General features: G+C 37.4%; 2 protein-coding genes, 3 long non-coding RNA genes and 2 other non-coding genes across 8 annotated transcripts in view; 5 read left to right on the forward strand and 2 right to left on the reverse strand.

The window, feature by feature from the left end:
* Positions 1 to 24391: 24391 nt before the first annotated feature.
* Positions 24392 to 24768, forward strand: LOC145090524 (uncharacterized). Its single transcript, XR_013701626.1, has 3 exons — positions 24392 to 24416; positions 24521 to 24544; positions 24683 to 24768. It is a non-coding gene; the product is annotated as an uncharacterized LOC145090524 (long non-coding RNA).
* A 4963-nt stretch (positions 24769 to 29731) lies between these two features.
* LOC145087115 (uncharacterized) lies at positions 29732 to 31802 on the forward strand. Its single transcript, XR_013700730.1, has 2 exons — positions 29732 to 29855; positions 29942 to 31802. It is a non-coding gene; the product is annotated as an uncharacterized LOC145087115 (long non-coding RNA).
* On the forward strand, positions 30328 to 30452 carry LOC145091049 (small nucleolar RNA SNORD14). Its single transcript, XR_013701939.1, has one exon. It is a non-coding gene; the product is annotated as a small nucleolar RNA SNORD14 (small nucleolar RNA).
* Positions 30572 to 30694, forward strand: LOC145091051 (small nucleolar RNA SNORD14). The gene has a single exon (XR_013701941.1). It is a non-coding gene; the product is annotated as a small nucleolar RNA SNORD14 (small nucleolar RNA).
* Positions 31803 to 55290: 23488 nt separating the features above from the next.
* LOC145090525 (SGNH hydrolase-type esterase superfamily protein) lies at positions 55291 to 57012 on the reverse strand. Its single transcript, XM_079028689.1, has 6 exons — positions 56752 to 57012; positions 56547 to 56674; positions 56345 to 56471; positions 56142 to 56254; positions 55776 to 56025; positions 55291 to 55669 (listed from the first exon to the last, which is right to left on the reverse strand). Exons 1-6 carry the CDS (start codon positions 56996 to 56998, stop codon positions 55449 to 55451), a joined length of 1086 nt encoding a protein of 361 aa, XP_078884815.1. The 5' UTR covers positions 56999 to 57012; the 3' UTR covers positions 55291 to 55448.
* Positions 57013 to 63601: 6589 nt separating this feature from the next.
* LOC145087116 (THO complex subunit 4D-like) lies at positions 63602 to 65985 on the reverse strand. Its single transcript, XM_079025017.1, has 7 exons — positions 65678 to 65985; positions 65165 to 65404; positions 64666 to 64800; positions 64499 to 64567; positions 64239 to 64426; positions 64089 to 64151; positions 63602 to 64009 (listed from the first exon to the last, which is right to left on the reverse strand). The coding sequence occupies exons 2-7, from the start codon at positions 65360 to 65362 to the stop codon at positions 63829 to 63831; spliced, it is 834 nt and encodes a 277-aa protein (XP_078881143.1). The 5' UTR covers positions 65363 to 65404; positions 65678 to 65985; the 3' UTR covers positions 63602 to 63828.
* A 5136-nt stretch (positions 65986 to 71121) lies between these two features.
* LOC145090526 (uncharacterized) overlaps positions 71122 to 72089 on the forward strand; it is a 5071-nt gene continuing 4103 nt past the window's right edge. Inside the window, exon 1 of one of the 2 annotated variants that reach the window (XR_013701628.1) lies at positions 71122 to 71233. This is a non-coding gene — a long non-coding RNA (uncharacterized LOC145090526). The other variant, XR_013701627.1, reaches the window with a different exon arrangement.

Genomic DNA, 72089 nt, shown 5'->3' on the forward strand with positions numbered 1-72089 from the left:
CGCACCCTCTGTGTCCCCAAACCTCAGATCTCGAATCTCTTGCAGTTCCTTTAGCCAAACTCTTCTCCTCCTTGCACCACAACTTCTTCAAGTCACCAATGGCCTTCAATCTTGCTCTAGATGCTCACAGCCGCTTAGGGTTCTTCTCAACCGACTAAAAGACGAACAATGACGGCATATAATGCGTTATATACGACCCAAACCTGAACGGTTAGGGTTTTCGCTAAACAGCGTCGACTCGCCGAGTCCATATCTGGACTCGTCGAGTCCAGTCGCGATCCCGCGACCAAGTCTGCGATCCTACTCGGCGAGTCTAGGCTCCAACTCGCCGAATCCCCTCTTAAATCACCCCAAAAACATAATTTAAGAATACCTGAGATTCCGGGCTGTTACAACAGATCCCAACATTCTTAACTTATCAATGTGTGACTTCATCTCTAAGACGTGTGCACACACTGATTTTCCTTCTTCATGTTTACTTGCCAAAAGGACTTGAGTGAGTTTGAACTTTTCAATCTTTTGAACTTGTGGGTTAGGGAGAATAATAGGAGGAGGTGGAGGAAGTGAAGCATGATCTCTTGTTCCCCGATCGAATCGTGGAATATCATCTTCATGTGAAAAGCTTGTTTCACGGGATTTGGGAAGACCATAGTTGTCATACTTTGACATCTACAAAACGGGAGAAAAATTCAAGTTAGTTGATTAATTGAATCCTTAATAAATCACCCAAATGAGATATTAAGGCTAGGGCCCAACACAATACTCTACAATTTGGGAGAGGGATGCCGTAACCCAAATTGCAGAACATTTGAAGGTAAGTGAATGACGATTCACTAATTTCCACCATGAAAAACGAAAAAGAAATTTAGTTTTAAATCTATTGAAAATTCCTAGATCTTTTGAGATTCATTGAACTTTTCAATGGCATGTTTAAATCTCGATATGCCCCTCGATTTGTGACTGGGACGTCGAGGATCACAAAACAGGGTGTGAATAACCATGCAAACTTACATGGTGCCCCCAATGTTATAGTCACCTATTCGATGTGCCGGTTAACCACACACGCTCCACCGAACTATGACAAACAATGAGTCACCCTTTGCTACCTTTGCTTAGAACCATTTAGTGTGCCGGTTAACCACACGCGCTCCACTAACGTCTTCGCAAGGGTACAAAGTGTAATTTCTTGGGATTGCATCAATTCACTTTTGCCTAAAGTAACTAAGATTGGGAATTTTGTAAAAACATTTAGTTACTTTATACTTCATTATACTTTTAATGGAAAGGGTTTGCCCTATCCTACCCGTTCGGCTAACGACCCTCCACCAATCAAGGAAGCGGTGGGTAAGAGTGGACACCCATTAAACGGCCATTTTATAGGCCATAACCTTATACCCCCTTTATAGATCGGCTTCGTGAATGAGGCCTACTAACGGTAAGACTAGCATGTTAGTTATACATATATAATATTAGACTTTCAATGTTATATATATAGTATACGGGTGTATTTTACACTTTTAAAATACTAGGTGGTTTAATTTTATAAATTACACTTTTAATTAAATATAAACCATATCATTATGGATTTATTAACTCTCTTTTAATTATACACTTAATTAATTTAATAAAACCATAAGGGTGTAATTTGAACTTTTCAAAATTAGGGTTTTAGAATTTAGACTTTTTCAAAATTAAACCTATTAATCAAACAATTTAAATTCAAAAACTTGAGGGCAAGTTTTGAAACTTTTCAAAACAATTAGGTTTTAATCTCACTTTAAAATTTTCGAAATTTAATACTATTTAAATTAAAATTTTAAATATTAAAACTCTTGATTTAATAATTATCTTGAATTAAACTATTAATTTAAATTATTAAATCATAAGGGATTATCTAAATCATGAAGGATAATTACCAATTAAACAATTAATTTATCCTAATCCTTTTAATCCCTCTAAAATTTGAAAATCATGGGATAGGATAATTCAAAATCTTTAATTACCATATATAACCATTAAAGGATAATTACAAGATATAGGATAATCCAAATCCCTAAAATTTAGGATCTTATCTTGGGGAGGAGGCTAATTTCGAAAATCATAGGGTTTTGCAAACCCTAGATTTCGTAATCTTGAGGCTTAAGGAAAGGGTTTGAAAACCCTTTCAAATTTTCACAAATTAGGGTATAGAAACCCTAATCTCGAAATTTCTTGCCTCCTAGGCTTTATTGGCTATAAACCCTAATATGTCACGTTCATACAATTATATAATACTAATTGAAAACAAGTTAACCAAAGTCTCTGATACCACTAATGGGTTTTGTACAAACAATCCTATGTGTGCATGCAACCCTAGAATTGGATCTATGTTTTCACTATTAGGTACACAACATTATGAACACTTGAAGAACCCTAAAAGGCTTCTAGGAATTTCGAAATCCACAAGGAAATATGAAATACATAACTCTTGTTGTTATATTGTAGTAACAACTTAAATCTTGAATCTTCATGTCTTTGAAAGCAAGTACCACAAGTGTAGTACCTCTAATGGCTCACAAACACCAAGAGCAAATGGAGAGGTAATAGAGAGAGGGAAGAGGTGTGAAATTCGTCCCTAGGAACCCTAGACAAGGCATGGACGAATTTCATTAGGTGAGGGGTGTTTATATAGGTGTAGGGATTAGGTTTTCAGTCCTTATCCTTATCTTGTTGCTTGTCCACCAAGCAATCCATAAGATAAGCCTTGAATCCTTATTATGGACGAATTCCAAGGCCTTATCACCTTAAATTCATCCAACCTATCCATGGGACAACCAATGCCCTAATTTGCAACTATCACATAATTACAATTCAGCCCCTCTAGTTTAATTAATTACACTTGATCACAAAATTAATTCTTAATTAATTATTGACCAACATTAATTAAAAAAAAATGATTTATCCTTTAATATATTATTCTTATAACATATTAATAAATCATAATAACCTCTTTCTCTATTATTTCTCCAGTCAAGTTGCTTTGGTGAAGGCAACCCAAAAGGACCATGCACAATCGGGTCAAGTACTTGACAAATATGGTTACGGGCTTATACACTAATCCAACAATATGTAGATTGGTGATTGAGCAGACAGATTGCGTTGGTCTTCAGATCTCACATATTGTTTTACAGTTGTGTCGGGTCATGACTTTCTTGATAGAGGTACACTTCCTAGCGGGGGAGTGTGAGATTAAATGGAATTCATGGATCTGCATCAATTTGAACATCCTTCTTTGGCGTGTCATGTTGCTCAATATTCCTATGCACGAAAGACTTTCTGCTAGAGGGAGTCTTGTCCCCTCGATTGTGTCTAGTGTGTTCGATTGTGGTAGACACTATTGATCATTTCTTCGTGTGGTGCTCCAGTTTGGTTGGTGTTTGGCATCAGATTGCCATATGGTGGGGAGTTCCGCTTCCTATGTCTACTGTGTTGCATTCGTTCGTTTCTTGGACTGATTCGACTTGCTTGATTATAGGTCAGAGTAAGGTGTTTGATGCAATTGTGGTTATAGCTATCTGGGTCATTTGGAATTTTAGGGATTCTATTCTATTCGGTACTATAACTCCCGGTTCCTATGTAAATTTCTCAAGTTTTAAATAAATGTTTATGTTAGGCCATTACGCTAAGCGTAATGGATAGTTGCGTTAAGTGTAACTCGTTTAATTTGATTGTGGATTTCATCTTGTATGTTGGGCGTACGTATGAGTACGCCTAGCGTACTCATGCAGAGTGTGAAACCTTAAATTTTTGGGTTTGGACCCTATTTAAGCACCTTATTACCTCAAGGCCTCTCTTGTCACCAACCTCCATTATCCCAGAGCAATCCTCTCGAAACCCTAGTCCCATTTGAGAGATAGTTGATCCTTTTGAATGATCTAGTGTGTTTTTGGTGCATATTGAAGAAGAAAGAGCTCATTGGAGAAGTATTGGTTGGTTTGAAGCATGTAGATCCATACCTTGTTTATATTGATCATCCTTTTGGAGGTATAAAGTCTCAACATTGATGATTCATTTCTTAGATCTAGTTAGCTTAGGGTTTTTGGCATATTTTGGTCCCATGGGTTGATTCATGTGAGTAAAAGCTACTTCAAAAGCATATGTTATCATTCCTTGATGTTTATGAGGCCCTTAATGTCTAAAAATTGTAGCTTAATGACCTTGGTTCATCCATGCATGAGTTGATGTTCATAAAATGAAAATAGAATGTTAGAAATTGGTTTTGGGCTTCTTTGAGCCATGCAAAGCCATCAAGTTGACGACTTTATCAGTTGAGGCACTCCCAAGAGCAATATATATGATTTGGACGTTTAGACTTTAGGTATCGCCTAATATGGAATTTGGGCTTCAGGGGAATATGTTGGGCTTAACCTCTGGGTACGCTCAGTGTAGCGTGTTCAGCCCCAACTTCCTTTGTAACGCCCGTGTTTCTGGCTAAGCATTAGTCTGATGATGTAATAGTTAGGGTCAACAATTGTAACCTGTTTTGAAGCAATGAAGAATAATTATTTGATTATTATGTGATTTATGTGCAGTATACGTGCTTATAACGATGTATTAAAATAATAATAAAAATATGCGTCAAAAATAAAATAATAGATATACCCAATATATATGAAGAATGTTGAAGTAGTTGTAACAAAGATTTCAGGGATATAAGGAAAGCTGAAGTCTGACTTATAACAAAGACGTTATGACTCGTCGAAGTTTTGCAACAAATTCGGCACGACGCTGTGTGTCGTAAAAAGTGAGTTTGCGATAAAATACTTTTTAGCCTTAACAATCTAAACGAAAGTCGTGGTATACATTAAACCGAGAGCGTGCATATAGAGAACATCCAAATCTGACTTCGTTAGAGGTAGTTATGATTTTTATAAGATTTGACATAGCAGTATGTAGCCAAGAAATCGAATTTTAGATCGGTCGATTTTTAGCCGACACAATCTAAATGAGAATCAAAGATCTCGTTAATAGAAGTTCAACGATATAAAGAAAGACGAAAACGAACGTCGGATGACAAAGTTATGATTTTTAATGGACTTTATCTGTCTAACCAATTAAAATATAACTTCAAAAATAAAGTCAAAATTAGTCGACGGAATCTAATCGAAAGTTGTAGATCACGTCGCTACCTATGCGTTGATATAAAGAATGTCAAAAACGGAGCTCGTATGCGAAATTTACGGAATTTATAAGTTAAATAAATTATGGGTTAGATGCGAGTCTGATACGTGGCAAGATTTGGACCCTTCCTTTCTCTCCACGGCTTCGCACCGGATTGCGACACTTGTCCCGCGTACTCCCAACGTACTCGGAAGTTATGCGCCACATACTCCCATTTCTCAGCCTATAAATAGAGGCACAAATCTTCCATTTTTCTGACACCTTTCCATTATTTCTCTCTCGAATACCCCTTCCCTATCTCTTACCAAGTGTTATATGCGAAGCCTGGAGCGCCAAAAGGCTCTGAGAAGAAGAGCTTTTGGTTCAGAAGTTCTGCCCCTGCAAAGCCCGACTCCTAGCTAAAATCCATTGTAAATGAGTTATGCTTATCCTACTTTAAGTATAACTTATGTTTAAGTTCATTATCATTATTATGAACCTATAAACAATATATGTGCTAAGTATTATAAATTATACAAAGTGTTATTATAATACTATTTAACTGCTCGCGGTACAGGGAATCTGGTTTGAAGGCCTGTATAGGGTTGTTGGATTTCAGAATAACTTAAATGCCAAAAGGGTCATGCCCTCCGGTGTTTCATGTCCGGCCCCTGTCTGTACATAGTAGTTGAAAAGTATTATAATACAAGAAAAACAGTATCACTCGTAGACCTTGAGTTAATGATAAATCTAAACTAATAATTACCCGCAATAAATATTATACTAAAATCAAGTGATAATGATACTAGGTTTCGTCGAAGGAAAATAAAATTATTAGAAGCGAAACGCTGCCCGAGTTTGGAGTCATCAGTTTAACAAGTGAGCGCATAGTTGCTTTCATCTTACACATAGATGTGAAGTATTTAATATGAATTACATGTTATGTGCGAATATTATTTTTGTTCTTGATATTTATGTTGGATGAACAAAATATACATGTTTTATTCGATCTAAACTGTATATGTATTTTATACCTATAATTATGATGGGTAAAGATGGGTAGATGATATAGATGATGAAATAAATGATGAGGGGCCTCGATGTTTAAGCTAATTTAGTCATCTAGCAGAGTATATATGACGACCACAGACTATTCTAGACAGTCTAGTGGAACGCTGGCAGGCTCGCAACCTGTAGGTGTTTGTGAACAATGTGTTCACCAGTGTACTCCATCCCCTCATGGTTTGAAACGACCCAAAAATACGACCCAAAAATTTCATTTTTCAATATAACCAAAAACCATAATCTGAGTGTCATATCATAAAACCATACGTGGTGTATCCCAAACATAATAAAACACTGTGCGGAAAACTGTATCATATCTATGTCATATCAAAATCAAAAACTAAATCAACTCCCAGGATAAAAGCTGAAGTTGTGGTGTGCGCGATGCCATCATCCCGAGCTCTTCCCTCTGCTTGCGGAAGTACCTGAAACCAAAACTGAAACTGTAAGCACGAAGCTTAGTGAGCTCCCCCAAACTACCACATACCATACAATAACATATCAAGCACATACTGGGGCCTTGCCCCCTCCATCGAACCGAAGTCCGAAGCTGACTGACTGGGACCTTGTCCCCTACATCGGACCGAAGTCCGAAGCTAACTGGGACCTTGTCCCCTACATCGAACCGAAGTCCGAAGCTGACATCGGACTGAAGTCCGAAGCTGACTAGGACCTTGTCCCCTACATCGAACCGAAGTCCGAAGCTGACATCGGACCGAAGTCTGAAGCTGACTGGGACCTTGTCCCCTACATCGGACCGAAGTCCGAAGCTGACTGAACATATCATAAACATATCACTAGCATGAACACACATAAATCCTGTCTGAGCCACGAAGGCATCAAACATGCTAACTACTGCATCGGATCAAAATCCGGATACTACTGCTAGCTAAACGGGCCGACATTGTGGCCTTAGACTCGTTCCTACTGGAAGGAAACTCACCTCGTGAACTGGCTGCTGAGTGAATGGCTCTGAGGGCTAATTGCTGCTGCTCCGGTATCTCCCCGGCTACAAGTCCATAAACACACTCAATCAAATACTAAACACTGCACTAGGTAAAATGACTCTTTTACCCTTGGTCAAAGTCAACTCTCGGTCAAGGTCAACTCTCGGTCAAAGTCAACTCTCAGTTGACCTGACTCGCCGAGTTGGGCCGCCAACTCGCCGAGTCCCTATTCTCACTCCTCGACCCTACTCGCTGCTACTCGTCGAGTATGGCATCGACTCGACGAGTACCCTCTCGATCCAAGAACTCAGAAAATCTTCATCCGACTCGCCGAGTCATATGAACAACTCGACGAGCTGTTCTTGAGCTTAAGAAGATTGCCTTGGACTCGCCGAGTTGTATGAACAACTCGCCGAGTCCCTCCATTACTGAGTCTACCCTCGAACTCGCTGAGTCCACTCCACTACTTACTGGTCCCACTCAACACCGCTCAAAAGGAAGAAATCGGGGACTCGCGACTCGACTCGCCGAGTCGTTCTTCCGACTCGCCGAGTCACAGCCATGCAACTATTCTACACTCGATTCTGCTCGAATCCATTACATACAAATGATAGATCTGAGTCCAATAAGCTGATTTACCACGTAAAGTTTCCAACTTTATGTGTACAAACACATGAAAAAGGGAATAAAGGCTAAAAAGGCACTTAAAAGGGTAGATCTAGGGTTATGATGCAAAATAGCTCCATAAAGGCAATAGATCTGGGCTCTACAGCTCCTAAATGAACAGATCTAAGGATATCTCGGCATAATAGGGCTTCCATATCAACATAAGGCTTGAGAAAAGCATCAACTAGATCTAGAGGGGGTTTTAAAGCATAAAAGGGAAGGAAATCCGAAGAATACCTCAAAGAACTCTTGTTTTCCCTTGAATCTCTGCTCTAAAATTCTTCTCCTTGCTCCTTTCTTCTTCTCCTTCTTCAAGCCTTCACAATGCACACAAGATCACTTAAAACACTCAAGATCGAATTAGGGTTTTCTCACAGCTTCTGAGGGTGAAGGAGGCGAGATTGGGGGCTATAAGGTGGCTTAAATAGTGGGCAACCCGGGGATTTAGGGTTTCTCCCAGACAGACAGACTCGCCGAGTCCAGAATATGGACTCGCCGAGTCGCCAGCTAACACGTGCTCGAAATCCCGTCCCTACTCGGCGAGTCAGGCTATGAACTCGCCGAGTCCCTCTTGCAAAACTTCAAAATAAATACCAAGGAATCATCATACCGGAGACGGGTCGTTACAATTCTCCCCCACTTATCTCAGACTTCGTCCTCGAAGTCTGCTACGGCTGAATCTGAAAATATCTCTGGGTAGTGCTCTCTCATCTCCTCCTCAGCCTCCCACGTCCACCCAGACCCCTTCCGGTGCTGCCACTGCACCTTTACTAACTGAATTTCCTTGTTCCTCAAGGTCTTGGTCTTCCGGTCCAGAATCGCGACCGGCCTCTCAATATAATCCAGGCTGCTATCAACCTGAATATCCTCTAGGGGAACGACTGCTGACTCATCCACCAAACACTTCCTCAACTGAGACACATGGAAAGTGTTGTGGATCTGACCAAGCTCCTCAGGAAGATCTAACCGATAAGCAACCCGACCCACCCGGGCCAAAACCCTGAAAGGACCAATAAATCTGGGGCCCAACTTGCCCCTCTTCCGGAACCTGATGACACCCTTCCAAGGTGAGACCTTCAGAAGGACCATATCTCCCACCTGGAACTCCAAGTCCGAACGCCTCCTATCGGCGTAGCTCTTCTGCCGACTCTGCGCAGTCTGCAGTCTACTACGGACCTGCTGGATCAACTCGGTCGTCTTGAGCACCACTTCTGTGCTCCCGATGACTCGCTAACCGACCTCGCCCCAACAAATCGGGGTCCTACACTTCCTCCCATTCAGTATCTCAAAGGGAGGTCGATCAATGCTCGCATGATAACTGTTGTTATACGAAAATTCCGCTAACGGAAGATACGCATCCCAACTGCCACCGAAATCTAGAACACATGCCCTAAGTATGTCCTCGAGAGTCTGAATCGTCCTCTCGCTCTGCCCGTCCGTCTGAGGGTGGAAAGCGGTGCTGAAATGGAGACGAGTACCCATCTCGTCGTGGAACCGCTTCCAGAATCTAGATGTAAAACGGACATCTCGGTCTGACACCACCGATACTGGCACTCCATGACGTGCCACAATCTCTCGCACATAGATATCGGCTAACTTCTCCGCCGATATGCTCTCCTGGATTGGGATAAAATGGGCACTCTTCGTCAACCGATCCACTACTACCCATATCGAATCCACTCCTCGTGCGGTCCTGGGAAGCTTGGTGACAAAATCCATGGTGATGTCCTCCCATTTCCACACGGGAATGTCTAACGGCTGCATCTTGTCGTGAGGTCTCTGGTGCTCCGCCTTGACCTTCCTGCAGGTCAGGCATCTCTCAACATACCAGGCGACGTCCCGCTTCATGCAGGGCCACCAATAATCAGGTCGAAGATCTCGATACATCTTCGTCGCCCCTGGGTGGATAGAAAATCGAGACTTATGAGCCTCGTCCATCAACACTTGCCGTACTCCACCCCAGTACGGTACCGACACCCTCCCGTGAAGCGTCAGCAATCCCCGACTGTCATAATCAAACGAGGCTACTCGGCCCACTATCCTCTCACACTTCTGCCTCTCCTCCTTGAGGCCCTCCACCTGAGCCTCCTTGATCCGCTCCAACAACGGAGTGATCACTGTCATCCTCAAACACAGATCTCTGATAGGGGCCGCCGACACTTTGCGGCTTAGGGCGTCGGCCACCACGTTGGCCTTCCCTGGATGGTAAAGGATCTCACAATCATAATCATTTAGCACATCCAACCACCTCCTCTGCCTCATGTTCAGACTCGGCTGATCTATAAGGTACCTCAAACTCTTGTGATCCGTGTAAATGGTACAACGGACCCCATAGAGGTAGTGCCTCCAAATCTTGAGGGCAAACACAACCGCCCCCAGCTCTAAATCATGGGTAGGATAATTAGCCTCGTGAGGCTTCAACTGTCTCGAGGCATAAGCTATCACATGGCCTCGCTGCATCAATACTGCTCCCATACCTGTGATCGAGGCATCACAGTAGACTACAAAGTCTTCTACTCCCTCTGGCAAGGTAAGGATCGGAGCCTCGCACAATCTCTGTCTGAGGGTCTCGAACGTTGTCTGCTGCTCAGGCCCCCAACGAAATACCACCGACTTCTTGGTCAGTCGGGTGAGCGGCACTACTATCTTGGAGAAGTCCTGAATAAATCTCTGATAATACCCTGCCAACCCTAGGAAGCTCCGAATCTCAGATGGAGACTTCGGGACCTCCCACTGCATCACGGCCTCTATCTTGGCCGGATCTACCAAAATACCCTTCTGGTTGACGAGATGACCAAGGAACTGCACCTCACGCAACCAGAAATCACACTTGGAGAACTTTGCGAAAAGTCTCTCCCTCCTCAAAGCCTCCAGCACCTCCCGCATGTGCTCCTCATGCTGCTCCTGCGTCTTGGAATATACCAAGATATCGTCTATGAATACTATTACTGACCGATTCAGCATCAGCCTGCACACGCGATTCATGAGGTCCATGAACGCGGTTGGAGCATTGGTGAGCCCAAATGGCATCACCACAAACTCATAATGACCATACCTGGTCCTGAAAGCAATATTCTGAACATCCTCATCTCTAACCCGCATCTGATGATAACCGGAGCGTAGATCGATCTTGGAGAACCAAGACGCTCCCTGAAGCTGATCAAACAAATCATCTATCCTCGGAAGTGGGTAACGGTTCTTCACCTTTACCTTATTCAACTCCCGATAATCTATACACATACGATGCGACCCATCCTTCTTCCTCACAAACAGGATCGGCGCTCCCCAAGGCGAACTGCTCAGCTGAATGAAACCCTTGTCTAACAGCTCCTGCAGCTGTGTAGACAACTCCTGCATCTCAGGGGGAGCTAGTCGATACGGTGCCTTGGCTATCGGAGCCGCACCAGGAATTAGGTCGATCCTGAACTCAACCTGTCTCTCAGGAGGTATCCCCGGCAAATCCTCGGGAAACACATCCGGGTAGTCTCGCACAATAGGAACATCATCAACTGTCGTCTTGCCCTTCTCCCAGGCATCCAAGACGTAAGCTACAAAACCGGCGCAACCCTGCTGAACATAGCGCCTCGCCCTTGCGGCGGAACAAAAGGTCGGTCCATGCTGTGGCCTCTCGCCCTGAATCACTAACTCTCCCCCACTGGGAGTGCAAACCCTCACTAGCTGAAGCTCACAATCAATCACCGCCCCATTGGGGCTTAGCCAATCCATGCCCACAATAACCTTATTCCCTCGCAGGGGAATAGGTACCAGGTCCACTGAAAACTGCTCATCAAACAACTGAAGAGAACACCCTCTATGCACTCTACCGACCCTCACGGTCCTATCATCTGCTATCTCAACCTCTAATGGACAATCCAGCTCCCCTGGAGCTCTACTAAATCTCTTGCTAAGTGCAAGCGATACGAATGATCGGGTAGCCCCCGAATCGAATAATACCATAGCATAAATGTCGTTCACAGAGAACGACCCTAAATAAAACATACAATCATAAGCAATATTCAAACGATAATAATAATAAAGAGATGGAGGAAAGATACATACCCGTCACCACATCAGGAGTCGCTCGCGCCTCCTCTGCTGTCATCTGAAACGCCCTACTCTTCGCCACTGGCGCATCAGCTCGGCCCTGCCGGCCATCTGTAATCCTCAAAGTAGCAGGGGCAGATGCAACCACCTTCCCTTCTGCGGCTAAGCTCGGACACTGGGACTTTTTATGTCCCCTCTGATTGCACTGAAAGCAAATCAGATCTGACGCTGCAACGGCAGTAGCAGGGGTCGTACAATCCCTACTCAAATGCCCAATCTGACCGCACTTGTAGCAGCCGAAACTCCCTGCCTTGCACGCTCCATCGTGCATCTTCCCACACCTACCACATCGACCGTGGCTTGGCTGTCCCCTGGACCTGTGATCTGAAACCCTGGGCTTTTTGCCCGAACCGCCTGTACCCGAAACCGCCTCCGGCTTCCTCTTCTTCTCCATCTCGAGATCAATCTCCCTCTCCCGAGCCCTAGCAATCATATCTTCTAGCGTTTTACAGCTGGACCGGCTAACAAACTGGCGGATATCGCTCCGCAACATCTCATGATAACGGGCCTTCTTCATTTCCTCATCAGCCACGTACTGAGGAATGAGAAGAGCCCTCTCCCTGAACTTGGCGGTGATCTCCGCCACTGTCTCTGTAGTCTGGGTGAGGTCCTGAAACTCCCTAGCCAACTGCTGCACCTCAATAACCGATGCAAACTCCGCCCTGAACCTGGTAGAGAAATCGGCCCAGGTCATGGCGTCCAATGCTGCATCATCTCCAATGGCATGTCCGACCTCCTCCCACCAATCCCGTGCCCTGTCCTTCAGAAGACAGGACACCAATCTGACCTTGTCCCCCTCGGGACACCTGCTAGTGCGGAAAACGTTGGCCACATCCGCCAACCATCTAGTACTCGCTATGGGGTCCCGCGCCCCATGATAGTCCGGAGCTCCACATGCCCTGAACTCCCTGAAAGTAAGGGTGCGCGACCCCATCATGGCCGCCACCTCGGCACGGAAGGTGCCCAATCTCTCATCCATCAGCTCTAGAATTCCCTCCTTGATCGAACCGAAGATCACAGGAGTCTGCTCTATAATGATGCGCGTAATCTCCGAAGAAAGAAACTCTCGGGTCTGCTCATCCATGCGCTCGTCCCCCGAGCCTGAACCTGATCCCTCCCCGGCACCTCCACTGCCGGCTGCTGGTCTGGAACGCAAAACCACCATTCTGAAACACATCACAACTACATCAGAAAACGGAAATATCTCAAGGGATCATTGATACTACAACTAGCTTCCTGGTATTGTCTCAGCCTTTCTTGATTCGAGTACGGATCCTCTGCTTTCAGTAGTACGGGCCCATACTACCTTCCACATCTATCCGTACTTTCTTCAAGAACTGCCTTGACTCCACCAAGTCACTTCTACTACTACTGATCTCCGTTACTCTCATCCTAGGCTTGCCCTAGGGAAACCTCAGACTCAAATCAACTAGTCCTCAGCTGCTGAAGGTCTCCTTATAATGCTAATTAGCCACCACCTGAACACCATCACATGTGACGAGGATCAGATAATCCTTCAAGTAAAAGACCCGTCCCTATAACGGTTGGACTCAAACAAGAGCTGCGCAACAGGTCCAGTTCCAGCACTCTGGGATTATTCAACCCTGATCACATGTGGTGTGACGTGTTCACCTAATGGCTAACTCCCATCACTCAGAACCCCACAAAGCACGAAGCAAGCAGCATTCGGATAAAGGAAACATACTCAGGCAAAACTATTCTCATAACGAGAAACTGTACTAGCATACAATGCTAAGCTCATACTATCAGGCATAACCTAAACAGGCTATCCTACTGCTGTCTACTCAATACTAGCATGCAATACTCATAAAGCTGTAACACATAAAGCAGGCACATAAGGCATCCTCCTAGATCCTTAGTCCTATATTAGCATGTCGTTCTACTGGAACTGAAACTGAACAAATAACTTGTATGGGTAATTTGGGAGTACTTACTTGAGCTCGGCTGATCGCATGCACCACACCCTTATCTCGTTTAAAAAATTCTTTCTTTCTAAGTGCTTTCAAAATTCTTTAGAAAACATTTTCCTTTTTAAAAATCTTTTTATTTTCCCCTTAGTTTGAGTTCAGATACACCCGGAAGTGTATCCGAATCCCTCAAACCAAGGCTCTGATACCAACTTGAAACGACCCAAAAATACGACCCAAAAATTTCATTTTTCAATATAACCAAAAACCATAATCTGAGTGTCATATCATAAAACCATACGTGGTGTATCCCAAACATAATAAAACACTGTGCGGAAAACTGTATCATATCTATGTCATATCAAAATCAAAAACTAAATCAACTCCCAGGATAAAAGCTGAAGCTATGGTGTGCGCGATGCCATCATCCCGAGCTCTTCCCTCTGCTTGCGGAAGTACCTGAAACCAAAACTGAAACTGTAAGCACGAAGCTTAGTGAGCTCCCCCAAACTACCACATACCATACAATAACATATGAAGCACATACTGGGGCCTTGCCCCCTCCATCGAACCGAAGTCCGAAGCTGACTGACTGGGACCTTGTCCCCTACATCGGACCGAAGTCCGAAGCTAACTGACTGGGGCCTTGCCCCCTCCATCGAACCGAAGTCCGAAGCTCACATCGGACCGAAGTCCGAAGCTGACTGGGACCTTGTCCCCTACATCGAACCGAAGTCCGAAGCTGACATCGGACCGAAGTCCGAAGCTGACTGGGACCTTGTCCCCTACATCGAACCGAAGTCCGAAGCTGACATCTGACCGAAGTCCGAAGCTGACTGGGACCTTGTCCCCTACATCGAACCGAAGTTCGAAGCTGACTGAACATAGCATAAACATATCACTAGCATGAACACACATAAATCCTGTCTGAGCCACGAAGGCATCAAACATGCTAACTACTGCATCGGATCAAAATCCGGATACTACTGCTAGCTAAACGGGCCGGCATTGTGGCCTTAGACCCGTTCCTACTGGAAGGAAACTCACCTCGTGAACTGGCTGCTGAGTGAATGGCTCTGAGGGCTAACTGCTGCTGCTCCGGTATCTCCCCGGCTACAAGTCCATAAACACACTCAATCAAATACTAAACACTACACTGGGTAAAATGACTCTTTTACCCTTGGTCAAAGTCAACTCTCGGTCAAGGTCAACTCTCGGTCAAAGTCAACTCTCAGTCAAAGTCAACTCTCAGTCAAGGTCAACTCTCGGTCAAAGTCAACTCTCAGTTGACCTGACTCGCCGAGTTGGGCCGCCAACTCGCCGAGTCCCTATTCTCACTCCTCGACCCTACTCGCTGCTACTCGTCGAGTATGGCATCGACTCGACGAGTACCCTCTCGATCCAAGAACTCAGAAAATCTTCATCCGACTCGCCGAGTCATATGAACAACTCGACGAGCTGTTCTTGAGCTTAAGAAGATTGCCTTGGACTCGCCGAGTTGTATGAACAACTCGCCGAGTCCCTCCATTACTGAGTCTACCCTCGAACTCGCTGAGTCCACTCCACTACTCACTGGTCCCACTCGACACCGCTCAAAAGGAAGAAATCGGGGACTCGCGACTCGACTCGCCGAGTCGTTCTTCCGACTCGCCGAGTCACAGCCATGCAACTATTCTACACTCGATTCTGCTCGAATCCATTACATACAAATGATAGATCTGAGTCCAATAAGCTGATTTACCACGTAAAGTTTCCAACTTTACGTGTACAAACACATGAAAAAGGGAATAAAGGCTAAAAAGGCACTTAAAAGGGTAGATCTAGGGTTATGATGCAAAATAGCTCCATAAAGGCAATAGATCTGGGCTCTACAGCTCCTAAATGAACAGATCTAAGGATATCTCGGCATAATAGGGCTTCCATATCAACATAAGGCTTGAGAAAAGCATCAACTAGATCTAGAGGGGGTTTTAAAGCATAAAAGGGAAGGAAATCCGAAGAATACCTCAAAGAACTCTTGTTTTCCCTTGAATCTCTGCTCTAAAATTCTTCTCTTTGCTCCTTTCTTCTTCTCCTTCTTCAAGCCTTCACAATGCACACAAGATCACTTAAAACACTCAAGATCGAATTAGGGTTTTCTCACAGCTTCTGAGGGTGAAGGAGGCGAGATTGGGGGCTATAAGGTGGCTTAAATAGTGGGCAACCCGGGGATTTAGGGTTTCTCCCAGACAGACAGACTCGCCGAGTCCAGAATATGGACTCGCCGAGTCGCCAGCTAACACGTGCTCGAAATCCCGTCCCTACTCGGCGAGTCAGGCTATGAACTCGCCGAGTCCCTCTTGCAAAACTTCAAAATAAATACCAAGGAATCATCATACCGGAGACGGGTCGTTACATGGTTGCCTTACTGACATATATTGCTGAGGAATCTCATATGCATTATTGTCATCCCGATGATGATCATTAGGCTAGGTCCCTTGAATTAGAAGTTTTAGGGACAGAAAGTGAGGATAACGAGAATGGATAATCGGGTTGAATGATTTGATGGAATTAAATAAAATTAATTATTGTGGGTTGAAAACCCTATGCGCTCACCAGGATCCCAAGTCTGACCTACTCAGTTTCTTGTATTACAGGTAGCGGCAATAGAGCATAGGAGTGATGATCTGATGAGAGATCAATGAATTATAGGTCATTAGAATAATATATGTTGTAAGGCTTGTACCATTTCTGTTTATGTTTATGTTCTGTATTGGCAATGACATCCTAACATTTTTAATATAATGAAAACACATTTTTTAGGAAATGCTTTGATAATTTTCTTATCATATTTTTGGGAACAAATTCCGCAACATATTTCTTCAAAATGATAATTTGATTTTCAAATAAAGAATAAACAAATCGGTTTTTTCTGGCTGTGAAATTGGAGATGTCACAGTTAGTATCGGAGCATTAGTTTAAGAAAACTAGGAACTTGTAGGATTTCTAGACTTAAAATCTTAGAATGTTAAGCGATGATTGTGAGATGAGTGTCTACTATATATAGACTCAAGCACTAGCTTATTTTAGGAAAGATGCCTAAATTGCTCTTAGGTGGTAAATGATTTATGTTATATTTATAAAGATGCCTTACATTTGATCGGATCTATGGTCTATTGCCGACCGGATCTGGAAACCTTATGTGTTCAGATTTCTAAACATTCGACTACGATATTAGAACTAGCCTGTAACTTTTCGGAGTGACAAAGAGGATTTAAACATATACCGTAAATAAAGATCTAAATTCACTTACTTTGGTGTATAGATCAACATGGCAAGAACCCGAAGTGGACTTGGAAACGCTAATGCAAATGCTAATGCTAATCAGCAGCCTGTGATTGAGCGTACACTAAAGGTAGCAGCTGCACCCGAATTAATCACGACAGCAGGAATACAAGAAATGATTCAAATGATGTTGGATCATCATATGGGAGAAACAAGGTGTCTACTTCAACAGAATAAGGATGAACCTACTGTGCCTGTTGAACAGCCTGAACCGAACGAGAGACAGTCAGAAGAAGGAAACTGTAGTAGAACCGTTAACCAAGCTGGGCCGCCCGTAGTTAGAAGAAATAACCAAGATGAAGGGATTGAAAGGAACGGATGAAAGTATAAAGACTTCACGACTTTCAAACCATCAACTTTTACTGGGAAAGAATATTTAATCGGAGTTATGAACTAGATCTCTGAAATGGAGCTAGCTTTCATAACGTGTGATTGCAAGGGCAAGCTACAAACCACTTATGCAATGCATTAGTTTAGAGGTGGTGTTGTTCGCTGGTGGAAAACTTTGGGAAAGACCATAAGCCCCAACGAGCCACTACAACTAACATTGGCAGAGTTCTTGGTACACTTTAAATGCAAGTTCTGCTCAGCCCAAGACATGCTAGAACTAGAAAACCAGTTTCTGACGTTGAAGGAGGGAAACATGTCCATTTACGGGTATACCAATGCCTTCACAAACAAGATGGAGTTTGCTTTGCGCATCATCCCTGACGAGCTAACGAAATTCGATAAGTATACGAAGAGACTACCATGGGCGTATGTTGTTCTAGTACGTCAGAAACCTACTCTCGAGGCAGCTATCTGGGTTGCTAAGTCTATGGAAGAGATGATCAAGAGTAGTGCGGCCAACAAGGTCGAAGTAGGTGAGAAGAGGAAGTTGTAAGGATCTTCAAGGTCCAACAAAAAGAGCAAATTCTTGAAGTCTGGTTTGAAGAAATTCATAGGAGGAGGAGGTGAAGAAAGATGGTGTGATAAGTGCAAAAAGAAACACTTTTGAAAATATGGTGAGGATGAGACTTGTCTCAAATGTGGAAAGCATGTGCATTACGCCAATGAGTGCACATTCAACAAGAATATGTGTTTTGGATGTAATGAAGAATGACATATTTCTACAGACTGCCCAAAGAAGAAAAAGGCGACAATGCCTAATGTTCTGCCGAGGCCAAAGGCAAGAGCATTCCAGATGACCCTGGAAGCAGCAAGGGATGGAGCAGAATGTCGCTTCATGTACCTTTCTTGAAAATGGATTTTCTGCCAATATATTGTTTGACTCTAGAGAAAATTACTCTTTTATATCGCATAAATTTGGTGGAAGACTAACATTGCCTGTAGATAAACTTGATAATTCTCTAGTTATAGAAGTTGTCAGCGACAAATTCATACCTGTTAGCGATTTCATTAAAAACATCGTCATCGACTTGAATAAGAATAAATTCCACGAGGAGTTGTTGCCCATTGAGTTCAACGGTTTCGACATCGTACTAGAAATGGATTGACTTAGTGCAAACGATGCCGAGATACTATGCAAGAAGAAGATGGTGAGAGTAAAGCCACCTGGAAAAAGCATCGTTTATGGTGTACGGGGACAAACATAGAGTGAATTCTATAATCGTTTCCCTGATGAAAGCCAGAAAGTGTTTGTCCAAAGGATGCACATCATACTTGGCATTTGTAATCGATGCAAAGAAGAAGAAGAAGAAGAAGAAGGAGATACACAGAATTCTAGTGGTGTGGGACTATCCAGAGTCTTTCCTAAAGATCTTCATGGATTGCACCTGATCAACACCAATAGCGAAAGCACCATACCAGTTAGCACCAACAGAGATGAAGGAGCTTACGATGCAACTTCAGGAGTTGTTGGACAATGGTTTCATTAGACCTAGTTCGTCACCCTGTGGAGCTCCGATGTTATTCGTGACGAAGAAGGATGACGTTCATAGACTATAGAGAGTTGAACAAGGCCACAGTGAAAAACAGGTATCCATTGCCAGGGATTGATGATCTATTCGATCAGTTGCAAGGTTCAAGCAATTTCTCAAAAATCGATCTTAGATCAGGATATCATTAGCTAAAAGTGAGAGCAAGATATTGAGAAGATTGCATTCAAAACGAGATACAAACACTATGAGTTTTTGGTTATATCGTTTGGACTAACCAATACACCAGCATCATTTATGGATTTGATGAATAGGGTTTGTAAACCGTTCCTCGATAAATCTATGATAGTGTTCACAGATGACATTCTGATTTTTTACTCAAAGAGCTAGCAGGAGCGTGGTAAGCAGCTATGAGAAGTATTAGAAGTTTTGATGAAGGAGAAGTTGTACGCAAAGTTCTCCAAATATGATTTTTGGATTCGATAGGTCCAATTCTTGGGTCATGTGTTTAACCAAGAGGGAATAGTGGTTGACCCAACAAATATTGAAGTTGTGATGAAATGGGACCGACCAAAAAGCCCATTGAGATCCGAAGCTTTATAGAATTTGCTGGATATTACCGAAGGTTTGTCCAAGGATTTTCTTCAATAGTTGCTCCATTAACATCTTTGACCTATAAAGGAGGTACATATATACAGAGTGAGAAAACATGAAGAAGCATTCGATAAATTAAAGAAGAAGATGTGTGAAGCACCGATTCTTTCTTTACATGACAGAGTTAAAGATTTCGCAGTCTATAACGATGCATCTGGAATAGGCTTAGGTTGTTTTCTAACCCAAAGAGATAAAGTGATACCATATGCATGTCGACAATTGAAAGAGCATGAGAAGAACTACCCCACTCACGATTTGGAGTTGCACTACAAGAAAAAGACCCTTTTACGACGCGCAAACCACGACACTCGGTGATTTATGTTACGCAAAAGAGAGTGACATTAAAAGAGTGTCGTCTATTCAAAAAATTTAAGGATTTAGGTCACGCATTATTGCGTGCCCTTAAATTAGTGTCTCATGTAAAAATGTTAAAAACACGGAGGGCACTCGTGCGTCCTCTGTGAATGTCGTTATATATATTTTTTTAAGAAACGCGCATCTTTAAGAGGGAAAATGAAATCCTCAAATTTTTTAAACCCCCGCCTTCTTCTCCTACATTCATTTCCATGTGACTCTCATATCTACCCTACATCGTCTCCACCTCTCACCCACATCCACTGCCTCACAGAATTTTCTCAAGCTAACGATTCCAGAGCCTGCTAGCGATTGGGGGTTATTTTCACATCTGCTCTACTTCCCATCGTCCATCTACTTCTACCCTAGATCCGACGATTGAAGAGTACAAATATGTCTAGGGTTTTATTTTATTTTTAGCTTCCACTTCTCCTATTTTCTCTCAACCCAATATGTGTGAGGGTCTTTCGTGGTGATCGACTGGTGGTGAAACGATTCAGCGCCAAAAAAAGAAGCGGCTCTCCATTCTCTTCACGATTGAGATTTCTAAGGATTTACATCGATATCTCAAACGACTTCAACTCTTTTCACAGATTTCTTCCCATCTGATTTTATGATTTCGGATTTCTTATTGGCGACTCATTTCCTCTCCCGTCGAGTTCGAAATTATCACTCGAGGAAGTAATGGCAGCGGAAGATGATAAAGGACCTTCAATGGTGCTTTGTTTATTACACTGTGGTAGTGGAGATGACGGTGTTGTTGATAGCCCTAAACAATAGCCATCTTAAAAGAAATTATCAAAGAGAAAGGTACGTATCCGTTCTAGAGTTCTTATATAAAATTAGGTCATCTGTGCCCTTCTTGGGCGCAAAATTGAATCATTTGTATATCGCAATTGGTACAACAATATTTCTAATCTATCTTCGAAATTTGTGGCGCACCTAATAGTTTATATTCAAAACTAGGTATTAAGTCCAGTGATTTGGTCTGGTGGTCGGTTGCAATGGTTTTAACTCCAATTGCTGCCAAAATCAGACTTCATTTCTTACTTGTCATGTGTACCTTCATGGGAATTGGCGAGGTTGGTATCTGATTCTAGTTCTTGTTTCATTAAAGTCCACCACTGGATCGATTTAATCTTTGGTTACAAACAACGTGGAAAACTAGCAATCGAGGTTAAAAAAAACTTTTAACATTACTTGAACAATTCATTACAAGTTTTTGGTTATTGGTGCGTATTTTAATGATTTATAATAATAATATAATAGGCAGCAAATATCTTCTATTACTTAACATACAAAGGAGCTGCTGACTTGGAAACAATGGAAGACGAGTTACAAAGGGCAGCCATTGAAGACCATATTGCTAATTTCTGTCAAACCCCGATTCAAATCTTCCGGAAGAAACATCCTCGACGGGGCCCACCAATCCCAATTGCCCACCCTCTACGATTTGCCCATTCTTCCATTACTTTATCCTCAATAGTTTCTAGTACAAGTACACATCCTTCAGCCATGTTGTATGTGGGTATATTAGAGTCACATGTTGTCCTTGTGAATCAGGGACAAACCATGTCAGTCAAACTATGGTTGACCACCTAATTGGCATCTGGTGGGAACTTCACCTTTTCTAGCTCACAGGTTTGTTTCATTCATTCATTCATGATGATATGATAATTGGTGCATCTTATTTTTTTTATAAAATGGTTTTGTATATATTTTCTTCAGGATCCTTAGTTTGCGATTGGTGCTGATGTGGTTCCGCCTCGTAGAATTGGTAGCCCTTTGGCTGAAAATATTGAACTTGGAGCACAATGTTTTACAACAATGCAGACGCCATCTGGCAATTTTCTTGTTTCATGTGGCAATTGGGAAAACAGCTTTCAACTCATTTCCCTTAATGATGGAAGATTGGTGCAGAGTGTCCGACAGCATTAAGATGTTGTTAGCTGTGTTTATGGTATGAAATATTGCAACCTACTTTCATTTATTTTTCCTTATTAAAAAAAACTCATTATATTAAAAAAATTCCTATAGTTACATTGGATGGCAGTGTAGTTGCAACACCCATGGGAATGCACAGTGTAGTTGCAACACCCATGGGAATGAAAGATGGCCAAAAACCTAGCAACCTAAACCCGAATCAGAATCAAAAAATCGAAAACATTACAATCAAGAAGCAAAACATCCCTCATAACTCGAGCCTTTCCCTTAGAACACTACCTGTAAAGAAAACTACCTTCATCTTGATCATTCAAAAGCAATTATTACAGCTGGAGGAACATGACATTTGATTCAGTTGGTGTATTTTGGTGAACAAATGGTTCAAATTCCTACATTAGTGCTTCTTTGTTACATTGCTTTTCATGTTCCTGATAGTGAAGATTTAGCACAGGATGAAGTGCTTACTGTTCTTGAATGGGCGTCTAAACAGTCTCAATTGATTCAAATTGAAAGGGTGGAGAATCTTTTACAAGAATCTAAAGGTAGGTTGGAGCTCTTTACATCAGTTCTGTTAAAGTTGATATCCCATTTCCGGTTCCGGAAACATAACCAAATGTTATTAGTGATTCTGATGTTCAACTTGATGGTGATGATACAGTTATGCTGAATGGTGAAGAGAGTACTTAAAATTTTGCTATTTCTGTTGCCATTCCAGTGAGAAAAGGTGTGTGGGGTAGAGCAGTTCCAGAATTTTGCTATTTCTATTGCCAATGACGGTCCTAATTCCTAATTCCTTATTATTTTGACCTTTTTAGCCTTGTTTCTTTGTTTGTTTTTGACTTCTCACTGCTTTCTTTAAACTTTTTGGTCATCATTAAATATTACACATCTCACCCCGGATCTTACGGGTTACATTACTGAGGGACAGATATACATTGATCGACAGCTCCATAACAGACAGGTCAGATTCTAAACTTAACTTTCTATTCCTGCACTTGATTTTTAAGATTAAAATTTACTTGTTTGTAACTTGTATGATGAAAATCTGTAGATTTACCCACCCATCAATGTGCTTCCATCCCTGTCTCGATTGATGAAGGTAAGGTCAAATTTTTTCTTCATATATGATGTTATGCTCTTAATTAAGAATTTAATTTATAGTATACAAGAGGATTCTATTAAATTAAGTTCATTCTTTCCAACGAGCTCCTGTCCTTAACCAGCTTAACCCTAATCTGCAAAATCCCGGTTAGCAATTCGGGCAGCATTCTGCTAGTGGGTCCCGTGCTTCTTCCCCACCACGTAAAGAATCCGCATAAATGGAATCTCCTACAAAATCTAATGATAATTCTAAAACAACATTGGTTGGAAATGGAAATGGAAATGGAAATGGAAAAGGAAAAGGCAGTCTTCAGACAACGGGTATGAGCTCATTTTCATTATGCGTTATTTGATTTGAAAAAAAAAGCAAATAAATTGTGTATTAGATATTATACTGCATCAATAACCCTTTTGCACTTGGTCAAAAAGTAAATCATCTAAAAAAAATCTCGACTTTTATTTTAGAAACTCAATCCCTCTGTGATATAAATTCTTAATTATGTGTATTTAAATACTTCGCTCTGCAAGTGAGTTTATACCGATCTTCAAAGTTCAATCTCATACACGATATGATAGATATATAATGAAATATGTGTAATTGAGTTTTCTTGAGTCTATTAGATATTCTCCTGACTTGTTTGATTACTTTATTTGCTAGTCTTTTTCCTTACTTGTTGTATTACTTTATTCTTTTGCTATTAATTACATTAATTTGATTGATTTTCAGGGGCAATTAAGTCAAAAGCCACCTCGACAGATATTAAATATGAGATATCATCAAATGGGCAGTATGGTCAACTTGGACATGGAACTGACAATGAGGTATATTCAGTAACATGATTGCTAAATTTCCTTCTTTCTTTTCCCAAATATAAGCAAGATCCTTTTGGGTATTATTCCACTCGAGTTTAGAAAAAAATCACTTTTGAGTTTTTGCAAAAATAGAGCCTTTTTAGTTATGCGTTGACCCATAACATCTAATATTAAATTACCTTTTTGGATTCCCTAAAATTAATAATGGTCCTATTTGATTTCATTTTGTTCTTATTTGCAGTAAAATACTAAAGATAGCTTTGTGAGGCTTGCTTATGAGGCTCAACCTCACCCCAAAGCAATCTCTGCTTTTGCTGGTGAAACTATAGTTAAAGTTGCTTGTGGATCAAACCATACAGGTTAATTTATAATTTTTATGTATCTTTATATAAACAAACACATTTTGGTGCCTTATGTTTTAAAATATTTCTTTCAATTAATATATTCCTAATTTGGTTGTGGTGTTTAGTTGTTATGGACTCAAATGGCCATGTGTACACGTAAGTTATCCATCACTATCTTTGTTAAATACTTTTTAAAGAATTTCATCATTGTTTTGTTAAGTCTCTTCTTTTACTAAAAACTTTCTCTACAAACATTGTAGGTGGGGCTTTGGAGGATATGGAAGGTCAGTAGATCTTACATTTGTTCAGAAGTAAAATGGAAAAGGAAAAATAAGAGGAACATTTGTGAAAAGTTACTACTTAATAATGGTTTCTATAGTTATACTTATATTGTTGTTGATTGATGGTGTTTATATTTATAGGCTTGGACATAAAGAACAAAAGGATGAGTGGAGTCCTAGGCATCTTGACTTTTTCACAAAGAACAATGTTGTACCTTCTAATGCAGTGGTTTTTGTTGGATCTGTCAACTGTGCTGTTACAGCTGGCATGTCTTTTTCTTCCTTTGAATAAATTTTAATTGTTTTGTTGCTAAAATATAATAACTTATCTTTTTCATCATTGGAAATATTTGTGTTCAGGTTGAGGGCAGATAACACATGCATAAGTTGGGGCCATGCTTAGTCTGGTAAACTTGGATATGGGCCTAACCAGCAGAAGTATGTCATTGTTACTCTTACTAATCTTCTACTTTTTTACCTTTTTACTGTGGTTGTCTTCTTCTAATGGTTGCATTGTTATGAGTTGCAGATCTTCTTCAATCCTTAAAAAGGTAGAGTCCATTGAAGGCATTCATGTTATCAGTTTGGTTTTTTATTTTTGTGTGTGCCTAATTAATGTTTTATTATGTTACTTGTTTCTAAACTTTTCTTAATGTTGTTACAATCTAGCGGACAAAAGTTGCAGTTTTTGTCCCACACAAAAGACATAAATGCCCTCATCCTTATTATTGGAAAATGGAAATAACATGCCTGATAATTTTTTTTTATTATTTAAAATCTTTGGTACTAAGTAAACATATAATTTTTCCTAATTTCAACTTGTGTTAGTCCTGCTGATATAAATGCTGAGGAGACTCTCAACACTTTAAAGTATGCAAACAGGACTCAAAATATACAAAATAAGTCTGTGGTAAGTTTGAGTTATATGCTAGAAATAACAACATGCTTTCATTTATTTGCTTATTATAGAAAAAATATTAAAGTGAGATGCTATAATACACAAATAAATCATTACTTTTTTAAACAATGTAATAGGTGAATAGGGATCTGGTGTCTAGTGAAATGTTAAAGATGCGTCAACAACTAGAATGCTTGCAAGCAGAACTTTGTGCTCGTGGTGGAGGTTCTACTGTTGAATTACAGGTATAATTTATAATATGAATATCATATTTATTTTATATAATAAACCTTTATTCTTTAATTTCTTATAAATTTGTTGTGTCGCATAAACTTTAATTTAATAGGTGATTGCACATCGCTTTCGATTTTTCAATTTGGGATTCATATCCCTCTGTCGTTGCTGTTCATGTATAAGCTACATTTCCTTCTATAGAACTTTTTAAACAATTTTTATAAGGCACAAATATACAATCTTATAACTTTCTACTTTATATAATGTTTAATCATTTGTTTTTTTTAGTCAACTGTTAACTTATAAGTAATTGGAGGTACGGAAAAATTATAACCACGGATGATTTGTAAATTATCAAATTTTGATTTATTAATACACAGGTAAATGAGGTGAAAGGAGAGGATGTTATTTGTTTGATAAAGAATTTTGCTACTCTATCTGGTTCGTTATTCACCTTGCATGTATCCCAAATATGTATTGAGCTGCCAACTCTCACTGATAAAGATAAGGAGGTGAAGTTTCTCTTTTGTGATTCCATTAGATGTTTCTTATCATATACTCATTTAAGTTGTAAGTTTTATGGAAAATTGTAGGTTAATTAGCACATGGGGAGTGCGTAACAAGATTTTTGCAAAGATAGAAAATTTTGAGGTCGGATGCCCACATTTTTCAAGTTGTATGTAATCAAATTGTTTCTTATGTCACATTGGGGAGATTACTTTAATGTCACATTGAAATTTCATCAAATAGTATAGCGATAAATAGAAGAAATAGCAATGTACTTTCATCTATTATTTGTATGACATTAAATTTTATGCAATGTATTTTATTTTTTTGTATATTGTATTTTATTTTTTATTACGAGACATTAAATACAAATTTAATTGGAAAATTAGTAAATTAATAAATAATATTTTTTTTAAACATTTAAAATTATGATACGCAAAAATGTGTGTCATCTTCATTTATGACATGGCCTTTTCTTGACAGGGGTTTTCTTGATACACATTGTGTGTCATTAACACGCGCGTCGTAAGGTTACGACACACGAATGCATGTCGTCTTCCTTTATGACAGGGCCTTCCTTGATACGCATTGTGTGTCGTAAACGCGTGTCGTAAATGAGCGTCATCTATAGACGACGCTCAAAAGCGCGTCGTCTCTCTTTATGATAGGGTCTTCCTTGACGCGCATTTGCGCGTCGTCTGAGCCTTTTACGACGCGCAATGAGCGTCCTAAAAGGCTGTTTTTCTAGTAGTGTTGGCAGCGGTAGTATTCACATTAAAGATATGAAGGCATTATCTTTATGGTACAAAGTGCAAACTCTTCACTGATCATAGAAGTCTACAGCATCTCTTTGATCAAAAGGAATTGAATATGGGTCAGAAGCGGGATACTTAACCACCCTGGTAAAGAATATGTCGTAGATGATGCTCTAAGTCGAAAGGTAAACCTAGAAAGGAAGAGGCCAAGAGTGTTAAGAATAGAAGATGTCTCAAAAATTGTGGGAAAGCATTAAGAAAGCTCACGGAGAAGCTTTGGAGAAAAAATGACCGAAAGGAAGAACGTTTAGGCAAAACGTTGGTATTCGGTACAAATAGTCAAGGGATGAAGGTATTCCAAGATAGGATTTGGGTACCTAAGATGGGAGGAATGAGAGATCTTCTAATGGAAGAAGCTCACAAGACCATGTCCTCGTTTTATCCCGACAACACTTAGATGTATAGGGATCTGAAACCTTACTATTGGTGGTCGACGATAAAGCTCGATGTTACAAAGTATGTGGCAGATTGTGTAACATGTGCAAGAGTTAAATCACAACATCAGTAACTGTATGGGAGTTTAGAACCTTTACCTATACCCATGGGTAAATAGGAAGATATCGCCATGAATTTTGTGACTAAACTACCCAGAACGAAGAACCATTATTCTAACACTTTCAACATCGTAAATAACATTACAATCCTAATTCACCATGATAATCTTTTCTATAATGACATAATATATTATTGTTTTATTATTATATATTTAACGATAAACCAAGTGTGTGCCATAGTTATGATGCATATACTGTTAAAGAAATTGACATTTGGAAAAAGTTAATGATGGTAAAAATTGTGTATTCATGAAGCACATTGGTTGTTCACGACATAAAAATGTTATTGATTTCTCTAAAAACTTTGTGAACCAAGCAACACACATCGAAAATATCATAGTGAAGCAAAATGAAGCGCAAATACTGAAGAACCGTTTACGATTAAAAGTTTCAATTGGCATAGTTGGTTGGTGACATTAACTTGTGCTTTACGTGGACAAGATGAAACTCCTAAATCCAAAATGGAGGTAATTTTCTTGAAGTACTAAAATTTCTAGCATCTTATAATGATGAAGTTACAAATGTTATATTAAAGAAAACTCCTTATAATTCAAAGTACACTTATTAAGATATTCAAAAAATATTTTTAGTATTATTGCAAATAAAGTTTGAAAGCATATTCGTAGTGAAGTGGGGATCCATACTTTTGTGTCATGGTTGATGAGTCGCTAGATGAGTCTACAAAAGAGCAAATGGTCATAGTTTTGAGATTTGTTGACGAAGAAAGAGATCATAGGGGAAATGTTCTTGGATTTGGTTCATGTTAAGGACTCCTTATCATTTACCTTAAAAACAAATATGTAGAGACAACTTTTGCACTATCAGTGTCACACACCCAAACCGGGACGGCGGAAACGTTCGGGGGCGGAGGAGTTCATGTACAGTATCACAACAATGCATAATAGTAATCAAAGTACAACAACAACCATTGTATTTAGAGAGTTATACGTTTTACATCTGTGTTCAAAACATAGTATTCATGACACCAAAAGTATAAGTTTAAAAGACATGAGTTTATGGAGCTTTGTCTTCTCAAAAGATGTGGTGTACCTGTCTACTGATTTCCTGAGAATACAAGTAGTTTTGAAAAGTTGTAAACAATTAAGTTGTTGGGTTCATAAGCATGTTTGTAATTAAAATCTGTTTTCTTGTACGTTGATAAAGTAAACATGTTTTTCCCATAAAATCCTATACTTTTTGCTGTGCTATACAGTAAGTGTGAAAGTTTCTGTGTTTTGAAGTAGTAAAATATAGTTTAGTTCACATAAAACCATGAAAAGTACGTTTTCCCTATACTGAAATAGTATTATGTACTTATATTTGTAAAAGACTGTGTTATAGATTTATAAAAATAAAACTATGTGAAGTTTTACTTATTCACACACTAATCATTTTGTTCAATATCAAAGTGTGAGTTATTGTAACCATACTAGATGACCTATGATCGCCTAAACACGACGTTCTTCAGGTGTCACAATTGGTAGGACATTTGTCACCCCATCCATGCCTGCCTAACTGTAGCTAGCAATTTAGGTGTGAGATTGTCAGTCCCATATAGATCTATATATAAGTGTCGTGCTCTCCCTCCAGGAGACTCAGGTTATGATTTCAGGACTTAGAGGTACTTAGAAAAGTACACGAAGGTTGTCTCACAAATGCTATATTGATGATTATGTATATAATATTGAAAAGTTACTTTGTAATAATTACACTGTAAGTGTCATAAACTATATAAAACATAGCAAAATAAATGAGAGTGATCATAGCAAAATAAAATAAGATCAACTTGTTTTTTTGTGGTTTTGAAGATAAGGGCAATTTGGTCTTTTTTTAATTGTTTTTCGGTATTAATGATTTTAATATAGAAAAATGATTACGAAATACTTAAAAAAACAAATTTGGGAGTATATGATATTTTAAATGATTAAGAAAGATAAATTTGATATTTTGATTATAGATTGAACTATTATGATATTTTAATGTTTAATAAAAAGACAAGAATATACACGAAATTCACCATTTATTTATTATATTTGTTAGGTTAATTTAATTCTTGAATTTATCGTACTTTTTATTTGTAAATCTTTATTTATTTCACTATCAAAATTAGAATCGCATTTTCTTTTCTAAATATTGGATTCTAAAAGGAAAACCAAGCGAGCAATTGGGCTATATGGCCTGGTCTTCATTATTCAATCCCCACCAAAACCCTAATTTCACCTCTTATTTATATATATATATCTCTCTCTCTCTAACCTATCAACATATCTATCTTTTCACAACGCCGACTTCGTTCTTCGTATCAGGTATAAACTTCTTCATGTTTTAGTATCATCATTCATAAATCATATAAGCCATCAACGATAAATTCCTTCTGTTAACTCGATATCAGATGGAAATCATATAGATGCAAAAACAATTCTTTAGATCAGAGCCTCATGGACATGCAGGTTCCTTCTAAATCAGTGGATTTTTGCGTTTTCTCGTAGGTTCTACAATTTCTTTCTGATTTTTTCTCACTATATATTCTTCGAATCTTGCTCAATGATGATTCAGTTTGCTTTAACCACACCGAAGAGAAACCAATGTGTTCGAACATACCTGGATTTCGTTTAAGAGTTCTTATTCCATTTGATAAGTAATTTGAAAGTGGAATCCGTATAACTCTTGAATCAAATCCACTTAGCGTTCAGATTCATTGAGATTCTCATGTCGAAAACACTGGCCTTTGTCTGAGAGCAATTTTAAATCCATCAAACTGTTTTTTTAATAAATTTTTGCCATTGATGATAACACTGAAGGCTTGTTTCTCAGAGACATTCGCAGTGGCCGCCTAAGATCTTTCGCCTTTCGCCGGGCTTGAGAGATTGTGCTGTTTTATCCTTCCTTGGATGTCTGAGGCATTCTTGTTTTATTGTTTTTCTTACAAATTCTATTTTATTATTTAAAAAACATTATGTTATTTTTTATTGCAAAATGTTTTGTATGTTCCTAAAATTATATTATTTTAAATCAAAATAAATGTTGATGATGATAATCCGAAGGCTTGTTTCTCAAGACATTCGCAGTGGCCGACTAAGAACTTTCGCCTTCGCCAGGCTTGAGAGTTAATGCTGCTTTTTTCCTTCCTTGGATGTCTGAAACTAATTTACATATGTTTTTAAGCTTTTTATATTCATTTAGTTGTATTTATGTTAAATTAACTTCCTTGGATTTAATAGTTTATCTTAATTTTGATATTTAGGTTTTTCGGTTTAAACAGATATCAAATATCTGTAAGTAAATAAGACAATAGTTTACGAGATATGGCGTATTTTGCACACATTATATATTTAAAGCAATCATATTTTAAGTTAATTTCGATTAACTCTGTTTCTAGTTAATATTTTGTGTTTTGTACTGTTTGTTTTATTTTATTTATTTTCAAAAATTTTGTGGGAATTTTGTTAAAAATTTAATGTGACTACGTTAATATCTCTAAATACTGTATGAACACTGCCACATAATTTGTTTCGACTGTAATAGTTCTAAAGTATTTTAGACGAAAATAGTTGTAGTTGATAAATGAAAGATTAGCAATTGTTAGGAGAGTTTTTAAGTATTTTGAGAGGTTAAAAAAGTGAAGATGATATTCTTTGATTGGGTAACAATTGTAAATGTTTGTATTCAGAAAAAACAAATACTTTAAGTTATTAAAAAATCCGACGACTATATTTCTTGAAAATGGAGAGGGAAGCTTCAAGAATGCGCCGAAAATGCTATGAATTATGGACATTTATGCTGTTTCTTTCTTCATTTTCAAGAAATATAGCTGTTAGTTTTTTAAAAAATATTCGTTCTTTTTACTATACAAGTTAATAACATTTACAGTAAGTTAGTCACAAATCAATCGTCTTTTTAAATTAAATATCTCTCAAAATGTCTTCCAACACTTCCTTGAAATATAGTTGATGTTTTGGTTGTCATAATAAAATTTCTATTTGATATGGAAATAGCTTGGCCCATTACTCAAAATTTTGAGTTGTAGTAAATTTTGCTAATATGACTCAGTTTTTCAGTGACATTTTTCGTCAAGAAGTGCCTAAAGTTTTAGAATTAGTGTTGGCTGAAAGGTGGAGATGATTTTAACTATGGTTAAAAGCATGTTTTTTACCGGTGGTATAATTTTAGCTTGTATGATATGGTATTTTGTATATTTACAACGAACTTTATAAGAATAATATTGTGTTGTGCAAGTAGCCCTTAAAAAGCAATTTAGTCGGATCTAATGGAATATGAATTTAGATTTTAGTTCCTATAAGTTTTTCTTGGTTATAAATTAATATGCTTTAATAATCCATTGTGCATTGAGATAATTTAAAAAAATTACTTATTATTGTAAAAATATTTTAGAATTTTGAATTCATAAGAAAGTAAAAATATATTGAATTATGATAATAGTTTTTTTTTTTAAATTTAAATTAAAAAATAATTTAAGTAAATAAAATATATTAATATACTTAAAATTTGAAATTAAAAGGTTAATTTTTTAATGAAATTGAAATTTATTTATTATTATATTTATTGTAATTATTAAAATATTATTAATAAAATAAAAAAACTCAAAGAATAAAAATTAATTTAAAATAAATATAAACTAAATGATATATGACAATTTGAATGAGAATGTAATAAAAAATAATATCATTTCATTTTAAACCTTGATTGCAAAAGTGTATCGACTGCTTGACAATTTTACCTTGACAATGTTAGTTCCTCTTTTGGAAAATAAATACAAGTCTTTCAAATACTAATTATTTTATAATTGTTTATTTTGGGTATATAATTAGTTCTTTTCATTCTTAAAATAAAATAATGCAACCGTAATACACCAAAGAGCCCCAACTGTCATGGTGAATATCCTCTCGTGTACATTCTCCAAAATAATAATATTCATTCTCTTCCCCTTTGGACATAAATACGACTATTTCCTCAACAGTGAGCACTTTTAATCGAACCACAAACATTCATGTTACATGCCCAAACAACTACAACGTTAGAGCTGGCTTCCCCGTTAATCAACATTTTTAACTACATTAACAAATCATACATGGTAACCAGACTTTTTGCATATTTGATTACTAGTGTTTTGGCCTAACTAGCTATATTCTTATGAATATGTAAGCACACAATGGCGGATGGCGATGTTTTCCTTCAATTGTCACATTCCGTTCATGAGTGTAATCTCTATAGTTACGAGGTCTTTTAATCGACCGTAACAGCCTAGAGAGCCATAGAATTCTCTAAAACTCTAGTATCTTGAAACCTGAACACATCGTTGCTTTTGTACTATAACTTACTTTTAGTGGTATATTTGTTTTTGCCACTATAAGTTCAAATAAATACATGACATTTATAGATATCATATTTTATATTTGGTTTTAATTTTAATAAAATATGAAAATAAAATAATTCTTTGCAGTAACTTGAATAAGTAAAATAGGGCAAACATGAATTAAAAAAATGATTATGTATTGAGAGAATCATCCCCAGTAATTAAAAATATCTCATCCTTTATTTCCGACGAGAAAATATTTTCCGACATATTTCCCGAGGAATTGTCAGGAGACCCTTCCGAGCGTCAGGTCGAATTCTGAATCGATCTTGTACCTGGAGCCACTCCAATCACCAGATCACCCTACAGGTTAGCTCCTGCCGAGATGCAAGAGTTATCTAGTCAACTAGGCGAACTTCTCGACAAATGATTCATCAAGCCAAGCTTTTCACCTTGGGAGCTCTAGTCCTGTTCATCAAAAAGAAAGGCGGATCTTTCAGGATGTTCATTGACTATCGAGAGTTAAACAAGCTCACCGTCAAGAATCGATACCCACTCCCTCGAATCGATGATCTATTCAATCAGCTCCAAGGAGCTAGCTACTTCTCCAAGATATATCTGAGGTCCGGTTACCACCAACTAAGGGTCCGAGAGGAGGATATCCCAAAGATTGCTTTCCGAACCCGTTATGGGCATTTCGATTTCGTAGTCATGCCTTTTGGTCTCTCCAATGCACCCGCAGACTTCATGGACCTGATGAACCGAGTCTATCGGTCGTTTCTCGATAACTTTGTAATTGTTTTCATCGATGATATACTCGTTTACTCTAAGAGTAAGGAAGAGCACAACCAGCACTTACGACAGGTTTTGGAAACATTGAGAGCAGAGAAGCTTTACGCGAAGTTCTCCAAATGCGAGTTCTGGATTCGTAGAGTGGAATATTTGGGGCATGTAGTCAGTAAAGAGGGGATACATGTGGACTCTACCAAAATCAAGGCTATTGAGGGATGGACGACCCCAAGAACCCCAACCGAAATCAGACAATTTCTAGGCCTTGCTGGTTATTACCGAAGGTTCATCCAAAAACTTTCCAAAATCACCAAACCTCTCACCACTCTCACCCAGAAGGGCGTACCTTTCCAATGGAATGACAAACAAGAAGCTGTTTTCCAAACCCTGAAACAAGCCCTCTGCAATGCTCCAGTGCTGTCTTTACCAGAAGGAACGGAAGACTTTGTAGTATACTGCGATGCTTCAAATCAATGGTTAGGTTGTGTGCTTATGCAGCGCGGAAAGGTGATAGCTTATGCATCTAGGCAACTAAAGACCCATGAAGTAAACTACACCACCCACGATCTCGAACTGAGAGCTGTGGTCTTCGCATTAAAAATTTGGAGGCATTACCTATATGGTACAAGGTGCACCATTTTCATCGACCATAAGAGCCTCCTGCACATTCTGAATCAGAAAGAATTAAACATGAGACAACGGAGATAGGTCGAACTACTAAACGACTATTAGTGCGAAATCAAGTACCACCCAGGCAAAGCAAATGTGGTAGCCGATGCCTTAAGTCACAAGGAATACTCAAGTCGCCGAGTGAAGACGCTGGCAATGACCATCCGTTCCCATCTATCCTCACAAATCAAAGAAACTCAGCAGGAAGCCTTGAAACCAGAGAATGTCGCCAGTGAGGCATTGTGCGAAATGGAGAAAATTTTGACGGTCAAAGAAGACGGAGCCTATTATCTTATGGACCGAATCTAGACACCAATGTTTAGTGGATTCCGGGACATGATAATGCACGAGGCTCACAAAACAAGGTACTCTGTCCATCCGGGATCCGATAAAATGTACTTGGATATCAAACAACATTATTGGTGGCTGAATATGAAAGCAGAGATTGCCACTTACGTTGGTAAGTGTCTCACTTGTGCCAAAGTTAAAGTGGAGTATCAGAAGACCTCGGGTCTACTTCAACAACCCGAAATACCCGAGTGGAAATGGGAAAGGATCGCAATGGATTTTATAACCAAATTACCTTAGACGGCAGGTGGTCTGGATGCTATTTGGGTGATCGTTGACCGATTAACAAAATCCGCCCATTTCATGCCAATAAAGGAGACGTATAAGATGGAAAGGCTAACGCGAATATACTTGAAAGAGGTAGTGAGACTTCATGGAGTCCCCATATCTATTATCTCGGATTGGGATAGTAGATTCACCACTCGTTTTTGGCAGTCGCTCCAGAAAGAATTGGGAACCCAACTGGATATGAGCACTGCCTACCACGCTCAGACCGATGGCCAAAGCAAACGAACTATTCAGACTCTAGAAGACATGCTCCGGGCATGTGTAATAGATTTTGGCAAAGCCTGGGATACCCACCTGCCTCTAGTTGAATTTTTATATAACAACAACTATCATACGAGCATAAGGGTTGCTCCCTTTGAGGCTTTGTATGGCCGGAATTGCAAATTGCCCTTCTGTTGGGCTGAAGTGGGTGACACACAGCTAGTAAAAGGGCAATCGCAAAACAACACTCTCACGGGACCCGAAATCATACAAGAAACTACGGAGAAAATAATCCAAATCAAAGCCCGAATCCAAGCATCACGTGACCGACAAAGGATCTACGCTGACAAACGATGAAAACCTATGGAATTCCAAGTCGAAGATCGAGTGCTATTAAAGGTCTCTCCCTGGAAAGAGATGATCCGTTTCAGGAAACGAGGAAAGTTAAACCCGCAGTATTTGAGATTCTTGCCTGAATTGGTCCGGTGGCCTATAAGCTACAACTGCCTTCGGAGCTCAGCAACGTACATCTTGTGTTCCACATATCCAATTTGAAAAAGTGCTTATCAGATGAAACCCTTGTTATTCCTCTAGAAGAGATCGAGATAAACGAGAACCTCCTGTTCGTCGAAGAACCCATCGAGATAATGGATAGGGAAGTGACGCGCACGAAACAAAGTCGCATTCCGATTGTGGAGGTTCGATGGAACGCTAAGCGTGGACCGGGATTCACTTTGGAACACGAAGACCAGATGAAGCAGAACTACCCTCACTTATTCTCGCGTCCATGATCCTACCTTTCAGAAGAATTTCGTAACGAAATTCCCTCTAACGGGGGGATGATGTCACAACTAGCATTTTTAGCTAGGAAATTATGTTTCTCATGTAAGCATCAACTATTGTAAGGCTTGTATCAACGCATTAAAGTTTACATTATGATACCTTATGAACCCTGTATTGTTATAATACAAAACATTCAAATCTCTCTATGTATCTCCCTTAGTCGAAAACAACACAAAATGAAAGGAGAAAACTTGAAGGAGCAAACCTGGTTCGAAATCCTTAAGAAGCTTCGGACCTCCTAAAGGAACCGAGCATTTTCGCACATAGGAGCCTCTTGACTCCAGAATACCCTTTCATCCGGACCATTTTGCATCCGGAAGCCTTTGAGTTGCTCCGGACAATCTTGCTTCGAAACTTTCCATTTTGGTCCGGAATGGGAAGAACAGTTTCGGATCTCCTCAAGAACCGGGAAATCTTGTTCCGGAAACGTCTGGATTCGGAACATTCTATTATGCCCGGAAGAACTCGCCTCACACAGGAAGGACCAGCTACCGGGCAGTTTCGCACCAGACTCCTTCGCACTTCGGAAGAGACACTCTGGAATTGAGTAAGCGGCTTCAGAACTTGCCTTTGACGCCAAATTTTTTTTTGCTAAATAACTCTGGAACCTCCCTAGGTACTTCGGACCCTCGCAGATTCCGGACCTTACTCCGGATTTTTGCCCATTTCGGAACTCTTCTTCACTTTAAGGTATTTTGACGTCGGGAATCCCACCAAACTCATATTTTTCATAACTTAGACCCCCCAAAACCTCTATTCTATGCTAAATTTGAGTATTTAAAAACATATTTACATAAACTAATAATTAATATCTATAAAAGTATTTTATTAAATCATAAAGTGATAATGGGTTTGACTTTATGATGGGATGTAATTCCCATTTCCCATGCAATTCATAGTAACTCATGAATTACCCACCAAATATCAATGCTTTAACCTCCAAATTACCAAGCAAGCACCAACTCATTTCACCCTTCCATCTTAGACACATCCACTTTAAAACTGTAACATCCCAAAAATACAAGCCAAAAATTTCGGTTTTAACTCATTAATAAAACCATAATTATCTTTCAACATATAAAAATCATAAATGGTGTATCTCAAGAATAACATAACATCTGTCAAATATATCAGAGTATAAACATCCCAGGCTGAACAAATGGTGTGTGCACTGCAATCTTCCCGAGCTCCTCTGTTGAAAACTGAGTACCTGAAACCAAAACTGAAAACTCTGTAAACACGAAGCTTAGTGAGTCTCCCCAAACTACCACATACCATACACATAATCACATAACTTGGGCCTAGCCCACTGCATCGGGCCCTGCCCGGCATCAGACCGTAATCCGGTACACATATAAACATATCCACAATGCATATAACATAAACACATAACATAAATATAACTCTGGGACTACTCCCAACTGCATCGGGATGAATCCCAACATCGGCTTACCCGACATCGGACTCCTGCCTGACATCGGGCTCACCCCGACATCCGACCGCATTGGGCATCAGGCTCACCCCGGCATCGAACTTACCCCAGCACATACACAACACAACATATATCACATAACATAATCACATAATCTGCATCGGGCTTGCCCCGACATCGGACCGAAGCCCGGAACATATAACATATAACATATAAACTAGCATACATCGGGCTTGCCCCGGAACACATAACACATGGCATAATAACTAACATACATCGGGCTTGCGCGGCATCGGGCTTACCCTGGAACACATAACACACAACATGTAAATTAACATACATCGGGCTTGCCCCGACATCGGACCGAAGTCCGAAACACATAGCACATATCATATAACCTGCAGGATTCACAAAGACATCATACATACTTAACTACTTCTCGGGACCGCCCCGACATCGAACTGAAGTCCGGAAACATATAGACGGCGTCAGGCTTACCCTGGCATCAGGATTACCCCGACATACTACAACTACTTAAATGGGTCGTCATTGTGGCCTTAGACTTATTCCTATTGAAAGAGGACTCACCTCACACTGCTGAAGTACCGCTGACAAAACCATAGCTGCTGGATGACAGATTCCCAGTCTGTCAATATCAAAATAATACCCAATTAATAATTGGGTTCCAACTCATAACCATAAGTCCATGCTTGGGGTAAAAGAATATTTTACCCCTATCTTAGCTTGACTCAATCCCAAGGCCCAATTTAAAGGCCCAAAAGTATAATAATGAACCAAGGCCCAACTATGGCCCATCTATGTCCCAATTTTCATAATTGGGCCCAAGTCTCTAAATGGTCTTGATCAAAGGCCCAATCATTCATTCTTGGTCCAACACTTGACATTCTCATAGTCCAACATCTCATAATCATCGAGGCCCAGACTATGGCCCATCTATGGTCCAATTTTCCAAATTGGGCCCAAACTCCTTACATGGGCCTTACCCTAAGTCCATTAGATTATTCTAATCCATTTGCTTGGTTTTAAATGGTCCAAGTTAATCCTAATCACCAAAGCCCAATAGGAAGACCCAACTCAAAGTCCAAGTGAAATTAGGGTTTCACCTAAAATGACAATTAGGGGTAAGTGTTTCTAACTTAACCCATTATGGACTTAATCCATTAAGTCATTTACTCTACTAGATAAGTGATATGTGATAATTGGGCTTAATACACAATCCAATCCCAATGGCTCAAAAGTGGGTCCAAATAAGTCCAAGGCCTAAATACTCACAATTAGGGTTTTCCACCCAAACATGGACCAATAGGCCCAAAACTAATCTATAAGCCCATTAGGGTTCGCTAGTGGGCCACTACCCACTACCACCTCGGGTAGTGGTGGTCAATGGCGGCACGTGGCGGCGGCTACCACCTTACGGTGGTGGTTATGGTTCTTTTCATTATATTTCTACTAATTACAATTACAAGTTTTTAATCCACAAATAAACACACACACACACACACAACCACTCTAGTGGTGGCCGGCGGCGGTACAAGGCTGCAGCCACCCCCTCACAGTGGTGGTGGTGGCTTTTCCCATGAACTCCAGCTAGACAAAACACACACACACACATACTTCAGATTGCATACAACACTCCAGCCACCCACCTGGTGGCTCAAGGGGACAACAACGACGATTTTTGGGATGGCAGCCACCACCTCACGGTGGTGGCGGTGGTTTTTGTTGATTCCTAGACAAGCAGTAACACACCCACTCGACTCTGTTTGCAAGACGCACCCAGCCACCCACCTGGTGGCGTTTGGCAATGGCAACATCAACTCCAGGGGCTCATCGGCGGCACAACGGTGGCTAACAGCGGCGTTGCAACAATGAACTAGAGAGAAGAATGGATGAGGAGGATGAGCGGAGACCACCTTGGAACGAAGCAATGCCCACAACAAGAAGTGGAGGAAGGAGATGACGGTTCAATAGCGAAGGAGCGGCGGCAGGAGGCTCGGCAGCATAGCGGTGGATGGTCTCAGAAGAGGGAAACACCACGGTAACCTCGACAGCGGCCTCAGGACTGTCATCGGAGTCAGTGGAGATCCTACTATGGCCTCACGGAGGCAGTTGTTGGGACGAGGGGGGATAAGGTGAGGGTGGCGGCTGCATAGGGTTTGGTCGGTGGTGAAGTTTTATACCCGACTCCACTAAAAGTTTGCCATAATGTCAAGATCAATCCTCCCCTTCTTTTTTTCTTTCAAACCAAGGCCATAATTTACCATTCCCACCCTTGACCATGGAATTTCTTTCATATCTAGTCCCATAGTTACAATTCAGCCCCTCCTTACAAATTATTCTTCAAATAAAGTCCATATGTTACCTTTTAAACCCTGGCTTTCAAAACTCTTTACAATGGAGTCCAGAATTACCATTTAGCCCTTGCTTCTCATAATCTATCCATTTTAAGTCCCGATAATTTACCACGTGGTCCTTACCTTCATAAATACTTACAAGACTAATCTGGAACTGACACTTTTAATCCCCGACTTCTAAAATCGTAACAATTAGCCCTTCGAGACCATCCTTGATATATAATTATTTATTTTAGGGATACCATTCGTTCATAAATTTCATCTATTTAATTATTTAATAAATAGGGTGTTACAACTCTCCCCTACTTAAATTAGATTTCGTCATCGAAATCATTCCTTACCATTCCTTATGCGCCAAACTACTCAAGTAACATGGTCACCAGCCTGAGCACACCCTAGCCTTCCCAGAGTAGTTTTGACCAATCTTCGCAAGACCTAAAATCCTCATACGAACGAATTTCTCGCAATAAGATCACATCTACATCATATGAATTGTACTGTCTCGAGATGGTCTGAATCCCTGACAGACCACTCTTACCGATTCATTATTGCCGAATCCATTCCATTTGTCTCTCAGCTGCCAACTCATCTCCTGATAACTCAAGGCTCCCATTAGAAAAACATAATCACATATCCACTTATCCCTGTGATTCACTTATACTTGGCCAAAACTCAGATAATCCTGCTATAAGTGACGTGGGATATCCCAAGCTATCTGTGACTCTAACCATACATGAAATCCCAAAATACCATTATTGCTTGAGACACTGAACTGTCTGAAGCATTGAAATTCCTTAAACATTGAACTGTCTAAAGCAGTATGCTGCGCCCTGACTGCCTCTCAGATCTACCAAGACCTCCTTGGTCTCAAATTGTTCATCTGTCATCTGAAATACCGGGTTCCAACCCGGTTGTGGAGCCAAAGGGCTCCCTACTTAGTCGCTTCACACAACTCCTAAACGAAATCCTTCTCTGGAACCAGCTGCTACTAGTTATCTTGTCACTGTGGCCCTAGTGGCCTTCTGATCTAACTGATCGATTCCATACGTCGGATCCTGACGTCACCAAACCCAAGGCTAAAAGTGATTGCAACATGATCATTGGTAGGGGTGTTCGCGGTGTGGTTTGGAGTTGAAACCACAAACTGCACCGCACATGCGGTTTGAGTTTTTTTGGAAACCACAAACCGCACCACAAAAGCTCTAAACCGCCTTATGCGGTGCGGTTTCATGCGGACGGTTTGGGCGGTTTATGTGCGGTTTGATAAATTGTTTCAATTTATAACTTTGGTTGTTATTAATTAGATTTAACACTTTCAAAATTTATTAATTATATTGCATACCATTTAAAAGGCATAGATATTGCAAACAAAAAAACCACATAATGTTTTGCTAAGTTGTTATGACTTATGAAATTTGATATTATAGTCTTTTAAGTCTTTAATTACCATATTTAACCATCGTGATATGGAATAAAATTATTGGACAGTATGAAGTATTTGGTGCTTGGAAACTTTGATATATATATATATATATATATATATATATATATATATATATATATATATATATATATATATATATATATACGACGTCGTGCGGTTTGAACCGTGGTTTGGTAACCATAAACCGCAAACCACACCGCATAATGCGGTTTGACAAAATTACGAACCGCAAACCGCACCGTGAAATTCTAAACCGCATTATGCGGTACGGTTTGGTGCAGTGTGGGCGGTTTGTGCGGTTTATACGGTTTTTTGCACACCCCTAATCATTGGTAGCCTTATACCATGAAGGACCTTAAGCAGTCCACTGCTTCCTTGCTCTCTTAGCTGTAGTGGCACTTCTACAGTCTTATCACTGGCTTAACCAGGAATTCGTCTCGGTAATTCCGAAATCCAATCCATGGATTTCCATATCCTCACTGTTACACCCGAACTGGTGGGTGCTACAGTTCTTTCCGTGTCTTAACAACACACTCACGTTATCTACCAACCTAGTGAATGCTACGGCTACACCCACAGACTTACAACACTCTACCACTATTTGGCTGCTAGTGAATGCTACGACTACTACCGCAGACTTATAACACTCTAATACTATCTGGCTACTAGTGAATGCTACAGCTACACCCGTAGACTTACAACACTTTAACACTATCTGGCTGCTAGTGAATGCTACAACTATCTGGCTGCTAGTGAATGCTACAGCTACACCCGCAGACTTACAACACTCTCCATACTGGATTGACACGCTCTTGACCCGCACTCAATCGAACTCATGTCCTGACTGGAATCCCCAACTTGGTTCCCTAAGGCTTGTTGGCAAACATTACGGGAACACGGTCTCCTTATTGGCAAGTTTTTTCGAACTTCCATCTCACACTATCCTCAAACCATACAGCCGCTTGGGCTGTCTTCCTTCCTGACAAGGATGCGAAAATCATCCCAGTTTCAAAACTGCTCCTACTTCTGAATCCTTGGATGACTCTCCCCCACTTTGATTCAACTAACGTCTTACAACACACAATACTAGAAGGATTCTCAATCCTTCTTACCATTCTATGCCCAATCTGCTAAAAACCACGCTTACCATAGCTAGTGTTTCAATACTAGCCAGTCCAAAAGATCACACCACCTCCAAGAACCCGAATAAATCTCCGGTAATAACCCGCTAGACCCAGGAAGCTCTGAATCTCAATTGGAGACCTCGGAATCTCCCACTGCATCACGACCTTTATCTTCGCCGGATCAACTAGAATACCCTTCTGATTAACAAGGTGCCCACGAAATTTCACCTCGCACAACCAGAGCTCACATTTTGAGTACCTTGAAAGAAGTCTCTCCCTCCTCAAAGTCTCTAGCACCTCCCTCAGGTGCTTCTCGTGTTGCTCCTCAGTCTTGGAATAAACCAAGATGACAATGTACTCTCCCAATCCCGCGATTTGGGATATGATCTTTCGTTATCCGCTAATAATCCTCGGTATGCAATTGACATATGACATTTCTTGGAAGTATAATTCAAACACAAACATAGGATAACCCAGAGTCACACTTACTCAAACCCCTGGAACGAAAGACTCTATCGTGCAGTTTCCCGCATGTGCTGTACTGAATCTAACCCTGCTGGTCTCTCAACAACTTATCCAAAATCTAGGGTCTCCTCCTAAGACCCTTCAATATAAGCAACTGATCTGGATCTCTCTTACCGATGTGCTCCAAGTCCATATCCCGTTCTCAAGCTCTAGAAGTCATATCATTCAGGGTCTTACACCCCGAGATACTCACGGTCTCCCTGCTACCATTCTACAGTATGTTCTGATAACTTACCTTTTTCATTTCCCCATCTGTTGCATACCCTGGTACCATATAAGCTCTTTCCCGAGGCTTGGAAGTGATCTCTTCCACAGTATCAGTCGTCTGGTGGAGATCTAACAACTCTTGTGCCAACTATTGCGCCTCAATCGCCTGGGTACACTCCGCCCAAAATCTGGTCTAAAAGTCATCCAATGACATAGCATAAACTGCTTCATCACTCCACTCACTACCAACCTCTTCCTATCAATCTCGTGGTCTGTCCCTCAGGAGACAGGAAGTAAGTCAGATCTTGTCTCCTTTCGAGACAACGTCTGGTACGAAAAGTGTTGGCGACATCTGCCAACCATCTGCTGCTAACAATGGGGTCCCTAATCCAGATGACAATCTGAAGCTTCACGAACTCTGAATTCCCAAAACATCAACGTACGGGTCCTTGTCATGACTGCAATCTCAGTGCAGAATGTACTCGGCCTCTCATCACAATCTCTATAATGCCCTCCTTGATCATACTGAGGATCACAGGAGTCTGGTCAATGATACTGCACGTAACCTCAGATGGAATGAACTCCCCATCTGATCATCGAGCTGCCCGACTACAGAGTCTGAGCCTGATCCCTCGTCGACACCAGAACTGCCATCTGGTCTACCTCTAAGCGTCACTATACATTGGAAATATACCATCACGATCATCATAATACTCATCGTACTCGAGGGATCTCACACACTACAAGTTCCATGGTCTTATCTCGACCTTCCTTGATTCGAGTATGGATCCTCTGCTTTCAGTAGTACGCGCCCGTACTACCTTCCACATCTATCCGTACTTTCCTCAAGAACTGCCTTGACCCCACCAAGTACCTTCTACTACTACTATTCTCTGCTACTCTCATCCTAGGCTTGCCCTAAGGTAATCATCAACCCACTCTCCACCATCAGCTACATAAGAAGTCCCTACTTTCTTCCCCTAACTAGCTCGTGAATACTATTACATATTACTCAGACTAGATAGTTCTTCGAATGAGAGATCCTAACCTACAACGTTTAGACTCAAACAAGAGCTGCGAAATAGAGCTAGACCTAACCTTCTGAAATTAATTAGTGATATGAACATATTTAGTTATAAAATGCATGCATTATCTTAATACTTTATGTTATTTTTATATCATTTTATGGATAAAAGGTACTTAATTAGCTTAATATTTCAATTTCAGCAATAAAATACATGCTCGAAAGGAAAAAGAAGCGGAATTGGCGATTGAAAGCTTGGATCTTGAATTTTGAAGAAAGAAGGATGTTGTTGGACAGCTTGACCCATCGTCAGTGTTTTGGCTATATATCATGAACCGTAACTCCGATTGACGAGATTCAAAATGTTCTGAAAACTAGACACAATTTTGGACAACTTTTGTGTTTTGAGAAAATGTTGATCCTGGAAAAACTCGACGAGTTGGGCCTAAACTCGACGAGTTTTGTCAGAATGTTCCAGATTCGAAGATGCCTTGCCGTACACGCTGTATACGCGGATTATCAAAAAAAATCGACGAGTTATTCTTAAAAACTCGTCGAGTTGACGCTGTTTTCAGAATTTATATATAGAAACTCTTCTCATTCGAACCCTAACTTTTACTGGAGGCTAGCTGCGACTTTTGAAGATCAGAAGGGTTCTTGGAGCTGCTATTTTCGAGATTTCAACATAAGAGACAATTTCAAAGAGAATCAAAGGCAAATAATCATTCTTCTTTTCTTAATCTTTGTTTTGAACCATGGTTGAATCATTAGATTTTGATTTTAGGTTATTACTTGCTTTAGATATGAGCTAAAAGCTTTTTACTTCTGTTTGGATGAGATAATCTTATGAACATGGTTTGATTGAGTGGTTGAATTGATATTAATTTGGTTATTCATCTTGTTAAGCTTATTAAAGATCCTTATGTATTGATGATAAATATTTTTAGTTAACAAATAAGTGATTGAGTTGCATGAATATCTTCTTGATTACTTGATTCATATAGTTTTATGAATATAAGATTGTATGCCTAGAAATAGTGAATATGAAACTAGGGTTAACTATAAAATGTGAAAATCAATGTGTGAGCATGTGTGATGAACAAACATACATGAGTTGATTGAATTGAACAAATTTAATTAACTATTGTTATAAGTCTTGCTTGATACGAACTGAACACTAGGAAACTTGTTAATTTAATCACTTGATCACTGTTTGAATTAACTTGTCTACTAAAGGATTGGTAATAATGAACATGAACCCAATCACTTTAGGAATCGGTAACCATTGACATACTAATTCATTGCACTTGCCACAAAATCAACCATAGGAATAAGTGAATCGAATCTAAACAGAAGTCTCTTTTATCATTGAATCTACTGTTCCTTTCTTATTCTTCTTAGTTGTTAATTGTCTTTGTTTGAGTTTTAAAGTGCTTGATTAAGTTTCTAGTCTTGAAAAACTAGAGAAAACCTCCCTTTTATTTAATTGTTTTTAATTAGATAATACTAGTACTTAATTTAATTGTTACCGTTCCCTGTCTTCGATACCCTACTTGCTTAAACTAAACTACTATCGGTAGGTACACTGCCTGCGTGTGTTTGTTTTCATTTGAGTTTGTTAGGATTAAAACTAGTTTGTTTTAAACACATCAATTAGTCCTTGTAATATGTAACTTAACATATTCGTTTACTAGTTAGTGAAAGACAACTAGAACTCCTAAAAGCACAAAGCGAGCAACATTCGGGCATTAAGTACACATAATCAACTAATCAAGCATATACTACTCAGGCTATCACCTTGACTAATCTGTACTAGCATGTAGTTTTCATAAGGCTGAATCACATATAACAGGCACATAAGACATCCTTCCTAGATTCTTAGTCCTAATCTACCATGTTATTCTAATAAAGCTGATATCATAACATAAACTTGTATGGGTAATTAGGGAGTACTTACTTGAGCTCGGCTGATTGCATGTAGCACACCCTTTTTCTCTTTTCAAAGTTCTTTTCTTTTTAACAATTCTTTTCGCTTTTCTAAAACTCTTTTCGTTCGAAAACTTTATACCACTTCCTTAGTTTGAGTTAAGACACACTCGGAAGTGTGCCTGAATCCCTCAAACCAAGGCTCTGATACCAACTTGTAACATCCCAAAAATACAAGCCAAAAATTTCATTTTTAACACATTAATAAAACCATAATTATCTTTCAACATATACAAATCATAAACGGTGTATCTCAAGAATAACATAACATCTGTCAGATATATCAGAGTATAAACATCCTAGGCTGAACAAGTGGTGTATGCATTGCAATCTTCCCGAGCTTCTCTTTTGAAAATTGAGTACCTGAAACCAAAACTAAAAACTGTAAGCACGAAGCTTATTGAGTCTCCCCAAACTACCACATACCATACACATAATCACATAACTTGGGCCTAGCCCACTGCATCATGCTCTGCCCGACATCAGATCGTAATCCGATACACATATAAACATATCCACAATGCATATAACATAACACATAACATAATTACAACTCTGAGACTACTAGATACACATATAAACATATCCACAATGCATATAACATAAACACATAACATAACTATTGTAGTCCATTTGCTTGCTTTTGGATGGTCCATTTTTATCCCAATCACCAAGGCCCAATAGGAAGGCCCAACTCAAAGTCCAAGTGAAATTAGGGTTTCACCTAAAATGATAATTAGGGGTAAGTGTTTCTCACTTAACCCATTAAGGACTTAATCCATTAAGTCTTTTACTCTACTAGATAAGTGATACGTGATAATTGGGCTTAATACACAATCCAATCCCAATGGCTCAAAATTGGGTCCAAATAAGTCCAAGGCCCAAATACTCACAATTAGGGTTTTCCACCCAAACATGACCCAATAGGCCCAAAACTAATCTCTAAGCCCATTAGGGTTTGCTAGTGGGGCACCACCCACTACCACCTCGGGTAGTGGTGGTCAATGGCGGCACGCGGCGGCGGCCACCACCTTACGGTGGTGGTGATGGTTTTTTTCATTATATTTTCTACTAATTATAATTACAAGTTTTTAATCCACAAATAAACACACACACTAACTACTCTAACACACACACAACCACTCTAGTGGTGGCCGGCGACGGTACAAGGCAGCAACCACCACCTCATGGTGGTGGTGGTGGCATTTCCCATGAACTCCAGCTAGACAAAACACACACACACACATACTTCAATTTGCATACAACACTCCAGCCACCCACCTGGTGGCTCAAGGGGACAACAATGACGATTTTTGGGATGGCAGCCACCACCTCACGGTGGTGGCGGTGGTTTTTGTTGATTCCTAGACAAGCAGCAACACACCCACGCGACTCCGTTTGCAAGACGCACCCAGACACCCACCTGGTGGCGTTTGGCAATGGTAGCAGCAACTCCAGGGTCTCATCGGCGGCACAATGGTGGCTAACAGCGGCGTTGCAACAATGATCTATAGAGAAGAATTGGATGAGGAGGATGAGCGGAGACCACCTTGGAACGAAGCAAAGCCCACAGCAAGAAGTGGAGGAAGGAGGTGGCGATCCAATAGCGATGGAGCGGCGGCAGGAGGCTCGGCAGCACAACGGTGGATGATCTCGGAAGAGGGAAACACCATGGTAACCTCGGCAGCGGCCTCAGGCCCGTCGTTGGAGTCGCTGGCGATCCTACTATGGCCTCACGAAGGCAGTTGCTGGGACGAGGGGTGATAAGGTGAGGGTGGCGGATGCATAGGGGAGGGGGGTTAGGGTTAGGGTTTGGCCGATGGTGAAGTTTTATACGTGGCTCCACTAAAAGTTTGCCATAATGTCAAGATTAGCCCTCCCTTTCTATTTTTCTTTCAAACTGTTGGGGTACAAAGTTCTTTATTCATGACTTTGTAAATGTTTGACTTTTGTAAAACCCACTTGCATGTGGTGCTTTAGCCTTTAGACCCATTTTGTATGTTAGAGTGAGAGAGAGACATGTAAACACCTCTATATAAGGTGGGTTTGTCCACTTGTAGAGGTGTGCTTGAGAGATGTAGAAGTGAGTGTGTAAGTGTGTGTTAATTATGTAGTCTAGATCTAGATCTTTTTTTGTAACGCCATATACATTCAATATATCTCTTAAACACCCAAATCACCATGTTCAATTGTGCAAGCTTTAATTATGCATGCCAAACCATGTTCTTTGTCACAACAATTGGTATCAGAGCGGGTCTTCAAGATCAAGGTGATATTTGAAGAACGATTATCGGTTTGGCAATTATTGTCGCATTTTGAACAATTTTGGTGAGTCTCTCTCTATGATCTCTCTTAATTTTGATGATTCGTGCGTTGCGTTTTTGAATTTTTGATCGATTTGTTTCGTTGGATCTAACATGTACAAATTTTTGTTAAGATCAAGCCTAAAACTAAATTTCATTACTGTTTGTCAATTAATTCAAAGAGCCTAAATAAAGTTGTTACTGTTCATCGGTAATTTGATCCAACACAATTTCTTGATTCATACATCGATAAACATGGGGCCCAATATTTTCGTTATTATTAATTAAACCAAATGGATCACTTACTATTCAAAAATGGATTTGTAAGCCCACTTTATCAAATCCAAGATACTTAGCGATTTCATTATTGGGTCCATACTCATTCGAATCTTTTATCTAGTTCTTTATTCCTCCGTGTTCAATGAAGGCAGTCGATTGATTATCAAGATCAGTTTCCAAATTGATTCATGTTCCTGGATTTGATATATCTCATTCTCATATGTTCATGTGTCTCGTATTTTATTTTTCACTATGAATCTAACATATTTGAGAATTGGAGGATCGATTTTTGTTGATTTGGTTTAAATTGACTTTCTGTGTGAAGTCAAAATCAGTGTTTTTGATAAATCAAGTTCGAAATTACAAGTTAAACTAACTTGTAATCACGATGTTGATTTTGGTTGAAGATTTTGGAGTCGGCTTACTGAAAGATGTTATTTTACATTGGGTCGATTGTTAAAGAAGGTAGATTTGGAATTGGGTTGATTTCACAGTCGATGTTCATCGTCGATGATTTTTGTATATGGAGACTATTTGGATTTGATGTTCGATGAATTGAATTTGTCAATAAAGTTGGTTTGGAGTTCATGGTGTCGACACACAGTTAATGGGTCTTGTTCGATTCTTAAAATCGATTTTGAAATCGGATGGGTTTTGAGTTGTCGAATGATTTTGAGAAGTGAATTGAGAACGAAAGCCGAGATTTTAATTTCGAATTGTTGATGTACGAAGGTTGAATGATCGAATTAGGTTCTTGAATGAAAAGCAAAATATTGAAGTTGTATATTGATTTCTTTGGTTCGATGGGTTATTAAATGATTTGGAGAATCGATTTGATCGATTTATGGGTTTAATGTCGATTTTCGAATGTTTGATGAACGAAGGATGATTTAGGGTCGACTGAGAATGATGATATACGAAGCCTTGATGTGCGAATGGTTCCACCGTGATCGATGATTTGGGAAGGGAAGACTTGTAAAACGAGATATGTGATTTTGAATTTGGGGTCAAGCATCGATGTTAAATTGTTGGTCGATAAAAACGAAGCCCTGTTTAATTGTTGATGTGCAAAGGATCGATTGTTGATTTTGGCTGTTAACCAGTCAAGAATCGATGCCGACTGGGATATCTTGGAATCAATTAACGAAGGGTTGAAGAAGAATTGGGATTCGTACGAAGAATAATGCTTCAAAGGGTGTTTGATTTTACTGTGATTTAAAAAGAAAGAAGGTATTTGGTGATTTAGATTCGAAGGGTCTACGAATCTATTGCAATAAGCGAAGGGTAATAGATGATTAAAAAAAAAAACGGAAAGACTGGGTTTCTGTGCTTTGGGTTTAATCGGAAAAAAAGAAGGGGGTGTTTAGAAGTTGAATATTCGAAGGGTATATTCTGAATTTTCGAAGGGGTATTTTGGAAATTTATACGAAGACTTAATGAGTCTTCGTATGCTTCGTTGTTCATTGTTGTTCATTGTTGTTCATTAATGAGTCTTCGTATGCTTCGTGCTTCGAATGAATTAAGCAAATGAGAATGTTTCAAAAACGGCCCCTAAACCTTCGAATTTTTGACACTTCGAAAATTAAAGCAAGTTTCGAATTTTTGACACTTTTCACCCAACTTCGAAAATTGTTTGAGGCTTCGTATTTTTAGAACAAGTCTTCGTATGTTTGAGAAAAAGAGCAGAATTTACGAAGATGGTCCCTGAAACTTCGAATTTTTGGCAGTTTTCACCCAAATTCGAAATTTTTTGGAAGCTTCGAATATTTTGGGGATCTTCGTATGTTTGGAACACAAAGAGCAGAATTTTCGAAGATGGTCCCTGAAACTTCGAATTTTTGGCTGTTTTCACCCAAATTCGAAAATTTTTGGAAGCTTCGAATATTTTGGGCATGGGCTTCGTATGTTGATTTGAAGACCGAAGTGATCTTGAAGTTTTGAAGCCTACGAGATGATGCAATTGGATGTTCGGAAGTGATATATCCGAAATGAGTTTGGTTTTATTGAAGATTTTTGGGGTGTGTTTTTATGCGCAACTTTTGGGTGATTATTTTGAGTTTGGAATACTCTTAATCATTCGTTGCTGCTTGGTTTGTAAGGTCTCACATCCTAGAGCCCAAATTGAAGAGTCATGGAAGAATTGAAGATTAAAGTTCGTTTCGACATGTGTCACCTTTGAGGCTCGAACCGCGTAGTGCTTGATTTTGGAAGATTTTAAGTGGGTCATTCATTCCTAACTTTGAGGGGGAGAATGTTGGGGTACAAAGTTCTTCATTCATGACTTTGTAAATGTTTGACTTTTGTAAAACCCACTTGCATGTGGTGCTTTAGCCTTTAGACCCATTTTGTATGTTAGAGTGAGAGAGAGACATGTAAACACCTCTATATAAGGTGGGTTTGTCCACTTGTAGATGTGTGCTTGAGAGATGTAGAAGTGAGTGTGTAAGTGTGTGTTAATTATGTAGTCTACATCTAGATCTTTTTTTGTAACACCATATACATTCAATATATCTCTTAAACACCCAAATCACCATGTTCAATTGTGCAAGCTTTAATTCCGCATGCCAAATCATGTTCTTTGTCACAACAATCCAAGGCCATAATTTACCCTTCCTACCCTTGCTCACGGAATTTCTTTCAAATCTAGTCACACAGTTACAATTCAGCCCCTCCTTACAAATTATTCTTCAAATAAAGTCCATATGTTACCTTTTAAACCCTGGCTTTCAAAACTCTATACAATGGAGTCCAGAATTACCATTTAGCCATTGTTTCTCATAATCTATCCATCTTAAGTGCCGATAATTTACCACGTGGTCCTTACCTTCATAAATACTTACAAGACTAATCCGGAACTGAAACTTTTAATCCCCGACTTCTAAAATAGTAACAATTAGCCCTTCGAGACCATCCTTGATATATAATTATTTATTTTAGGGCTACCATTCGTTCATAAATTTCATTTATTTAATTATTTAATAAACAGGGTGTTACAAAGACACTCCACCATCTCCATTTTCTACATATAACCTATCTTTATCTCTCGAAAACTCCCTCTCCTAACTTTCAAAGAAGGCTAAGCCCAAGTTCATCCTGAGAAATTTTGGTAAGTATTTTCATAAGTCCCTAGTAATTACATATGCTTATATAATAGCTTCACCATTTTTTACACACATATTTGTGTGTTAATATTACTAGGTTAATAATCACCCATAGAAGTTCCTCAACTCATCCAAAAGTTTAGACTTGAGATCTTCACTCCATCACTCCAATCGTCCCAGAAACCAACCCAAGTTGAGCTTCGTACCCCTATTTCGAGTTTTCATTGTTTTTTTTTTTTTTTGGGGGGGGGGGGGGGGGGGAGTACAAGTCAAATCTTATTACAAACTTTAATTTAGTTACTTGTTATGCTTGTATGCTAAGTTATATGTACTAAAATTATGAAAACCCCCAAGAACTCCAAATCTTGAGCAAGTCTCAAGAGTTTGAATCATATTTCACAGAATATGCAAAGAAAAAAGAACTAGTATGTTACAAAATACAAGTTACAAATTTTTACAACCAAAAAATATAAGTATTTTCGTCAAAATTTCTTAAACAAGTATTTTGGAGGAAGTGTATCACTTCCAGCAACCTACGTAGCGTTGAGCCACCTTTTGACAAGTATGAGTCTTATTTGATAAATTGAAAAACGAAGGACCATTTTGCCATTATCAAGAATGTTGGATCATTTTTTACAAGCCCGATTTTAAAAAAAAAAAGGAATATTTTCTATAAGCGAAAACGAAATATCTAGTTAACGAGTACACCAATGTTATTTTTGAGATAAATAACGGATTACAACGATTTTTACACAAACTCCTGTTAGTATTCTAGTCAGACGCATCTTCACAGTATATATATATATATATATATATATATATATATATATATATATATATATATATATATATAGTGTACGCTTCAAGTCCTGTAAGAGTTATAACCAGAGTCTCCTGGAGGGAGAACGAGAATTTGTGTATATATCTATACGGGATTGACAACCCGCACATTCATTGTTCGCTACAGCTAGACCGGCCAGTCTAGGGTGACAAATGTCTTAAACAAAACAGACGCCTGAAGAACGTCGGAACAGGCACTCCGCCATATTAGTATGGTTATAATGACTCACTAAGAATATAACAATTATCATTTAGAACTTTACACGAGATGCACCTTTCAATTTATAAACAACTGATGTTTGGATACTATAAACAAAGCTTTTAACACACAGGTCTTAGGGTTTTAAGACTACTATCTTGCATATTAGAAAATATAGGATTTTCTGGGGAAACGATTTTATACTATTTCGATAAACAATAAACTAAAACACACATGCAACCATACTTGATTTGAAACAAGACTCACAATCATTTTAAAAGGAAATATGGGATTTTCTGTTTTTTTCCAACTACCATAGATTTTTATACAAATGCTTATGAATTCACCAACATATTTTATGTTGACATTTTTCAAACGACATGTATTCTCAGGAAATCACTAAGCAGGTTAATGGAATGCGGATTCAAGATTATTTTGATGTGGATTGGGATTTACTAAATATTGTCTATTTTGTGTATTTCAAGAACATAAACAAGATGTAAAACAATGTATGTTTGATGTATTAATGTATGATGTTCAGATATGCTATGTTTCATTTATATGCAATTGTTATGATATTGTACAATGACGTCACCCGCCTCCGGACGTTTCCGCCATTCTGGTCCGGGGTGTGACATAGATCAAGAAGTATAATGAATTGGAACCATTGATAAATCTTCCTTATGAGTCCCTAGTAATGACTCATAACTATAATTATAAATTACACAAAGGCAGAGTAAGTGTAGCTCACTTACAGAGTACAATAGATGAGAACTGGGAAGTAGTTGGGCATAATACTGACTCGCAGTCTCCTACTCGAATGCTACTACTCAGATGAGTACTCAGGGGTGTCGCAGAGCTTCGCCACAGAATAGAGACGAAGGGAAAATCTAACATCCCGACATTTAGGTATTTTCAAATTACTCCATTTATTATAAAGACTTATTGTATTTAGCCCTAGTGTATGAGAAAGTTAGCAAAATCGTTCGTAGTGGCATTTTCATAAAATCAGGCCAAGAATAAGTACGTTGGGCATACATGTGCGGGTATTAGTACGCTAGGTATACACCGTGTATGTAGAGCATACGTGAAGGATCCTTAAACCATAATTTTTAGGGTTTGGACCATATATAAGCATCATTAACTCTTCATTCCTCATTCCTTCTCCAGCCTCTAACCCTCATTTCGTCCTTTGAAACCCTAATCTCTTGTGTGTGATCCTTTGAGATCAGAAGTGTGTGTTTGTGGTGCCTTTGAAGATAGAGAGAGGGAAAGAAGCTTAGAAAGCTAGGACTTTCATGAGAGAAAAAGAAAAGAAAGATTAGCCAAATAAACTAGCAATGCATTCCTTTATATACTACCTCTTACATATCTTGCACCTTACTTGCATTATAAGAAAATATGAAACATACGACAAGCATGGGCTAGTAAGAAGGAAAGACAGAAAGCAACCTCATCCCATCAAGGTATGGGTTCCCTTTTGACTAGAAATAAGTCAAAGAGCTTTTGTCTTTTTTTTTTCATCTTTTATTAAGCATGTGCATCTTTTATATAATCAAACTAACTTTATTTATATAAATGGACTTCAATAAATCCAAAAGATGTAAAATACATAAATTCATACTTTTTAATTACTAGTTGTTTTTCTCTCTAGAAAATATTATTTCCGTAAACAATAATTTCTTAATTAAATACAAATATTGATACTATTTATTAGTAGTCAAATTTTAATAAATAATCAATTAGTAATAACTTGTTATTAGGTGTGACCATATGTGATCATATATCATTAGCAAATATCATTCGATAATGATTTTTGGACATATAGATCTTTCACATGCTTCAACCAACATGTTCTCCATATAGGCATATAGGCTCAGATCCAAGTCGTCTCATTCGACTATAACTTTCCATTTTTCGATTGCATTGTTTGTGCTTGGAGTGATATGAATAAATAATATTTTCTAACATTATTCATATACAAAGTATATCATCATTTAATTATGATTCAAATGATTTGATTATAATTAATTGGAACCATTCAACTAGTCGATGGCTTGGTCAAAGTTTATAAGAGAAGGTAACTCATACACACAAGATGTTTATAAAAGAAGGTATCTCATATGTAATACCGTTATTTGGGAAGGTGACTCATTCATTTCTTACGCCATGTTACAAATCATGTTTTCAAAACTAGTATTGTGCCAACGACATATTAACACGTATTTATAAGACTGCTGCATTTATGGAAAGAGAAAAAAATATTTATTTAACGATAACTTATTATAGATTACAAGGTTAAGTTTTAAGACGTTATGGAATTTTGGAGGTTGATACCTAAATATCATAATATTTATCTAACCATAAAAAGTTAATGATCAAATTATTAGTTTCAAACACAATAATGATTTCTAAAGTCAATTAGCCGTTTAATTTTCCATCTCTCGGACTTATAATAAATAGCTCTCATTCATTTCAAACAAACACCAAAACTTGGTGCTATATTGTGGTGTACACACAAAGTGCCCTAGTTTGTAGGGCTTTAATATGTTTAAATACATGGGACTCATTTCGTATTTTAAGGTACGTACCAAACCTCGTATTACTCTTAACCTTGATGATTCGGTGCAGAAGCTGCCGAACCATTAAGATTAGAAAACAGTTTTGAAAAGAACCGATCAGCCAAAACCTCGTTTGCAGCATCAGACGGATGAAAAGCATCCCAAAATACATATTCTTTACGATTTCTGCACACGTGTGCATTCGATAAGCATAATCCTCCAACGGATGTATCGACTCTGCAGCATGAGGTATTAGACACCTTGAAACCTAAAGACAAACACACATACAACAAAGTCACTATTGTTTAGTGTTTACTACTCCAGTTCTTAATCAAGCCAAGAAATTTAGATGGATTTTCAAACATGGGACTTACCATATTTAGTAGGATTGTCGACCAAATCTAGAACATCTTGGTAAGTATCAGCGAAAGTAAGTTGTACATGTTTTAGCTTGAGGTTTAGAACCTTGATCATCTTTTGGATTTTTGAATTGAACTGAAGCACCCATTCGTTTACTTGATGTAAGCATTGATTAGAGGTTGATTTCGCTCGTTGTGAAGGAATGCATCCAAGAGGTCCAAGTCCATGAAAGATCATCTTTCGTGCACCAAGCAAATAAAGTCTCTTTCTCCATCAAAACCAAATTAATGTACATCAGTGATTCAATTCTAAGAATCCTAGCTAACTATAACAATATATAGTCATCATGTTTTTCTTTCAGACATTAATTTCACACTTACTGTGAACTGTTCAGCTAATTTCAAGCGTAGAAGATCAAGAAACTCATCGGGGGTGTACTGTTGACCATCGGGTAGGAAGGGCTGCAAGAAATTGTTTATGTAATCGTTGCTACCTGTTGAAAAGAACCCGAAATAAAGCTTGTGAGTTGTGATCTCTTTGAATGTCAACTATATAAACTTCATGTTCATCGATCACTTCTTACCCATTCCAATGAAGTAGATGGCTTCATTTAAAAGATTATTTCCAGCTCGTTCTCCTATTTTTTTCTTGATTACCTTTGTTGTGTTTTCAAAGTAATCTATTTGATCATCAAACGACATTCTTTGAATCTGTTTATATATCAGCAAATGAATCCCCAGAAAAGATAACAAACCAGTCATGTAATTAAAAAAGTTAAATCTTACGAAATAGAGTCCAGTGTCATTCAGAATCCCGGCACCACCGGATGCGTAGTTAACACCTTTCAAGATTACATCATCATTTGGATGTAACGAAAGATAAGGTGGTGGCGATGGAATTCCAAGTTTCTCAGCTGCAATGGAAGAAAAGAACGATCAAAAATGAAAAGCTTTAGCTTTCAAGGAAGAACATGCATGGATGCTTACGTACATATGATATCACCAATGGTTCGGCCATTGCTGAACCTTCCGGTGGGTTTTCCGTTTTTGTAATCGATGCCATAGAATGGAAAATCTGATCGTGCAAGAGAGTATTGCAAGTAGTTATTGTTTCCGACTTCTGTTAAAGAGTCACCGAAGATGAAAGTAACGAGTGAAGGAGGGGTGGCTGAAGTGTGATCAGCCGCCATGGCGATGATCGCCGCCGTGATAAGTGCTAGAACTAGTGGCGCAGCCATATTTCAGTCTTGTTGTTGGTATTTTGTTTGAATTTTGGTGGCAAGATTTTTATAGGAATTGTATGGTTTTGCTTTTGGTGGGATTTTTTTGGAAGTTGGTAGTGTTGGTCAACTGACGTTATGCAGAGTGTAGTTTGGTTTTGCTTTTGGGATTCTGGGAGTTTTTAGTGTTTTCCTTTCTTTCTTTTAGGTTGGTTGGAAAATAATTTCTTGTATGTAGGTAAAACAGTAAAATACAAAGTTTGATAGGTTTTAGTGTTTTCATTGCTTTAGGTTGGAAAAATAATTTCTTGTTTGTAGGTAAAAAGTTTGATATGATACATACTCCTTAGATGTAATTAGGGTGATATTACCCCACTTTTGAGGAGACGTAATCTGTAAATTTTTTATTTGATAGAGGCAATTTTTGTAATTGTTTTAGACGTAGTTTTACGATAAAGCTTAATATATGTTATTAACCTTTATAGAGAAAAATATTTGTGGGAAACTCAAGAATTGGTGTTGAACAGTTGTTATTTTAATGTTATTTTTTAATATAATGTCATGTTATCTTTTTCTAATGACTTGTCATGGATAACCATTTCTTTCAAACAAGAAAAAAATTGAAGGGTGTAACAAATGTGATTTGTGAGCATGTGGTAGAAAAAATAACATGACAAAGTTGATATCACTTCCTCCACTTCCTCCAACCTAAGTGGTTGGAAAGTGACGATGATGTGGCGTTAATATGGCTAACATTACTATATAATGGATATACCGCATAGTTTTAATTTGAAAAAGCTATGTAGGTTTGTTTCTTTTCTAATTAACCGGAAAAAAAATCTTATAAGTTCAGCCTGAAAACATAACTTAGATGCAAATTAGTCTTTTACATAGGCCTTTTTTTCCCTCCTAACTTCTTTCACCATGGTGAATATTGTTAATATAGATTGATATTTCTTTCAAATTAGTGAATATTGTTAATATAGTTTGATATTGTAAAAAAGATGAATGTAGGGATAAAACAATCTTCGTTCAATTGGGTTTATCGTTGAATTTGGGAAAACTTCTTTTTAAAATGTCTTTAAATTACAATATATATATATATATATATATATATATATATATATATATATATATATATATATATATATATATATATTTAAAAGAGTAAATTACACAAATGGTCCCTATGGTTTCGGGTAATTTACGTGTTTGGTCCCTAACTTATTTTTTTAACTCGGAAAGTCCCTACTATTTGTTTTTGTTATGCACTTGGTCCCTATTGTTTGTTTTTGTTACGCGCTTGGTCCCTATCTTACCTAAAAAATCTATTATTTAAATAGAAAAAAAATGGTGGGGTAGGTAAGGTAAGGTGAGAAGGTGGGATTGGGGGTGTGTTTTTTTAGATAAATTAAAAAATCAAGGGCAAAATAGATTTTTTAAGGTAAGACAGGGACCAAGTGCGTAACAAAAACAAACAGTATGGACCTTCCGAGTTAAAAAAATAAGTTAGGGACTAAACGCACATATTACCCTAAACCATAGGGATCATTCGTGTAATTTACTCTTTTTAAAAAGATAACAAATTTATGTTTTTTTTTTTTTATAGTTTTACACTTTTGGCCTAAATTAAATTTTATTATAAATTTTATTCAAACATTAAATTTTATTACGAATTAATGTCAAATTTAGTTTAATTTATAAATTTATTTTCAATAATATTTTTAAGACTTTTTTATAATTTTTTAAAACATTTTAAAATATTTATGTTTAAATGTTTTTACAGAATTTTTAAGATTCTCTTACAACTTTTTATAAAAAAGTTACTAGTTGTTATACTTATTTACAAAAAAAATATAAACTTGATTTACATTTTTAATACATTGTATTAAACTTGGGTTATAACCTTTTGAATTTTTTTACACTCTCATATAATTTTAATACAATTGTTTTAAACAATCTATTTTGTAATTGTTTTAAGAATTTACAACTTTTTTATATGTTTTAACTAAAAGTTTATAAAATTTTTTACAATTTTTGTATACGTCTTAAGAATAATACCTTAAAAAAGTTTGTAACAATTCTAAAAAATTGTAGAAAAATAATTTTATAAATAAAACTAAATACGGGATAAATTTGTAATAAAAATTATGTTTGTATCAAATTCGTAACTAAATTTAAAATATGGACCAAAAGTATAAAATTAGAAAGAATGTGATATGTTCAACTTAAGATAACAAATAAATACATAAAATATGATTTGGTTACCATTTTAATAAATTAAGTATGCTTGTTGGCAATTTAAATACATATTGAAAATTTTACTTCCTAAATTTAGTAATAACCATTTATATAATGTAGAAAGAATATAGACCTCATCCTCTATTATAATAAAACAGTACATTTGTGCAACGTGGCTTCTTCTAACCTCATCCCCGCATTTGTTTCCCGCTCATTTTTTTCTAAGTGAAATGCCTAATATACCCCTTCCTCCTTTGAACACGATTTACACGAATAATCTGGAAATGATACAGATTGGAAGAGATACACTGATAATACTTTCCAACTTCAACACGAGATCTCAGCTCCAAAATTACCGAGATTTCCTTTTAATTAGCAAGATCTGCATAACTAATAAAGGTAATCTTGCAAAATCCCTCATGAAATTCGTCCTATTTGTTCTATCAATTAAACTCAATCCCATGAAATCATCAGGAATTCCAACCTAATATCCAAAAAGAACGACTTAAATCTTATTCAAAAATCCGATGTATGCCCTAATATGCCCTGATCCTTTAAAAACTCTGATGCCTTATACCTTAAATCAGGATTACATTCAATTTAGTGCCATAAATCTCGGTAAATCACTGCTCCAATGGTCGCTGGTAATCTGCTTCTTCTTCTTCTTCTCTAACCTAGACATCTGCTTCTTCTATTGATTTCATGTAAGAATAATTTTTTCCTGGTTTTCTATTTATACATGAGTATGAGCAAATTTTTTGTTTTTTATGCACAACAGGTGTTTGATTAAATGCTTGAAGCAAAACAAGTAATAACATCTGGTTGATCCTTCCAAACTACATGAAACAAGTTTTTAGTTGTGGGAACTAATTTTTGTTGATTCTTTGGAAACAAAGACCTTCATTTATGTGCAATTTCTATATATATGCACCAAAAATCAATACCAGATGCTGGATCTTGAGGTAAATTCTGATAAAAAGATGGGAACTTAATCATTGATTGATTGAATTCATCATTCTATTAATTGGAATTATTTACAGATGAATTTGATTTTGTTGCAGGGAATACTTGTGAAAGGTGCATTTGTCAGCAACAATTTTCCTAAGGGTATATAATCAGGTGGTTTATCTTTAGAGAACCTATGTTTCTTTTAACTACAACATTATACATTATTCTTTTTTACTAACTAATATATTGTACTTCACCAATTCTGAGTAACTACCATATTATGATTCAAGTTATAGTTTAAAATGTTATTCCATATTATGAAGCAAATAAGCAAATGACAGTTTCTCCAACAATCAACAGAATTTATTCAAAAGTTATGACAAGGATAGGGGAAGGGAAAGAAAGAGAAGCGGATTATGATTGGGAAAGTGATTATAGGATCGGCATCATAGGTATCATCATTGATTATTAACGTAACTTTATTTATTTTTTTAAGATTGTTGGGACATTGTGAAAATGACTATTTGTTACAATGCATTGAAGGTGACAAATTTATTTTTTGGTCAATCCACGGGTTACTAACCATACCAGACATTTATTTTTATGGATTTTAAAGGAGCAAAAGATAAAAATGTCACCACTACAAATCATGCAGATTTGATTCAGGTAAAATATAGCTGCCAACTTTTGCTTCCTATACTAGCATTTTGACTTTAATCTCTTTAAAAAATCAAATTCTTAATCTTATGTTCAATGAATCCTTTAGGGTTGGACTCCTCTGTTTCTTCTAATTATAGGGCATGAGGCTTGAAGGTATGTTTGATTCTTGTAAAAAACTAAGAAGGTGTTTTTTGAATTCTTTATTTCGTTAAAGAATATAGATATTGATATAACGTTTGTATTTGATGTGAGCAGGTATTGTGGAAAGAGAATTTTATTGTGTTTGCTATCAACAAAAATAGGTAACATCCATTTCTTTGCTTTTCCAAACAACAACCACCTACCGGCTTCAATCACCCGATTCCTTGATTACAACTGTTTACGGATGCCACCATTGAAGTCTCTCTATTACTATTTTACGAGCACACACACACACATCACTCACTCAATGGAACACAATAATTGATATAGAGGTTGTAAGTAACTTACCTTTGGTTATGGATTTGTTTTGTTATAATTTTTCTCATAATAAGGAATAACCTTACACCTATGCATCACATGAGTATGAGCTAATTATCGATTTCTACATTGATTTTTTTTTTAGATTTCTATCATTTATTTGTGTAATTTTTATTATGGTTTTGAATATGTAAGGGTATTGATGTTTTTTTAGGCTTTTCTTAGGACGTTTCTTAGGTTTTGTTTTTTGTTTTCTGATCTTTGATCAACAAATGTTTTCTTGAAGAACAAATTTCATAGTTACGAATGAACTCATTATTAACTTCTCCTACTGATCAACTTGCAAGTAGCAAACAAAATTTGAAGGTTTTGGTTTCATTTGAACTTTTTACAGTATCTGCATGATTAGAAATTAGCCGCCTCTTAAATGTACATGTACTGGCTTTTCAGTTATTTATGGTTCTCATGAACATTTTTTAATAAATTCAAAGGATTGGCATGGATTTTGGTTTTGAAAATAGATGTTTGATTTCGGAAGTAAAACTATAAAGGTTTGAATTGAAAGTTTGAACTTGAGCTCTTGACAGGTCATGTAACCAATATTTACTCTAACCATGTTTTAGATGTTCTATCAATTTTTATTTTATCTAACATGGTAATCAATTTTTTTCTCAATTTGTCGAGCTTCAGGTTTTGACTTTTGAATTGCTTATGCTGCATTTCGTCTATATTCTACATCTTATTGAATCTTTATGGTTCATTGTTGTTCTGTGTTGTTAAAGATCTATTCTCTCTAATATCTAAATTCTAAAGTTCGTTGTTATTTTTTAGTGTTTGTTGAGTTGTAAATCTTGTTGTTGCATTCCTTTACTCATTACGTAATTGTATCTTTGTGTTTCTTTCAGTTTTTATACTTTTCCCGGTCACCCACTGGCTTTTCATCTTAATAAAATATTTGATGTAAAATAAATCAATTTTTTTCTGAAATTTCTAGGACTAAGATATTTAGAAGTTGGATATTTTACTTCCTATATCAAACCTAATAAAAGTGTTCGTTTTAATAGTCTTATGACACTAACTGTTTCTTAATATTCATGGATTTGTAGTTTGTTTAATGTTCCATCAACATTTTCTAAAAATCTAAAAATATTGATGTTAACTTTGAAGTTGAATTTTTTTAGTTTTACCATAGAATTCAACATTTTCTGAAAATCTGTTTTTGCATTTTTACCTTCTAAGCCAACGTGTATCATTTACTCATTGTATAATATGTTTTTGCATTTTTACCTTCTAAGCCAACGTGTATCATTTACTCATTGTATAATATGTTTAATTATTTTAGTTGAGTATCTAAAAATATATCAAAGTTAATAAAATACATTGTGTTTAGTTATTTCTACTATTAATGTACAAGAAAAACTAAAATTGAACCAATTTTGTTAATTATTTCAAACAAGGACCATCTTTGTTTATATATTTTTTGGTTTTTTTTGTCACCTTCATATTTTGCATGAAAGGGAAACTTATTTCAAATACATACATAATTATAATATTGTACTTTCAAAGTACAATGCTTAAAAAAAATTAATTAAATTATGAAAGGAAATAAAACCCAAAGTAAGATGTTATATTTGACAGAATAATAAAAGTACATTGTTATATATTGCATTTAGACCATGATTTGGTTAAATGCAAGAAATAGAACTCAAAGTAAGATGTTATGTATCCAATGCTATATATCCAATGTTGGTAAAAGCTTTAAGTACATTGTTTTTTTTTTTGGTAAAAGGTTACAAATACACTGCTATTATAACTATAAATAAATGGTGTATTATTTTATTACTTAATCAATTTTTTAATTCTATTTAAAATTAACACCCGTGGGTTCCACGGGTTTTAACCTAGTATACGTATATATAACAAGTCACAAGTATCATACAATCATTTCCTAAATTTAGTCACTTTACTCCGGAGTTGATATAAAAAACAATCTCAAATAAACTGGATTTTTTTATTTTTTTTTAAATTTCTGGACTAGGCGGATTGTGATCCATCGTGGAACTAATATTCATTTATGGCATGTCTTTATACATCCAAATCATAAACCCCATACTTATGAAAACTAAAAATTTGTCCCAATTTAACAATCCACTAAAATTTACAACTCAATCCTTATATTGGGAAGCTCATTATTCAATAGTGATAACGAAAAATCATTTCATTTTGTTTTAGTTAGAACTTTTGTTACTTTTGCTCTTTCTTTTTCAGGAATGTATAAACCATGCACACCAAAAAGTATTGCATTACAAGAAGTTACATGACAATAATCAAACAGCTTGAAGAAATTAATTTAGGTGTAACATCTTAAAAAACAAATTTAAAACTAAAATACAAGGATTTAGTAAAAAAAATCCAAATCTACAACCCATATTAAACCCAAAAACACCGGTTTCAACTCAATAATAATAGTAAAAACTGAGAAGCTTTTTATACACAACTTAAATCAATCTCTCTGTTTTTCAAACTCTCCAACTAAAAGTTTAAGTTTGCATGGCATGATAGTTCTCCAGTTCCTTATCCAGTTGATCAGCAGACTTGTCAACCACCGGCTTCCTCCCTCTACCCCGCCCACGCCCACCACCACTCTGTCCTCTCCCCCGCCCACGACCACCACCACCACCACCACGTCCATTTCTCACCATACCCCCACGCATCCTTTGTCTAAAAACCACAACCCAATTCATAAAATAAAATAAAAAAAAAATTACTATTTTTTATATAAAAGGACAAAATGTGTTACCCAAATGAACGATTAGGAATAATAGCTGCTGCAGCATTTCCTCTTCCCCTACCAATTCCTGAGCTGTAGGAAACACAGTGATATTTGAATTACACCAATGACAATCCATGTTGTTGTGATTAATGAAAAAAGGGAGAAAAAAAAACATACGTCATGACAACAGTCCTTTGACCATTTCGCCCTCCAACAACATTCACACGAGCAGAAAGAGGCAAAATCTCAGAGTTTGAGCCTTCAATTTCAATCTTCATAGGCTTCCCATCCAGCTGTACATTGTTATACCTCTTTAGTGCTTGAAACGCATCACTTCTTCTAGCAAACAACACCTCAGCTGAACCCTGCAACAAAACAAATTCAATGTCTCTTTCATAAAAAAAAAAAATCAATAATTCAAAACTAATAATACTTACACTTGGACGACCATTTTTGTCATAGTGAATTGCATATCTTTTGAGCTCTCCAATCTCAGAGAAAAGTTCCTGGGTTGGAATTGCAAATGGATAGTGTCAAAGGGAGATTTAAAAAAACATTGGTTTGATGATGATGATGATGATGATGATGAATGATGAATGTGTACCCTAATATCTTCATTTGTGACTCCAATGTCCAGATTGGAAACATTTAATCTTGCACCATTATCAAATCCTACTGCTTTTAGACTCTCTTCAAACAAACCCTGCTGCCATGTGGATATCTTTGGTCTGCGGAAAGACTGGAGCAAGTATACACCAAGTTAACACTTAACACAATTCACCATTCATTCTCCACAAACATTCAATTATTCAAACAATCTTAACATTCCCTTTTCAGAAACTGAAGATATCCCAGTTAAAGAAATAGAATCCACCATAAACTCCCCCTCTACAGGACTTTTATCGCTTGGGGTAAAATTGTCAAGAAAAAAAGAAAAGAAACAGAAATTGTTGGTGTTGGTGTTGGTGATTTGACATGATGAACCTCCCAAGATTGGTGACAATTCTTTAGTAGCAACTTCTCTCCTCATGTTTGAATTTGTAATGCAAATGTTAAGAGGTTCTGAATCAAATGTATAAGATTATCCATAGATTTGAGCTTGCCTTTGCAATAGTATAAGCTGAGGGTCGAGCATTCACAGCAAGGGGACCTCTGCGAGGTGGCCCTGTTGGTCTTCCACCACCAAATGATCTTCCTTGACCTCGACCACCACCACCACGAGCCCTACCTCTCCCTCTGCCTCTATCAGTGGTGCGCCTGCTTTTAATCATATCATCAAGTGACATATCCAGAGATGCCATTGTAAGGATTGCTATGCAACCTTGTTTTCAGTAATAAATACCCTGTAAACAACCAAAACTTGTTTTTAGTAACCAATAATATAGCTACGGATAGGAACCAATAAGCTCACGTCTCAAAAACTACGACAGAATCAATCAAGATCAATCGTGAAATATTTCAACTAACATCCAAATTTTTCCTACAAACAGATGACAAACAGAAAAACTAATTGGATATCTTAGATGTTTGATTACTTGCACTGATGAAACAATCTAACGATTAATTCATATAAATACACAAAAACTATACAAAATTGATTAGGAAAATAAATGTACCTGAAGAAGGTTACAAATCTGTGTCGTTAAAATCAACTAGAAACTAATCAACGATTTCCGTTAGGGGATGTATGAGAGAAGCGATGGTGGAGAATATATGCAGGCAGGAAAACGATTATATGACGAGGAACATGAAAGTCGTCTATGTTAAATTGGATATTTGATGCACAATTACTGATTACAGCTTCTAGAGATCCATTTGGGGATTGAATTAGGGTTTGGGTAGAGAGGCGAAAAGTGAATAGATCGAAGACTTCGACAAAGAAAATTGGGAAAACACGGATAGGGTTTTGTACAGCCTTCGGGCCTTTACTAGGCCCGGTCTACAAATTCAAATGCGAAGCTTTTCTTGTTTTTCTTTGTTATTTTTTATTTTAAAATTATTTCTTATCAACAACTACAAGTATTCGAAGTAAGGGTGAGCATAATAATCGAAAAATCAAATCAAAATCAAATTAACTGATAAAACTAAATCATATTATCTGATCATGTTTAAAACCGATTGTAAACGTTTAGCAGAGTTGATTGGAAGCCGCATTTAGATACAAAAGTTATATGTTTTAGTTTATTATTATAAGATTTCGAAAGCTTGCAAAAATTGTTGGTCTAATATTTTTTGTATTCTTTGTCATTTTTTATACCAATATGCTTTCATTTTGTATCATTTTTTAACATTTTGGTTAACCAATATTAACCATTAATCAAAATCATTCATAAAAAAATCATTAAAAATAACCAATATTAACTATAACCACTAGATACCAAAATGCATTAACCAATAGTAATGATTATGATTCGGTTTTGTTCAATAATCAAACCAAACTGACTCATATACACCCATTCCGCTTTGCACAGTAAAACAAATATATAGTTAATATATGTTGAAATTTATAGTTTTGTCTGTGATTTTTTGTTATTTTTATATATAGGCCTATTAAAATTAGAACCTACAACCCTAGAATATTGGAACCGATCCTGAAACATGTTATGTCGGGTTTTAATATTCCAAAACTACTCCTAAAATTGTCAAGGAAGAAATTGATTGACTATTACAATATATGATAAATAATTAACCATATAAAATATTGATAGTAAATACAACGAATTAAATGAAATATTAAAATTATAAATAAAAGATGTTTATAATTGATGTCAAAATATTCCCTAATGATTCTAATCGGACTAATAATAATTATAAAACCTAAAATTAGTTTTAGCTCTCATATGTTACTAAAAAACATAAGTTATGAAACAATTAAACGATTTGTATTTTATAAGAGTCGTGTGCCAATGTGCTTTTCATTTGCATAACATAAAATTAGAGATGCAAATTGCAATGACTAAATCTTATTTCACTTTTATTTACCTTACAGTGTAAAAAAGTGTTATCAATTCATTCCAAAACAAAAACATAACAATATTCTGGACCAGTCCGGACCGGTTCATCGTGTTTTGAAGGCTTTCAGAATGAAATTTTATGTTTCGGAACACTATATTTCGATGTAAACTAACAATACCTAAACATCTAAACTATTTTTGGATCGCTCATTTTTAGTTAATTTAGAGTTTAGAACGTTTTCAATTCTATCAGGAGGTATTCTACGGATTATGGAATAGTAGTTGTAGACGAAGTGAAGAACGTACCCATAAAATAATGGGGTCGTTGTGTGTTGGTGTCTCAAACTGACAAATAAATGGGGTATAATATGTGATATAAAAATACTCCAAGATTTATTCAATGCTCTAATATACTAAAAGATAGTACAAGGTAAGCAAGGATCGAACCCAAGATACACGGGAGTCTATGTCAATATTTCTATGAACATGACACTTTTGGGGACAAAAACTGTGAAGGGTATTTTTGCAAAGATACAGAAAAGTAAATAGTTGAGATCTATTGATTATGAAAGTTCTGATTTTGTAATTGACTCACAAGTTATGCATATTAATCTAAACATGAGGTTATGACATATTTTCTCTAAGTAGGTACTCGTAAATGTTCATTTCTAAACATCACACATTCACCAAGTTATTAAATCCAAGGGTAAGCCCTATGAAAATAACCTAACCTCTCTAGTTTACACCCAAAGTAAGCTTCAAGGTAGTAACCTTAGAGGTTGCATAGAGTTTTATGTGAATGTTCCCAAAAACACCTAATACTTCTCATTATGTTGGAAGTGTGAGAACGTGCAAATTCAAGTTTACATTAAAATTGTTTTCTATTTATTCAAAATTAGGTGCCAAGTCAATTACGGTTAGGTGCCAAGCTAACAAAAACAGAAAACAATTTAAAGTTTGTTACTTGGTATCATTTTATAAAACAATTGCAGATTTTATAAAATAGAATAACAAGAATGGTATAATGCTAGTTTTAGTGATGAGCGTGAATTAAAATACATCAAACATTGGTTTAAAACAAAACTGAAATTGTTAGACAAAGATATGAGCATAACATCAAATCATATGATTAAAAATAAAACATGGTATTGTCTTTACAAAATCGAAATGTAAGTTCCAGCCAAACATGACTAGAAACAAAGAAATCATAATTGAAAGATAGAAATAAAACTTACAAAACTGGAAATAAATCTTCTAAGTGACCTTCAAATGGTGGAATAATAAGAGAAGCCCATGGGATTGCCCCTAGATAAAGTGTGTTGTATGAGGTGTGAATGTGATTGTGTTTCAAAGGTATGATCATCTCTATTTATAGTAGATGCAACTTAAATATTAAACTCAAAAGTAGATCAAGAAAGCCTTTGGAACATCACATGCATCAACTGGTAATTCACATGAGATATGATGGAAAGTATGGAATTAGTTGTGAAGTGGATTGGAATGGGTATTATGGAAAGTTGGTGCAGAAAAGTGAGATGGAATTGCACGTGTGTTGAACACAGGTCGTGTTCATATAGACATATATGACACGGGTCGTGTTCAAGTGTTAACTCATAAATTGTCTTCGAAACCCATAAAGTAAACTACTATTTTTGTTCCTTGTTTTTCAGGATACGAGTCATGTCCATTTGGTCTTGGTTGACACGAGTCGTGTCACTTTTCCTTTGGGCCACACGGCCCGTGTGACGAAACCTGATCAACTCCCAATTTTGCGTCTTTTATATTTTCTTTGTTTTAGCTCCGTTTGACCCGAAACTTTCGGGGTAGCTTCCAAACATCTCCCTTGATGATATTTAACCTTCAAAACAGCCTAAAACGCAACAAAAGTGTGAAAGTAGAGAGTTTCGAGGTTTGTCCCAAAATAATGTAATGCATGAATAACTTAAATAAAATGGAATCCAATGCATGGAATAAACGCACAAAAAGGTGCAATAAAATGCACCTAACAAATCTCCCCAAGCTTACCCCTTACTTGTCCTCAAGGAAGAAAAGAAAAGGAAAGTATCATAATTATATTGGGAAATAAAAGGAATAAAGAACAAAACATAAAAACCTACAAGCTCTAGGAACATTATGCATGCAAAGGAAACAAAACTAAAAATTAACAAATACAATGTAGAAAAATATGAAAATAAATTATTTTTGTTTAATGATCCACAAACCGTAATTTTTCTTTAATTCTCACCAGGGGCAAAATGGCCAAGTTCAATATTCCAAACACAAAACACTTATCCAATTACTTCATCAGTTCAAGAAAGGCTCAACAAAGTCAAGACTCATTGACTTTAAGTGAGATTTATAGGTATGTGAGACTTCATGAAATGGTCTTTAGCTCAAATGTTTTGAGAATGTAAATAAACATGCATCGGAATACTTAGTTCATGAGAGTATCCAACCTGTTAGTTCTATTCAGAACTTTCTCAAGCTGGCTCAACCTTGCTTTATATCCCAGACTCATTGATAGATTGTCAATGCAGTTACCCTCCCGATAGGGGTATACACCAAGCGAGTATGTGATTCGAGGGTATCTTAATATTACGTCACTCAATATCTTGATAAAGGAATACTTTCTTCAGATTTTAACTTGAACTCTTTGAGTTGGATTTGGATTGACTTTTCTTTATGTTGAATGAATCTCTTTGATAATTTGATGAATCTCTCTAGGGGAAGACTTGGCTCATGGATTCTCATCAATATTTTAATATTTTGAACTCTCTTAGCCCTTTGATGAGTCATGTGAATTGGTTACTTGATTTTAGTTTGATAGCTAGCCAAGTCTTCATTGTTGATGATGATAATTGGTTGAGTTAATGCAATTTAAGTCCCATATACCTTCCTTTACACCATATCCAAAAACAGAGTGTTATTTATTTTTATTGGTTGACTAAAAGACCCACAAACATCGCATCAAACCCCCATTTATAGATTTAACAATCTCGTTTCTTGAATCACTGGAATGGACACCTCTAGTACTTATCATTCTTTGTTTTTTTGAGTCACATTTGAAGCGAGGATATTATTACCATTTTTTTAATATATGAAACTTAATGATTTTTTTTGTGGACCAAAGTTTTCTTGAAAAGTATAAAAATATGATCAGGAAAATATTGTTGAGATTTTTTAAGTTTTTAAGCAGAAAATGGAAAACATTTTTGTATTTTTTTAAGAAAATTTAAGAATAAAATGCATGTAAATGTTTTTTTTTAATTTAAAAAAAAATCATTTTTGATTTTTATAAATTTTGTATTTGGGAAAAAATGTAACAATACAAAACCCCTCCCCAAGCTTAAATATGAGCATAGTCCCAATTTTACGTCTTTTGTATTTTCTTCGTTTTAGCTCCGTTTGAATCGAAACTTTTGGGGTAGCTTCCAAACATCTCCTTTGATGATATTTAACAATCAAAACAACCTAAAACACAACAAATGTGTGAAAGTAGAGAGTTCCAATGTTTGTCCCAAAATAATGTAAAATGCATGAATAACTTAAATAAAATGGAATGCAATGCATGGTATAAGCACAAAAAAATGTGCAATAAAATCCACCTAACAAAGTGCTCGTATTCCATGTCAGAGATGGGTGTCGGAGATCAGAGTTGCGTGTCGATATTAGAATCGGAATCGAAATCACATTTCAGAATATAATCGGAACGTCGGAGCAAAATCCAGAATGAAGTAGTCGTTCGGAAATATTCAAATTATATTTCGGATTTTGAAATTCAAAATCCCAATCCGGAACATGTACGGATGATCCAAAATGGGCATTCCGGATCCAATGAAGTGGGTTGGGCCACTTGAAAATATTCTGAAAATAGGTTCCGAAATGGTCCATTCCAAAAAATATGGTTATTTTACAAAAAAAAAAGGTTATATTTTTCAAAAACACCCTAAAAATGGGTTGGTTACTCAAAAACCTTTTAAATCCTTAATAAAAATAAATCCAAAAAACAAAAATACTATTTTCAAAGTGAATGGACAAGATTCAAAGACGATGAGAACCCACATGAATAAATTCTACAACTTTGTGTTCCATAATAACCCACCCAAAGTAACACTACCCTTTTATAAATAAGCATATGACCCTCTGTTCGAGGAAGACAAGGACGACGAAGGTGCTAGGTCAACAGTTTTTGGGATCTCGTATAATCTTGCATTTCCGGTAAGATTCGATCAACCTTAATGCGTTTAAATTATCGTTTCATTTTTAGGGATGGTTTTCCGGGTGGCAACCGATGCCATGGGATTTTGGAATAAAGTCCCGATGTATGTGCCGTGTTTAGGTTATTCAAAACATCCCGAGGAGCCACCTGGAACCCATGATTCACCTTGTATGTTTGGAGAAATATCTGATTGAATGTTTTTGGGCCACCGTCGCCAAGTGTGGCGGTGTCTCTTGTGTGTCCACATGAAGGGTTAATGTGACTGATAAATAGAAAAGACTTAGAGGAAGAGACAAAACGAAGCTTGGAAATCATTAATTATAATTGTGTGAGGATTCTTCTTGATTGTTTGGTTGAGTCTCAAGACAAATCAAGCTAGTTAATGTGTTTCTATACGTGAAATTGTTGGGTTAGTATATTGTGATTAAATCCCTTTCATCCTGAGTAAACCAAGATACTTTAAATCCATTAAGCATGAACTAGAGAAAAATCTATTAAAAATGGAAGTCGAAGGCCGTGAATTCAGAATAATCGGGTCAAATATATATATATATATATATATATATATATATATATATATGGAATCAATAAATAATCGACTAACAAAAATAATTCGACTCTAGTTAGTAAGCTAACTCTAGTTATTAGAGATAAAACTCCCCCTCAAAATGAGCCCGAAAAAATGTTATGAAGAGCCATCTTGGACATCAAACGATTAAGTTTGCAATGAGGTAGTGGTTTGGTAAACATGTTCGCCACTTGAAATTAAGTGCGGACAAGTAACTGACACTCAACAAACTTATCACGAATGAAGAGACAATCAACTTCAATATGTTTGGTTCGTTCATGGAATGT

The sequence above is a fragment of the Lactuca serriola genome, chromosome 2 (assembly GCF_051521515.1).
Source record: "Lactuca serriola cultivar US96UC23 chromosome 2, Lser_US96UC23_V15, whole genome shotgun sequence".
Classification (NCBI taxonomy): domain Eukaryota; kingdom Viridiplantae; phylum Streptophyta; class Magnoliopsida; order Asterales; family Asteraceae; genus Lactuca; species Lactuca serriola.

What these genes read in the sequence shown, in the direction of transcription:
- LOC145090525 (XM_079028689.1), bottom strand. Translation starts at nt 56,998, where the DNA reads ATGGCTGCGCCACTAGTTCTAGCACTTATCACGGCGGCGATCATCGCC. An exon ending in AACCATTGGTGATATCATAT is followed by an intron (nt 56,675 to 56,751) that starts GTACGTAAGCAT and finishes CTTCCATTGCAG; the next exon opens with CTGAGAAACTTGGAATTCCA. An exon ending in CGACAATCCTACTAAATATG is followed by an intron (nt 55,670 to 55,775) that starts GTAAGTCCCATG and finishes GTTTGTCTTTAG; the next exon opens with GTTTCAAGGTGTCTAATACC.
- LOC145087116 (XM_079025017.1), bottom strand. Translation starts at nt 65,362, where the DNA reads ATGGCATCTCTGGATATGTCACTTGATGATATGATTAAAAGCAGGCGC. An exon ending in ACAAAAATGGTCGTCCAAGT is followed by an intron (nt 64,427 to 64,498) that starts GTAAGTATTATT and finishes GTTTTGTTGCAG; the next exon opens with GGTTCAGCTGAGGTGTTGTT. An exon ending in CAAAGGACTGTTGTCATGAC is followed by an intron (nt 64,152 to 64,238) that starts GTATGTTTTTTT and finishes TGTTTCCTACAG; the next exon opens with CTCAGGAATTGGTAGGGGAA.